General features: G+C 38.7%; 5 protein-coding genes across 9 annotated transcripts; 3 read left to right on the top strand and 2 right to left on the bottom strand.

The window, feature by feature from the left end:
- The first annotated feature begins 3,510 nt into the window (after window positions 1-3,510).
- Window positions 3,511-14,096, top strand: LOC113523693 (E3 SUMO-protein ligase CBX4). Its single transcript, XM_026909697.3, has 6 exons — window positions 3,511-3,790; window positions 3,949-3,992; window positions 4,740-4,805; window positions 9,749-9,815; window positions 10,946-12,009; window positions 12,282-14,096. The coding sequence occupies exons 1-6, from the start codon at window positions 3,722-3,724 to the stop codon at window positions 12,325-12,327; spliced, it is 1,356 nt and encodes a 451-aa protein (XP_026765498.2). The 5' UTR covers window positions 3,511-3,721; the 3' UTR covers window positions 12,328-14,096.
- Window positions 14,097-24,614: 10,518 nt separating this feature from the next.
- cbx8b (chromobox homolog 8b) lies at window positions 24,615-28,414 on the top strand. The gene is given in 6 exon segments (XM_026909699.3): window positions 24,615-24,774; window positions 24,966-25,009; window positions 25,228-25,293; window positions 25,409-25,475; window positions 26,682-26,948; window positions 26,950-28,414. Coding segments are annotated over 6 exon segments (1,107 nt in total). The 5' UTR covers window positions 24,615-24,705; the 3' UTR covers window positions 27,544-28,414.
- Window positions 28,415-30,188: 1,774 nt separating this feature from the next.
- On the bottom strand, window positions 30,189-36,569 carry c2h17orf67 (chromosome 2 C17orf67 homolog). Of its 2 annotated transcripts, none has more exons than XM_026909709.3 (4): window positions 36,432-36,569; window positions 33,553-33,641; window positions 33,166-33,299; window positions 30,189-30,456 (listed from the first exon to the last, which is right to left on the bottom strand). In XM_026909709.3, the coding sequence occupies exons 1-3, from the start codon at window positions 36,481-36,483 to the stop codon at window positions 33,183-33,185; spliced, it is 258 nt and encodes an 85-aa protein (XP_026765510.2). In that variant the 5' UTR covers window positions 36,484-36,569; the 3' UTR covers window positions 30,189-30,456; window positions 33,166-33,182. The 2 variants fall into 2 exon arrangements, with proteins under 2 accessions (XP_026765510.2, XP_026765511.2); XM_026909710.3 differs by having other exon boundaries at window positions 30,189-30,453.
- A 3,234-nt stretch (window positions 36,570-39,803) lies between these two features.
- On the top strand, window positions 39,804-50,851 carry dgke (diacylglycerol kinase, epsilon). The gene is made up of 11 exons (XM_034311105.2): window positions 39,804-40,684; window positions 41,695-41,854; window positions 42,719-42,838; window positions 43,067-43,210; window positions 44,055-44,212; window positions 45,181-45,229; window positions 45,331-45,444; window positions 45,545-45,616; window positions 46,220-46,347; window positions 46,937-47,048; window positions 48,160-50,851. Exons 1-11 carry the CDS (start codon window positions 40,245-40,247, stop codon window positions 48,379-48,381), a joined length of 1,719 nt encoding a protein of 572 aa, XP_034166996.2. The 5' UTR covers window positions 39,804-40,244; the 3' UTR covers window positions 48,382-50,851.
- Window positions 50,852-56,183: 5,332 nt separating this feature from the next.
- On the bottom strand, window positions 56,184-69,817 carry trim25 (tripartite motif containing 25). Of its 4 annotated transcripts, none has more exons than XM_034313629.2 (13): window positions 69,713-69,817; window positions 67,483-68,109; window positions 66,642-66,737; window positions 64,939-65,172; window positions 64,427-64,595; window positions 64,251-64,319; window positions 64,027-64,071; window positions 62,982-63,071; window positions 62,727-62,825; window positions 61,262-61,354; window positions 60,503-60,562; window positions 60,241-60,377; window positions 56,184-60,127 (listed from the first exon to the last, which is right to left on the bottom strand). In XM_034313629.2, the coding sequence occupies exons 2-13, from the start codon at window positions 68,080-68,082 to the stop codon at window positions 59,732-59,734; spliced, it is 2,088 nt and encodes a 695-aa protein (XP_034169520.2). In that variant the 5' UTR covers window positions 68,083-68,109; window positions 69,713-69,817; the 3' UTR covers window positions 56,184-59,731. The 4 variants fall into 4 exon arrangements, with proteins under 4 accessions (XP_034169520.2, XP_034169522.2, XP_034169530.2 ...); XM_034313631.2 differs by having other exon boundaries at window positions 64,293-64,319; XM_034313639.2 differs by lacking the exon at window positions 62,727-62,825.
- Between the last annotated feature and the right edge of the window lie 2,051 nt (window positions 69,818-71,868).

Raw genomic sequence — 71,868 nt, 5'->3', positions numbered from 1 at the left:
TACGATGATAATATCGTGATAAAAGGTGAAAATAAAATATCCGAGGTAACCGAAGTGATCTTATCAAATGACGTTAATAAATCATTGAGTTAAATCTATTTGGAAAATGTTCTGCTCTACATTTTGCTGTGTATTATTTCTAATGGTGAAGCTGTTGTTAATGTATGATACTGAAGCACGTTTTTCCTTCCTGGTGCGGAGAATACGAGCCGATCGGTTGCATGCTCGCTCCACCACAGGCAAATCACCCAAGGGTGGGTTTTTGTTACTCATAAACAAGATGGTTGTTTATATTAAAACAACAAAACTGAGCTGGAGGAAAGCTAATAGTTGTCTTTGTTAGGTTAGATGAAGAGAAAATGGATAAGGAAGGACAATTTGTTTCACTGAGAACCTTTTTTCCCTAACAAATTATTTACCAAGAACCAATTTGCACGAATAAATAGTAGCTGTCTGACATGTTTTTGTCTTCTCTTAGTCACTGTTAAACACACAGCAGTCACCGATTACACCCGCATGATGAAGTTACATCATTTAATTTTATTTTATTTTATTATGACAAAAAAATGACATCATCAAAAATGACAAAAGTGCTGGCTTGAAACTCCAGGTGTTGACAGACCAGGTAGAAACGTAGCTATAGAGTGTTCATTATAGAAGATATAAAAATGATCCTGTTTGTGTTGATTGTCAGATTGTGCACAGGACAGTCGCTGCATTTGTTGGAACGTTTGGCTTTTTTTGTTTGTCGTGTAAACAAGCAGGATAAATGTTGCAATCTGCAGAAAATTGTAATTTTGGATCAAGTGTGTTGATATTTTATGTTTAAGTGAAAAAGGAATGATCAGGTTCTGATAACTGCATGGCAAACATTTTTAAAAAGTTGTTTTATATATATATATATATATGCAAAATTAAAAGCATTCACAAGCAGCCAGTGGTGAAACACTGGCAGGTTCTTACTGCAGGTTGTGATAACATACAGAAAAAACCCACCTACGAAAGCAGGAGAGATATGTGAGAACTATGAACCTGGGTAAACAAGCAGTGAAGGAGGAAAGTGCTGCCAAAACCTGTAGATTAGAGGATCAGTTAAGAGAGCAGGTCTTAATGAAACTCACACAGAAGTGTGTGTTTTATCATCATCATTCCAGTCCAACTCGTTTGCTGATGTTATTGCATTTATGTATTTTATCCTACAGGAGAATCAGCAGCTCGGCCACACAGCAGCACTGCGCATATTTACACATCAACAACATACATCACATCCGTCACCACACACGCGACCATGAATCAGCCGGATTTACCTGGAGATAATAAGTCACACCACTTACATGTAGAGACAGAGTAAAGAAAAATAATCTGACTCAACAACCTGATAAACATGTTATCTTTAAAGAAACCCTTAAAGAACCCAGTTTTCTATGAGTGAACCAAGTACCACGAATCGAAATGACAGGTTCTAGTCGTTAAAACATAATAAACATCGATAATATAGAGTTTGTACCGCACACTTTCCCAGTTCTTAGCTTCTACTTTTTCTTTTTCTAGCATGTAAACACTTTCTTTAGGGTTCTACATAGACCCCTGAAAGACTCCCCAAGAAAGACAACTAAAAATGAGTTTCTCACTAAACTTGACACGTTCTACACTTAGTGTAATTTAATTTGCTTATCTGTTATATTGTAGGTTCTTTAAGAGTTTTAATTTTTTTTAAAAAACTCCATGGAATGTGAACTTCTAATGAGATTAAGGATGTTATCACCATTCTGCAGTACAAAACCCAAATAAGCGATAACTTTCCAACGTCTATGTAATCCTCCAGGGTTAGATAAATTAGATAAACTTTGCGTAAGCTCCACTCTCACTAATCTGAGCAAACTAGCGAGTGAAATTAAACTAGCGAGTTCTGAGTGTGTCCAGGATTTTTAGTTTATTCATTTATTTTAGTTTGGTGCCTGCACTGTTCTGGTGGAACGTCAGATTTTCTGATTCTCAAAATATTGTAAACACGGACGTTTGAACGATTCTCATTCTTAAACACGTGATCTTATTAAAAACGTGGATGAATTTTAAAGAGCAAGGTTGACGCACACACACTATTCCCTTTTCTTCCCTTTTCTGGTGGTTATGTAACAGACGCTTTTCGCTTTAATGTCGCTTCTCTGGACGGAGTGAGAATGCGATTGTGTCTTTGTACGCTGTCATGATTTCTCCTTCGATAAGAGTCAGTAAACGGCTGTTCTCCGTGTTTAGCTAGCTCTCTAAGCTACTATCGGGTTTGTTTAGAATGGGCGTGGCGTGGCGTGGCGTAACTCCAGCGCTATTATCTGTTACAGAAATCACTCCAGCTCTTCACACTCACACTCATGTTTACTATGATACAGAAATCTGAATTCTGACCCAACAGGACACGAGCTGAGTTTATCTCCTCGTCAGAATCTTATCTGTTTCAAATCATATCTGTTCATAGCACAGAAACCTGCTGAGCACCTTTCAAGGTTAAAAAAAACCCAAACCTACGAAACACACTAAAGGTATAAAAGAGCGACAGACAAACAACTGTTTAGTAGCTGTTTTTTCTAAGCGTGTACACGTTTTACCCAGAAGGTTCAAGGTTCAAGGTTCTTTATTTGTCACATATATTACATACATGTGATGTATTAATGTAGTGAAATGTTTTTCCTTAGTGCCACGTCCCACAGTGCAACACTGATACATAATCCAACAGAAAATAATAAAAGCTTAATAAAGTAAAGCAGAATATAATAAAAGCTTAATAAAGTAAAGCAGAATATAATAAAAGCCGAATATAATAAAGCAGAATATAGTGAATAAAATAGAAAAATAGAATATAATCTAGTAGACAAAATATAGGTACATATGTAAAAATGTTTAGCAGCTTTTAGAGGAATGTAGTGTGTAAAAAATTGTCTCATAGCACAACTGTGTGTGTGTGTGTGTGTGTGCGTGTAGAGTAATATGCAGACTTCTCAAGTGTCCTCATTCAGAAAGTTTCCGAGATGTGACACTTTGCTCTTTATGGTTGTGTAGTATTATGTATGTGTAATCATTTGAAAAGCTCATCGTAGCCACATTTCCAGGTGAAAGATGCGTGTTACAGGTACGAAAGGTAAGCGACAAGGAAAGGTTCAGGTTAGTACCCTTGTTTATTTAGGCTAATATACAGAAATATGCATAAGAGTACATAAAAAATGCTTAATGAATACATAATTTACTCTGTATTCACTGCTGTGTGTGTGTGTGTGTGTAGGAGTGTGTGTGTGTATGTGTGTTTGCTGGTTCTTTATGGAAATGTGTGACGCAGTAAGATTTAGCACTTAGAATATGCGTCAGGCTGCACGCGAGCCTCAAAACCCGGAAGTGCCGCGTGTTTTCGCGGTACCGCGCATGCGCATAAGGGGAGGCACGAGGGTGGGGGTGGTGGTGGTGGTGGAGGAGCTGGTGATGGGGATGGGGATGGTGGGGTGGCGTCTCGTGACGTCACGGCCATGGCTTATTTTGCGCCGTGTGTTTTTCTGCGTTTCATTTCCAGAGGCTTCGCAGCGCGTCCTGGTGCGGTGGATTACAGACTTCCTCATATTTGCGCGTGTATGGATCAGAAAAACACGCCTGTCTGCTGACACACCGCGTCCCTGCTCTCAGGACAGATATCTACATTCTTAATTTGTATTTTTTATTTTTTTTTTTTGCAGTAGAAATGGAGCTCCCTGCGGCGGGAGAGCAAGTGTTCGCCGTGGAGAGCATCGAGAAGAGACGCGTCCGAAAGGTCTGCCTCTGCTTTCTTTTTCATGCAAATGTGCTCTTTCATCCTCCAGACTTTTATTGCTGTTTTCTGCTCAGATTTAAAAAAAAATAATAAAAAAGAAAAAAAGAACCAACTTTGCATTTATGTTTGTTGTTTTGTCCTCATGCCCTCATCCACAGGGAAGGTTTGAGTACCTGGTGAAGTGGAGAGGCTGGTCTCCAAAGTAAGACTTTAATCCCTTTATCTGTTACGCGTTTCTGGCACGTGTGTGTACGCGTGTGTTAGTGTTAGTGTGTGTGTGCGCGGGTGTTAGTGTTAGTGTGTGTGTGTGTGTGTGTGTGTGTGCGTGTGTGTGTGCATGTGCAAGTGCATGTGCCAGAAAGTGAAAGAGTGAGAGGAAGGAAATAAAAGATGAAGAATGAATTTAATCCCGCGCGCAATGCTGACGTGCCCGTGTGCCATCTTCGCGTTTCCTTCCTTTTTTAAGATAAAAAAAAAACATTTTTAATGAATAAACGAATGCATTTCAAAGATTTATTTCTAAAGTCATTGCACAACGTGTGCATATGCAAATAAGATGCAAGTTCACCTGCACTGCATATGTTTGATTCCCGTTAAAGCAGGTCGCATTTGCAGCTGCAGAGTCTCTCCTGAAACGCCAGGCTTCACACTTACTGTTTCCATCCTCACACTGATCAGAGTTTCAAAACTCTGCAGTAATGAGAGAGGATTTTTATGCATGCGTGAAATGTGGAGCTGTGTTATTTATTTATTTATTTATTTATTTATTTATTTATTTATTTATTTATTTTTGGTGTAAGTTTATATGCTGAGATTTCCTGCCATGTCGCTGCAGAGCTGCGGAGTTTCCTGTGATTAACAGCTTGGTGTTTATAGATGTGCACTGATCTCGCCTTCATTCCCTCTCTCTCTCTCTCTCTCTCTCTCTCTCTCTCCACCTCTGGGACAGGTACAACACGTGGGAACCGGAGGAAAACATCCTCGACCCGCGCCTGCTCGTCGCGTTCCAGCACAGGTGAGCGGCGCGTGACAGGTGTGCACCACTTCCGGGTTGCCAGATAGGTGCGGACAGGTGCGGATAGGTGCGGTGTCTCTCTGTGTAAAGAGACCCAGGATTTATTCCTTTACAGTGGTGAACTCCTATCTTTATGAATTCATGATTAAATATAAGTGATGAGGAGTTGAGCACAAAAGTTTGCACACCCTTGAGAGTGCCACAATGATGATAATAAATATAAATAAAAGTAATAAACTGTATTATATAGCAGCATTCAGAGATAAAGCAAGATAAAGAAACAAAAGGTAGTCAGAAGTAAAGAGTAGAGACACAGTTAGAATAAAATAAAATGATGATAGAAATAATAATAACAGTGACAGAAGGAAGAAAATAACAATATAAAATATTTAAAACTATATAATAAAGGTGTGTGAAGAATAAAAGTATAATAATGTAATGGAGATTAAAGACCAGATATTTATCTATCTATCTATCTATCTATCTATTTATTTATGAAATTTCTTTTAAAACTCTTACAGGTTGTTGATTTGTTCCATTATATCTTATTGTTAATTCAGCAGTAAATTGAAAACTGTAGCTTAAATCAAACATTAATTAAAAAAAAAAAAAAAAGGCACCCTCTCAGGTACCAAAGTACCAAAGATGGTCCCTTTAGGTTTGGGTGTCTTTATTTCTGATACTGCAGCTTATTGTCACTTAATAGACTGTTATTATACGTATGAGAAAATGACATTTTAATTTAAAATTAACAATCTGTACTTTTCCTTGTTGCTGCAGAAGTACAGAGGATCTCTAGGGTTCATATTTTGTACCTTTAGTATGTCCTGCGTACCCGGTGTACCTGGTGTACCTGGTGTACCTGTTGTATCTGGTGTACCTGCTGTACCCGGCGTACCTGGTGTACCTGCTGTATCTGGTGTACCTGCTGTACCCGGCGTACCTGGCGTATCTGGTGTACCTGATGTACCTGGCGTATCTGGTGTACCCGGCGTATCCGGTGTACCTGGCGTATCTGGCGTACCTGGCGTACCTGCTGTACCCGGCGTACCTGGTGTACCTGCTGTATCTGGTGTACCTGGTGTACCTGCTGTACCCGGCATACCTGCTGTACCCGGCGTACCTGGTGTACCTGCTGTATCTGGTGTACCTGCTGTACCCGGCGTACCTGGCGTATCTGGTGTACCTGGTGTACCTGTCGTATCTGGTGTACCCGGCGTATCCGGTGTACCTGGCGTATCTGGCGTACCTGGCGTACCTGCTGTACCCGGCGTACCTGGTGTATCTGGCGTATCTGGCGTACCTGGCGTATCTGGCGTACCTGGCGTACCTGGTGTATCTGGCGTACCTGGCGTACCTGGTCTCAGGATCAAATATTTATCTTTACTTACATCAGAAGGTACATCAGTGTTTCGTAAGGTCCAGTTACGTATCTTAAATTATTTTTAACAGTACACTCTATGCACATTTCCATGTAAACGATACAAACTGAAGGTACAAACGATGGCCCCTTGATGGTACCACGTCAGCAACAAGGAAGAATAAAAAAAATAAACAACACAAGCACAAAATTGCATTCCAGTGTGAGTAAAAACAATCAATCTGGCAACCAAGGAATGCTTGTACTCCCATGCAGCCCACAGCTTTCCTCCTCTCTCTCTCTCTCTTTCTTTCTCTCTGTTTCTCTCTCACCCCCCATCTGTCTCTCTCTCTCTCTTTTTCTCTTTTTCTCTCTTTCTCCCCCTCTCTATCTGTCTGTCTGTCTTGCCCTTTGCTCTCTCTCTCTCTCTCTCTCTCTCTCTCTCTCTCTCTCTCTCTCTCTCTTCTCCCCCTCTCTCTCTATCTGGCTCTCTCTCTCTCTCTCTCGCTCTCTCTCCCTCCCTCTCTCCCTCTCTCTCTCGCTTTCGGGGGGCGGGTGGTGAAAGAGAAACGAGTGTGAGAAGAGAGCAGATGTGTGTCTGACACTCCTAACACCAGTCAGAGAGACATGTTTACCTGCACAAGAAATAAAACTGTAATCATATCTCACATCATATCATGCTGAGTAACTGTTATTACATCATAAATACACCAATCTGATATTATTTCTCTTATCTTCCAGTTGCTGATAATCAGATCTGTGATATATTTTAAGTGACAAGTTGCTCGTGTTGCTTGGAGTTTGTTGCTTGGGGGCGTGGCCTGTCCAGCATTGTTTTCTTTTAGTTCCAGTGAGGAACAGTAATAGCTATAAATATCTTCTAAAGCTAATTAATTAAACGCACATTAAAGAACGCACTAATGAGTGTGAAAACCGGTTTGTTGATTTATTTATGTGCTCGGCTTTGTACTAGCTTTGTGCTAAGGTTAGATTAACAAAGTGAGCTAACTGTACTAGCTACGTACGCTCACCACACGCACTAACGATCTCCGCTACTTTCCTCTGAACGTAAGTTTCTTCGTAATGTCTATTGAGGTCGTATATGACAGGATACGACTGAATGGTTGTAAATGGAAACTAATTGCAGGTAGGAAATAAAGTTGCTTGTTGCTTGCGAGTGATGAAATGAAATGAAATGCAGCATGTTGGATTATTGTTTTTTTTGTTTAGATTTAAGAAGCGCTGTTCACTTGGAGCAGTGATTAATCAGATCACGTGACCAGGATGCTCCTTCACATCTACACGTGGATGTTTCACCGCCAGACCTCCTCTGATTGGCTGAATACATGATTACACCAGAAGAGATTTAATTAAACTTAAACTCTGGTGAAATTTTTAAAGGAAGAAAGAAAGAAAGGATGATGGAGTGTAGTTTTTGCACATTGCAACGTTTTATCTGTCAGCCAGCAGAGGGACGATGTTTACTGTAATATTTTCTTGGGTTCAATAAGAGGATAATACTGTAGTGTAGCTAATTATAGTCATATGAGCATGTAATGGTTTATAATGGTCTCTGGGACGGTGGAAGGGAGCGCTGACCCGTAACGCTTCACCTCCCTTTTCCTTAACGCTTACCTTTAGCAAGTGAAGGTGTAATGATTTCTGCAGTGATGTATATCATTAGAACTAAAGCACGCACACAGAGTGTTTTCCACAAGCACTTTACACACTTTAGCCCACACCGTTTAACCTCCACGGCTCAGAAATAAAGAGATTTTCCGTGTCGCCACATACATTACTGTCTCTCCACTTCCCACCCCCACCTGAGCGCTTGCAGAGGAGCATTCTGGGCCGGCGTGTGTTTGAACAGTTAGTCGCTGGGGGAATTTTCTGCTGTGAATAAATTGCTGCCTCCATCGAGTTTATGCTTATAGGGTTAGGGTTTTTTTTTTCTTTTTTCAGCTGTGGACAGAAACAAAAGAAGAGTGGATGATGATGATGATTCTGATGATGATGATGAAGATAACGTGTTTTGGTCAAATTCACATTTTTTTATTGTCTGTTGTTGTAAGCTTATCACTCTCTGTTTGAACTCTGGTTCACTTTATAAACATGACCAAGACATTGGCTTAAACAAAGAAGGATTTTAGCCTAAAAAAATTGTTTTCTGTAAAGTTAAGTAGTATTATTCGACGTAAATTCTCCAGTCTGGTCACACACGTGCTGCGTTCATTATTTATGTATATTCAGGTTAAATTATATTACTGAGACAGTTTGACAAACTGTGGAGACATTTCAGCCAGTCAGATTTATCTCCATAAATCACAGTCAGGAATTAAATCAGGAGATTTATGGAAGGTGATGGATGTTTTATAGATTGTTGTAAGAGAAATGACTTTATTGCAGATCATGCGGTGGTTCATACAGCAAGTGTGAGTGCTAAATAAAATATAAAGAGCATAATAGTAATGAGCATCTACTGTTAATTAGCCACAAAATCATGATTTACAGGCTAGAGCACATAGGAATACACAGTAATAATAATCAAATAAATTAAATTCAACAGTAAAATCATCAAAAACAGGGCAGGACCGGAGCAAGGCTGCATGCTTTAGACTTTATCCACACAAAAATTCCTGGAAAATTGACTTCCTGAGCCGTCAACAAGAGAGACTCGGTTTCCTTGAGACTTCATCAGAAATCATGCAAAGACCGGAAAGAGCTGATGTTATGGTTCTATATCCTTTAAAAATCTAACCGCTAGAACCCTCTAAAAGTGTGTGTACTTACAGCCTAGTGTGTGGAGGTGGAATGAGGATATGGCACGTTGGAGATTTAGTTTGGGTCTTTATCACGTAGAACTTTAAAACAAATGAAATTTCTAATACACTCTTAGAGCATTTAGAACCTTTAACGGTTCTTTGGTTTGTTGCTCTGGGGAAACCCGTGACGGTTCTGTGTAGAACCCTAGAACAGAGGCTTTGCCTTTTAGCAAGGGTTCAAAATAGAAGCTGTTTAGGAAGTTAGGAACTCTATCCCAAGACGTTTCAATGGTTCCATACAGAACCCTATAAAAGGGTTATGCAGAAGCTCTTCATTGAATTCATGAACCTGTGAATCCTGATCTAACCAAAGAACCCTCGTAGATGTTCTTCAGATGGAATGGGCATATTAAAGGTTTAAAAAAAAATCTTCCATGTCCATGAACGCAAAGATTTAGAACCCTTAATGGTTGTTTGGTTTATCCTTCTGAGGAAACCCTTGTAGAACTTTCAAAAATGATTCAAAGTAGAACTGATTTAGGAAACTAGAAACTCTTAGCTTTTCAAAGAACCCTTGAAGAACTTTTTTTTTTTCTAAGAGAAAAGGTGAGGTGGAATGGGGACACAGAGGACAGGTACTGCGGGGAAAAAGAAGGATTCGAAGTAGAACAGTACTTCACTAAGAACTTTTTATCCACTGAAGCTGTGAAGAACTCTCAGGAGCATAGCGGTTCCTCACTACACTGTGGTCGAACCGTCACGTTGCTGAATGCGGCGTCCATGATGAATCTCATTTTTAAAAAGAATCCGTGTTTTCACAGGGAGCGCGAGGAGCAGCTGATGGGATACCGCAAGAGAGGCCCGAAACCGAAAAACTTTCTCAACCAGGTGCGATTCGACTCCGTCACCTGCAGAGCGCACACACACACACACACACACACACACACACACACACAATTTCTCATTGCCAAGTTTCTTGGTATCTGGTGTCTATGGCTTTGCAATGCAAATGTTTGGGGGAAATTTCTTAGATAAATGAAGCATAACGGCCGGCTTTCCCTCTTCTCCATTCCAGACATTGCAGTACCAAAGAAATTCTTGATATGCGTATTATATGACGCATCACGTTATCTAGACCACAGCAGTGTTGAGTTCTGGATTCTGATTGGTTGTCAGGTGTTGAATAATTTTCTATAACTGCAGCTGTGACAGTAGTGCAGGTTTTTATTAATATTAATGCTCTTGTTCTAATACGTTATCGTTTCTATAGTAACAGCTCATTCACAGGGACCCTGTTCAGCAGACGCTCCATGTCAACATCGTTATGGTGAAGTTTTCTTAAAATAAGGAGAGGTTTATTTAACATTTATGGAAGGAGTCTCCAGTGTCAGCGCTTTGTAACAGTCAGAGGTGAAGCTGTAACTGTAAGTTTTCTGACATCTTCAGGACAGAGGAGTTCACGCTTGGTGATTTCTCTGTAACATGACAAGCTGCATTTTATTTATTCCAAGAGAGAGAATAAAGAGAGGCTGGTGAGGGAACGACAGTTTATAGCTGCTATAACGTAAGTGAGAACAGGAACTAACTTGTTTAATAGACACGCAACAACATTAAGTGTAACCATAAATGGATAAAAAGCATGATGTGTCAGTCTTTTGTATATAGAAAATTGTAATGTGTGAATTGCTGTGGTGTAAGAGGAATAAAACGTTTGGAGATGTGCTGTTATAGGAAAATAATCCACTTTGGGGTGGTAACAGTAGCTCTGCTGCATCGCACCACCCCTTCTTCTTCTAAAGGTTCTCCTACTCTCATGAGTATTTTTCCATATTAAAAAATGCGTATGATATATTGTGATGATGTGTTAAAAATCAGAAGCAGTCGAGTCTAGTTTACGAGTTGAGTTAGAGAGAGAGAGAGAGAGAGAGAGAGCTCATTGTGATGCTCTCTTGACCATTTAATGATGATCTTTGTCCTGCAACATTTTTAGAAAACTTTGTTACTTTATTTCATGTCAGGTCCCGTCATTCGCCTGGAGATCCAGTGTTCTTTCTGACCTCCACGATGCATCGCAGGACAACAGGATCTGCGTCAAAACGTCTGCTGATCCGATGCAGATGCAGCAGTACCATCTGGAGAGCAGGAGGAAGCACCCGTACCAGAGCCTGGATGATGTCCTGATCAACGGGAAGCATGAGAAGAAGCAGTACTACCAGCTCAACGGCAAAAAGCACCACCAGTACCAACCCAACCCCAAACTGTACCAGCAGGAGCAGGCACAGGAACCGGGTTCGGGACATCACAGCGACGTGAAGGCCGTCAGCATGGAGCTCGAGAAGGTTCTGGATGGTGGAAAGGGAGAATCGGAGCTCAGTATGGAGAGCACGAGACCTGTGAACGGAATAAGCAGCAAACTGAAAATTGTGAAGAACAAGAATAAAAATGGACGAATCGTCATTGTGATGAGTGGGGTGAAGCAGAACGAGCCGTCGGAGAGGGGAACCAATTACGCAAACGGCGCTGTGGAGAAAACCAAACACTCTGAGACAAACGGGTTTGAAAATGGCTACCACAAGGATGACAGAAATGGACAAGTCCACCGTGCAGGATTTGAAGAATTCCAGAATGTGGAAACATCATCACAGCTGATGAAAAAATCCCGTCCAAATTCCTCTGAAAATGTCGTCCTTAAGCGGTGTCACTCGGAACCTTCCGGCGACCGGCAGAACGCTAAAAGCTTCCTGAGCTGTCGGAGCATTAGTGCACCAAACGCGAGCTCGAGTCAGGGTCAGAGCAACGTCACCAGCCTTAACGGACACCACAGCTTAACTTCTGAACTCTCAGACTCGTTTCAGGACGAGCCGATGGATCTGAGCTTCACGGGTTCCCGAGGAGCGAGGAACACCATCACGGACTGTCGGACAAACGGACGCTCAAACTCGGCTGAGAAAGAGACGACGCCTTCTACACAGGAACCTGAACGTGCTCCGAGTTTCGCGCCTTTTCTCGGGAATATAATCATCACGGATGTGACGGCGAACTGCCTCACGGTGACTTTCAAGGAATACGTACCTGTCGAGAAGTAACAGACTTTAAAAAAATTCCAAACTACTGATTTATCACTTTGTAAATTGGTGTGCGTGTAAATAAGCTTTTTTTTCAGGATGATGTAATATGAAAGAGCAAGTAATGACTCGACGTTTTCTCGATACCAATATTGTTGTATAAGTAGGCGTTATTTTTACAAAAAAAAAAAAAAATGTCATTTTGTCAAAGCTGCTTTGCTAATGTTTAGCGCCGATACACTCTCTCACTCTCTCTCTCTCTCTCTCTCTCTCTCTCTCTGTGTTTCAGCCAATCACAGGACGTTATAATCGCATCAGCCACTGAAGATGGATAGGAGGCAGGGCCTAACGCACTTTCCGTTCAATAAGTCGCAAGAACCTCCTCCAGCGTTAACAAATGAATTTAATTTATTGCAGACTATTAGATTCACCTGCTGCTATTAATATTTAATCTTTTTAATGTAATGTGTAATTAATAGGGGTGTAACAATATGGCGTGTCATATCGTTTTGTTCGGTACGATGCTCACGATTCGATTTGTCTGTGTATCGAACAATACATTCAACACTGTGTGTGATGATAAACGTAGGCTACTCGACATAAAGTACTTTTAAATAAAGTACTTTTAAAAATAACATTTAAACTTAATCAAGCCCAAGTAGTAACTTCCTCTTAATCTCGAACCAGGGGAGGCTACGGGGTGAAAATAAACACACTTTCCCTAATCACGCTGCTTTTCACGAGCTAATATGCTAGCAAACTACCATACTAACATACTAGCATACTAGCCAGCACTAATATTAGTGCATCTACACCAACGTTATGCAAACGAAACACACACACACACACACACACACACACTGCTGATTCAGTCCGAGTTTAGGCAGCGATTGGGAAGTTCATAGCTGCAGATACGAGACTGTACTCGGTATAGCATTCAAAAACACATTTGTCCTACAGAGAGCTGCGTAAATTCAGACACGCCCCCTTGAGGGTCACACCAGCAGGATTGCCAAGTCTGAGGTTTTTACACCCGAGGTGGAAAAGGAAGTCGGTTAAGGCACATTGACTCAGAAAATGAAATAAAATGCGACTCCTCCTCCCACTTCCTGAACTTTTTTCTCCCACTTCCTGAATTTTTTGGGTTCGTTTCAGGTGTTTGAGATGTACTTTGGGTGAAAACCTGGCAGAGAACTGGCAACCCTGCACATCAGTGAATTGTTTAGCCATGTTTGTTCCATTTTAATGCACGCTGCTAAGAGCTGCTAAGAGCACACTGAACAGATCGCACAAACACTGTCATTATTTTCAGTTATTATACTTTTATAATCAATTGAAAATGGAAACCTAAGGCATATTTTCTGGCAATTTTTATTTTTGCTGTTTCGAAAATGAAAAACTATCGAGCTGCCACTGAATCGTGGTATCGTATTTGTAATTTGTGTATTGTTACACCCTTCATAATTCATGTGGAAATGAACCTGGATAAAACTAAGCGACTCTAAAACACACCATCACAAATTTGTTTGTGAAACAAACAATTAAAATATTTATCACAAATTTTTATTTTGACGTTGCCTAGAACCTAATCTGTGCTGTTTTTCAGTCTGCATTATTTATGTGCGTAGATTAAATCTTTCTACTTTTTTTTTTTTTGTAATTCGTTATGGTATTTTCTGATATGAGGATAACGTACTAAAAACGTTCAACATATTTAAAGATAAGCAAATTATTCTAAATTGCATTTTTACATAATAACACAAGATAAAATTTTTAAAAATGAATGAATTAAATATAGCAGCGTCCATGACGTGTCTTCCATGACGTCTTCAGAAGGTACTAAATTTTAACAAAAAGTACAAAAACATGTGAGATGCTAAGAATATTACAGAATTTTTGCTTGTGCCTAATTTGCAAAAACGGGTTGATTTTTGAGTCTGCTTGTTTCTGTTGCATTTTCATTTGTCTAATGTATAATTTTTTTAAGCACTTATGTATGTAAATCTAACCATTTTAAATGTTCTGTAAAGTTGCTTTTACACACCAGGTGTGTTCTAGACTACTATCTCAGCACAATAAAAGCTTATTTTTGTGTGATAATAGATTCTCAGATGGTGTGTGGGTTTGTTTGTTTGTTGATCAGGGTGTATGTGTGTGTGTGTGTGTGTGTGTGTGTTGAGAGAGATAATGGCACATTTTTCCCTCGTCATTGTGCAGATATCCTTGTGCACTTTGTCCTGTCTCTCTAGTGCGCTCTGATAAAGTGAACACAGCTTTGAGAGTCTTATCAGCGCTGCAGCTCTGCGAACCAGGAATAAACACAACACAACACAGCACAACGCTGCAATGCATTCTGGGTGTGGAGTGGTAAAATAAAGCTCTTCCTATACGGAGTCTTGTGATGGTGCACTATTCACTATACTATTAGTGCAGAAGTACACTAGCACGTTTAATACATCTGTTAAACAGCCAGTAATTTAATAATGCTAGCAAGAAAGCATTTATTAGCGTCTTTGTTTTGTTTGTGTATTCAACAAGCATTAAAAACTTGCTGTCATGAATTATTTTGTATTCTCTATATTTACAATTCTCTATATTTAACAGAGTTCAAAATCCTCTGAAGAGAAGGCATCAATCAACCAATCAATCAATTAACTAATTAATGATGTGGTAATTGAGCAATTATTTAATTAATCATTTTTTGCGAGCGTTTGAGTGTTTTATGTGTCAAGCTCCTGCCCCTTGTCTCACCACATAACTTTCCTCTTTACACATTTTTATTCTGTAGGTTATAAGACTCAAACAAGCCACTTAACTATTGAAGATATAATCAGAAACAAGGCACAGGGACAGTTCTGTTCCTTCTGCCTTCAAGTTGTGTCAGAAATATTCTAATTACGAGGTGAGCTCACTTAAACACCATTGCAATGTCATAATTACACCTAAACACTGCATTTAAGCAGAAACGTGTATTTCTTTAAATACATTTTCGGATCATTCTTCTTCTTTGCAGTGTAATTTGTTGCTTGTAGAATGGAAGGAAAGATATTTTCTACCTGGCTGTAACAGCAGAGCTTTCTGCAGCAACCGTGTGTTTCTACTAACACACTCCATTTCTGCTCTGTGACAATGTCCGTTGTTAAAAACTCTATAAAAATAAAACTGAATTAAATTCACACTCTAGTGTGTGTGGCAGTGCAGTGGATATTGTTTACAGAAAGTTTACAGAAAAAACTAACAATTACCTGGTTGAAAAGTACACACACCCTTTTATAATGGGTCATGTGACTGTGCTGAGAATGAACCAATCACATTCAAATTCATGTTCAAAAGTAATTATCATCCAGCTGTCATCAAAAAAGTGATTCTGATGAACCCCAAATAAAGATCAGCTGAAGAGAATCTGTACGATTTTCTTCACATCTTCTTGGTTTCATCTGACTGCTGAAGCCAAAGAGCTCACTGTGGAAAGATATCGATCAGGAGAGGGGCACAAAAGAATTTCCAAAGAATTAGATGTACCATGGAACACCGTGAAGGCCATCATCAACATGTGGAGAAAATGGAGCACCACAGTGACATCACCAAGAACACGACGTCCCTCCAAAACTGACAAAAGAACAAGACGAAAGCTTATCAGGGAGGTTGCTGAGGGACCTACAGCAGCATGAAAGGAGCTGCAGGAATATCTGGCAAGTACTGATTACTCTGTGCATGAGATACAATCTCTCCTGCTCTTCACACATCTGGACTACACGAAAGAAAAAAAAAAACACCTCAATCCATGTGGCAAAATGTGTTCTGGTCTGATGAGTCCAAGGTAGAACTTTTTGGGCATAATTCTAAAAGATGTATTTAGTGCAAAAACAAGACAGCTTATCACCCAAAGAACAGCATTACCCACGCTGAAGCATGGTGGTGGCAGCATCATGCTATGGGGCTGCTTCTCTACAGCTGGGACTGGAGTTCGAGTCAAGATAGAGAGAATCATGGACAGATCCAAATACCACTCTATTGTGGCACAAACCTTCTGGACAGGAAGTCAATTTTCCAAACTGGTTTTCTCAGTGAATTCATTAACTTTTGCTAAGGCCAGGGTTTAACCCACGCTTGTTTTTTGTTTTATCATGTTCTACACGTCTTCCAGCTTATTTGTACAAGTCAGAATAATAATAAAAAAAGACTATTGCACATTTTAAAGCCTAAAGCTTAAAGTTTAGTGCACTTAACGACTGTATAGACATAATAAATGTTTGAGCTGTATAATAAAGCTTTAACTTTTTGTATATATAAAATCAAAATCATAATCAAAATATAAAATCAACACGATTATCAAATGAGTGTGTCATTCTATAAATTTCCATTCTGTAAATGTCTATAAAAGCCAAAACAAGCCACATGAACATACAGTATATTGAATATATTGTCCTGGGCTTTGTCCCTTTCAGAGAAAAAAGGTTACTACAAACTAGACTCATGAACAATGTAGTAATAAATGTACGAAAAAACAAAACAAAACAAAAAAACCTTGGTGCTGTGATGTGAAATTATGTTCCTGTAAACACCCCAGGGACACGTTTACACCCCAAAATACCTCAGTGTAGTTCTGTGTGAAATGATTTGCATGATTACAGATGATTCATTTAGTCATCTGGTGGTTTGTTTTTTGTATTTTGAGCAAATTGAGTTCATTTTTGAGCAGTTTTATAGATTATAGACACATTTAGTGGCAAATTTATTCCCTAAAATGCAGAACATTCCCCAGACAAATTTCTATACACTCTATCAGTTTTGATTATTCAGTATGTGTGCTGTTTTATTTATACATTAACATCCTAATTATATTATAATCATCATTACAGCATGTCTGTAATATTCTGTAATCAGTGACTGAAAAGCACAAGCAGGTGGAATGATCTGATATTTCACTCAAACACGCCCAGCTCATGATCAGTGAATTCAAAGAGCTGAAATGAAAATTATAAAGAATAATGAGGTGTCAGTATTTTTATTTATTTATAATAGTCGTGTAAAAAACCTCCTGAATGCTTCAACGTCCAGGACTGAAGCCCAATTAACACACTTTTACAGATTTTACAGAGAAGATGAACATTTAGGGAGTTTATGAAAGAGTGAACTCCTACAGCAGTGCATTAATCAGATGCTTTACAAGTTAGATTGAGAAATTAGAGCCATTAACACCTCCATCTTCTTCATCATAATCCCGTTAATGTAATAGAATTAAACCTCAACCCAGACACCAGGCAGAGCTCTTCACACTCGCAGCTCATGCAGGCACAGGTTTCATTTCTGAAGCAACTCTTAAGGAAGTTCAGAGCATGTAAGTGCTGAAGGAAACTGAAGTCAGTCATTCATTCTGCTGTAGAGGTTACAGATCTGATTTTAATTCGCGCAGTAACAATTAAAGGCTTCACTAGGAACCTTCGATTTTTAATAGTTTTGTTGGTGAAAGACATAAAAAAAAGATTTTTAAAAAACGCGCATGCAAGCAATAAATAAATAAATAAATAAATAAATAAATAAAGTCTTTTTATTCCTCTGTAATATGCGACATAGATGACACTTGGGCTCTCTCATTTGATTTCCATGGGAAAAAAAAAACCTGAACCACAAACGCTTCGACTAGGGTTAAATAAAAACTCTTCCTCTTGCATGTTGGTTGCTGACATTAAAAACAAGAAGCCATTTTATATCGCACCCGAAACCGCAGCGCTCTCGCTATGAGTATGTGTGTGTGTGTGTGTGTGTGTGTGTGTATGTGTGAGAGAGAGAAAGAGAGAGAGAGAGAGAAAGAGAGAAAAGGAAATGGGTGATGAGCACGAGCTTCAGTCACCCCTTTTTCTCACACTTCGTCAGTGTCGGGTTTTGAGGTTTGAATAAACACATCCTCCATTTCATATCATAAGAGAATAAAAGAATAAAAAGCACTTCACACTTTATTTTTTTTTTTACTTTATTATGGTGTTTTCATTGGCGTAACTCGACACAGATCATCACTTCATTACACACCGGGGCAGGTGCTCATTTAATCCACATAATGAGACTAATTAGTTTACCTGTCAGTCAATTAGTCAAGGTGACATGGGCTTTACACCAGGGGGTTTGTTTAATTGCTCATTATTATGCCTTAAAATAGTATTTAATGCATTTAATACGTTTATATCAGATAAGTCTAGTTACGTCTGTATTTATATTTATTTTTATTTTTATTTTTTTATTTAGGAAATCCATAATGAGCCGTTTTTAAACCCTTCACTCTGAGAGCAAGGGAACTAAACTGCACCTTCACCTGTCACTTGTGGTTCCATCAAGGGAACCTTTACTGAGTATCTTTTACGTGGAAATGTGCAAAAAATAAACAAATAAACAAATAAATAATAAAAAATCGACCTGTAAAGTATGAAGCTAATTGTAGGTAAACAGTTACACACCTTAGAAATCATATTTAAAGCTACACTACATTCACTTCACCATATAAAAGCTGCACACTGAGGAAAGGAGAGTGTATTATTATTATTATTATTATTATTATTATTATTATTATTATGCGGAGTGTGAAATATTTGTCTGCATTTTGTTCACATGCATCATTTCCTCTTTAAAGCACTTTAACTCACTTTTGTTCCAGATCAAAAAAATCCCCTAAAAATAAGATGCATTACGAGTTTGATTCACTCCAGAAAAAAGACACTGCGCTAAATAACTTTTCAGACCTGAATTTACACTTACAATCCTTTCTTTCTTTCTTTTTTTTTCTTTTTCTTTTTTTTTTTGAGTTCATCTATAAACATCACGAGTGTTAATCCAGAGCTGGAGAACAAACCAGAACCGAAAATTCCTTCACCCCAAAATAAAACTATAGCATCATAATAATAATAATTTATTATTATTATGATTATATTTACATTATTATGGATGTAATTTTCCCCCCCAAATAATGACGTCATCCTCGTCATCACCCCTCTGACCCGGATATTTAGCTTTAAACTCGATTTATTCTCGATATCTGGCATTAAAGTCAGCCCAGAAACTCGACAGAAGCTCACATCTACCCATGAGAAGCCTAATTATAGCGCTCGCTCTGCTCTTCTGCTCGTTTCCGGTGTTTGCAGTTGCTACGCGCGCGCCTCTTCTCCCGGAAACACGCCATCCAATCAGCGTCTTCCAGCTCGGAGCGCGCGCTGGACCGAGGAAGCCAATCACGGCTTTGCTTTAATCACACGTCACTTTTTTTTTTTTTTTTTTTAAATAAACCACACATGACCGTGTATTTCATAACAAGCCTAATTCATCTGAGTATTTAATAATAATAATAATAATAATAATAATAATAATAATAATAATAATAATAATAATTAACAGACTATTTCTATTTAATTCATGCCTCAGTGTTTGCAAATGGTGCACAAAAGCTGAATTTATACTTATAATTTTATTACATTTTAAATACTTTCATATTATTAATGATTAATAAACGGTCATTGTGAGGTTAAACACCGTTTGTTTGTTTTTTTATAATTAATTAACATATTATTTAACATTTTATTGCTTCATTTAATATTCTTGCGCTGCATTTACTCTGTTATTATTCATTAAATATGTTTATAAAAATTTATACTACTACTACGAATAATAATAATAATAATAATAATAATAATAAGTGGTGTAGATGATTTATTATTATTATTATTATTATTATTATTATTATTATTATTATTATTATTAGAATGATATTATTTAGACTAAACAATAATTAAGTGAACATTACTGAGTTTTTTTAACACTGGAGTAAAACGAGCCTCAGTAAAGTTAAAGCTGTTGTATATTAAATAATTAGCGTTTTATTTTAAATAGATTGAGAGGCTTTATTTACTGAACTGGCTGAGACACAGCAGAGTATCGATGTGTCTCTGTATCGATCTGAACACAGTCCATTTATTATCATTATTTATTATTAACAAACCAGTTAAACGATCTGTTTAAAGCAGGTTAAAGAGGTAAATGTTGTGTTGCTGCAGTCAGTCTGCTGTTACTGTGTGCAGAAGAGGAAAAGTGAATCTCTTCCAATAAAACAAATCATAAACCATGTCACAGTTTCAGGCCCCCAAAACATAAACCCTTTATCAGTTCAGGGAACACATCACTGATCTAAAAAAAAAAAAAAAAAAGCTGTAATTATATTAGGAGAAAATAACTTTAAAAAAACAGCATAAAGAAAAGTTTAATTAATTTTTAAACAATTACTTACAGGCCACTATTTACATTCATTTCTACAGTTGCTCAAATATCACATATCAACACTTTACTGGATTATTAACACCAATATTAACATTTTTTTTTAAATAAATGTACATTTTAATATTATTATTTACATATGATTTACTACTTATAACATTCTATAGATTTAAATATTGTAGAAGGTAATCTATTAGCAGGCCTAGTTATTATTAGCCTAGTCTAATCTATTAATGCCAATAATAATAATAATAATAATAATAATAATAATAATAATAATAATAATAATAATTTGGATATATTACAGTGTGTGATATTTAACATTAGACACTCTAGGTCAAATCTAAAAGCCGCTATTGGAATTATTATTGCTTTTATTTATTTATTTTTCGCTTTAATGATGTAATTCTAGTCTTTATTGTCTTGTGGTTTCATTGTAATTTGCAAACACCTGACTTTAGTGACTTTAGTGACTTTATGTGACTTGTTGGACTTGTTGAGTTTTTTTTTTTTTATTATTATTATTATAAATATTAGTATTTTGGCGACTTGTAGTCATTAGTTGCGTAAAATCAAAGTCGGAGCTGCGTCACAGGAAATTCATCCTTAAAACTATTTTTTAAAAAATCTTTGTGACTAAATAGAGTGCTAGCTGAAATAAAATAGAATAAAATCACATTTTAAAACTTTTGATTAATCCACGGGTTTTGCTTTTTGAGCTCATGAAGCACGCGGAGTCACACAAACACAAGCTGAACATCTCACATGAACACACATTAACACACATTAACACACATGAACACACATTAATACACATGAACACACATGAACACACATTAATACACATGAACACACATTAACACACATGAACACACATGAACACACATTAATACACATGAACACACTTCTCACACTACAAGCATCACATGCTCTCTTCGTTTTATTCACAGCTTTAGGCCTAAAGTTTGATTTAATACCACGTCACTAAATTGATCTGAAAAGATCCGAGTTCAGTTGGAATAAGATGCTGATTAAATAATTAACAGCACAGACTACATGCATTTCAGTGGCTTCCAGTGGATCAGTAAAAAGATCTCACTCATGCATTTTGTTTTCTCATCCAGGAAGGTAAAACATCTCATCTATCTCAACTAAAGCAACCTGAGTTACTCCAATTCTCATGATCTGTTTATCTAATCTACTGGAATCAAATAAAAAATATATATATAGAGAGAGAGAGAAGAGGACAGTGATGATGGAAAAGCACTGCAGCCTATATAGCTTCCATATGAAATAAAAAATATACTTTTATATATATATGTATATGCTAATGAAGGTTCTCTGCATCCCTAAACCAGATAAAGCATCTCTGGCTTCCTGGAGTATCTTCTGATGGAAGGTTCTCCAACCATGTCGTGGTTTCTTTGTGCGTTTTGAATATTAAACATCACGTGCAGAATTATTTATGATGGGAAATGATTCTTTCACTGAGACCCCATGAAGGGAATGACTACAGGATCATGTCGTGGCAGGTCTTTCATGGAACCAGATATGGTTCTTGTATATCATTGTTCTAGAATAACTAATCTAGCACCTATATTTTTAATTCTAGCCCTTTATTTTTAGGTGTGTGTGCAAAACTAGGCTGTACAGTAGCCTTCAGGTAAGATTACTGTAATCAGGAGCAGAAATCTTCAGCTTAATTAATTAATCCTGATCATTTAAGCTGTATTTATTATTAATGTCACTGTCCTCGTGCACTGGGAATAAATATAAAGCTCAAATCTGCATTTTTTCCCTCTTCTTCTTCTGCTTCTTCTTCTTCTTCTTCACTGAGTAACCTCTGGGCGCGTAGCAACAGCAGAACCAATGAATCGCCTTGAAAATGGTTCCGCCTGAACGTGATGACGTCTCTCTCTCTCTCTCTCTCTCTCTCTCTCTCTCTCTCTCTCTGTGTGTGTGTGTGTGTGTGTGTGTGCGTGCACTGGCCGACTATTATGGGCTGCCTGGAATTCTGAAAGCGTCTCGACTAGAGCTGTTCGACTCCAGAGTCGACTCCGATTCTGATTCAGTGTTTCCAAGAACCGATTCCCAATTCGACACAGTCGTTTTTTTTCCCCTCGATTCCAGAGAATGAAATAAAAGCAACGTTTTTGAATATTTAAGGGTTGTTACTTTCCAGACAGCCTCTAATTCCACATAAAGTCTTTACACATTCCTCTAGAAATAACCTTTTTTTTCCCATTACAGACTTTTAGGGCACTTACTTTATATCCACTAGCTGAAAATTCATGATGTGCAACTGAATTTTGGTTAGTAATGTAATTTGTAAATATTAAAATCTCAAAAAAAAAGTCATGGGAGCAGGTACACTGGATTTCTGACTCGGGATTTGACATTTGATTGTTGACCAGCTGATGTTTTCAAGGCTCACAGATTGACAGGTCAAAGTTCACCCACATGAGCTCTGTATTAAATAAGCAAATTCCTTTTCGCATGTTCCCATGTCCTTTTTTGTTCAAGTGAATTGGTTTATTTGCGAAACAAATTTTAGGCTTGTGCTGCGCGGCGGTGCACCTCATAGCTCGATGCTTACTCGATGCTGAGCTCGGGGTTCTGTCTGTGCGGAGTTTCTCATGTTCTCCCTGTGTCTGTGTGGGTTTCCTCTGGGTTCTCTGGTTTCCTCTCACTTCCCACAAACATGCCAGTAGGTGGACTGGCTGAAATTAACTGCCTCTAGGTGTGAGTCAGTGTGTGAACTTATCCAGGGTCCACTGCAGCCCTGACCAGGACAACGCTGAAGAAAATTTTGAGGCGAAATCGATTAAGTATCCAGCAGTTCCTCTATTTTATTTATTTATTTATTTATTTACCAAGGTGAACATGGCATTAAATAAGCAAACTCCTTTCTCTTGGCATGTAAGTGCTTTAGACAGATTTTCTGTTTGCATTCATTCTGGCCACTTTTTTATGATGCTTTAACATTTACAGCATTGTTTTATTGCAGTTCATCCGTTCAGCTTCAGTAAGCGCTTCATCCTGCTCAGAATTTTGCGTATCCTGGGAACGCTGTGCGTGCGGCTGGAATACACTCTGGATGAGTTCACACACATATTCACACCTGGGGCCAGTTTAGCATCGCCAGTTCACCTGCTGGGAGGTAGGAGGAAACTGGAGAACCTTAAGGAAAGCACACCAAGGCAGTGGCAGGAGCAAGCACCAAAACTGCACACAGACAATCACCTGAGCTCAGGATGGAACCGAGGATCCTGGAGTTCAAGATGGAACCGAGGATCCTGGAGTTCAAGATGGAACCGAGGATCCTGGAGCTCAGGATGGAACCGAGGATCCTGGAGCTCAGGATGGAACCGAGGATCCTGGAGCTCAGGATGGAACCGAGGATCCTGGAGTTCAGGATGGAACCGAGGATCCTGGAGTTCAGGATGGAACTGAGGATCCTGGAGTTCAGGATGGAACCGATGATCCTGGAGCTCAGGATAGGACTTTTGAACCTTTGTAAGCGTAAATGAAAGCATATTTAATATTAATAATATTTATACATCTTCATGTTTTAAAGTGTCTGTCCTGTTTGTAAATATATAATGAGTAGTTGTCTTCCTGTAGGCTCAGGCCAAAGCTAAAGCGAGGTCCTATGAGTTCCGCGGTGAATCTTCACGCAGCATCCGCATTAACTACCCGAACCCTGAGCCTCTGGTGACGCCGAGGGCCAGAGAGGGGCTCCGCAGCGTCGTCCCAACCATCTTCCCTCCCAGCACGGTGAACCGGGGCGAAAGCGTCCGACCCGCCCACCAGGAACCAACCTGAGATCATCGTCCTCTTCTGGAGCTCAGGATGGAACCGAGGATCCTGGAGCTGTTAAATGTATTAATCTCCTACATTCTCCTCCTGGTTCTCCGGCTTCCTCACACTGCCAGGATTGGTGACACTAAGTTGGCCCTAGGTCTGAATGAGTGTGTAAATGAGTGTGTGTGTGTGTGTGTGTGTGTGTGTGTGTGTGGTGCACTGTGATGTTCTGGTGATGTCCCATCCTGGGTGTATCGATGTTTCACACCCAGTGTTCCCAGGATCCCAGGATAAAGAGGTTAATGAAGATGAATGAATGAATAAATAAATATATGTTAGTATTGACAGCATTGTTTATTGTGTGTGTGTATGTGTGCGTGTGTGTGTGTGTGTTGTGAACTTTATATTTAATAATCTATCAGCATAATTTCCAGCGTTCTCGTTCTCGTGTTACACCGTGTGCGCAAACACGCGCCGTCTGGAACCGATTCCAAAGCTTTGGAGTCGACTCTCGGTTCCCAATGCCTAGGCTCGGAGAATCGACTCTTTTGGGCATCGAGTCGCCAGAGGGAGAGAGAGAGAGAGTGAGAGAGAGAGAGAGAGAGAGAGCAGGCGGACTCGCCTGGCGCGGCTAAAGCTAACGGGGGAAAAACATGGAGCTGTCTGCTGTCGGAGAGAGAGTCTTCGCCGCCGAATCCATCATCAAACGGCGGATCAGAAGAGTGCGTGCTGCATTTTCCATTAAAATGTGCCATTGTTTAAAAACGATTTCCTGAATGCATGCGTGTGTGAACGTGTTATTGACATTACAGCCTCCACCAACACCACCACCACCACCACTGCTGCTGCTGCTGCAGGCTCGGAGCTAACCAAAAATAAATGTTTCTCTTTTCTTGCATGTGTGATGGCGCAGGGTCGGATGGAGTATCTGGTGAAATGGAAAGGTTGGTCACAGAAGTGAGTATTTAACCCCAGACATGGCGATCTCGGTGGCTTTTCTTTCAGATGATGTGTTAAAAGATGCCGACGATGGCTGGCTGTCAAACCAGAACCAGCTCGAGCGGCGCACATGCATGCAAACACACACACACACACACACACACACACACACACACACACACACACACATGCTGCAGCAGGCGAATTAAAACAACACATCCCCATGTTCCTCACAGGTACAGCACCTGGGAACCGGAAGAAAACATTCTGGACTCTCGGCTTTTTGCTGCTTTTGAGGAAAGGTAAACTGAGCCACAAGTAATGCAATGCTGTGGATTAAAATGCACAGTGTGTTTGGTCATGTGGTTCCACTTCATTGGTTCTCAAGTGGGCATGGTTGCTTTTTTTTTTGTCCAGGGAGCGTGAAAGAGAACTGTTCGGGCCCAAGAAGAGAGGACCGAAACTCAAGACCTTCCTGATGAAGGTACAGGAACCGAGCATGAAGCCAGAGTGTCTGCACATGAGCAGTACTTATCTTTATTACTGTAGATTATTATTGTAAAGAAATCACGAAGGTGTGAAGGCAGAAAAATAAAGGTGCAAGGAAAGGTTGCTGTAGAAGAACCATTAAAAAGCTCTTGATGTTATAATGAATTCATCATAAATATTTACATCTCATGGAAGGTTCTTCATGGCGCAGTCTCAGAAATATCTACTCTTCCTTCTTACAAGGGTCACATTTTGCACCTTTAGTGTGTAGATTTTACCTGAAACCCTTTACTTACACACTAAAGGAACAAAAGTACTGTTTGGTACCTTTATTTCTGAGAGCGTGAGAAATGCTTCTTCACTCCAGCATCGAGATGAACATCAACGCATATGTACACTCACATCTCAAAGCTCAAAGCTTCTGTGTGTGACTTTGGTTCAAGATTTCTACAGAGGTTCTGCTTGGAACCTTTTCTGAAATCAAGGCCCACACTTTCAGAAATAAAGGTACTTTTCCTTATCGTATTATGAAATCAGGTACCTTAAAATATTTTTAACTGTTTTTAATATTTTTGCAGTTAAAATACAGGTATAAAACATGTCTCTGTCATGGTACCGTCCCAGACGATAAGGAAAAGTACAGTTTGGTACCTTTATTTCTGAGAATGATGCGATAGAAGAACTGTTTCCTTAAAAAGATTTTTGATCTTTGATTCTTTAACCATTTTCTTTATGAAAATTATGTATTATTTCCCATCATAAGTGTTTAATTGATGGTTCTCTGTGATGAAAAATGATTCTCATTATGCACGCTCAGAAAAAAAGGGTACTAAACTGTACTTTCCCTTGTTACTGGAGTGGTACCATCAACTAGTACCTTTAGTGTGTATCTTTTACCTAGAAAGCTGCATGTAGTGTATCGTTAAAGCTTTTCTCTAAGGGACTTAAATCATTTTTAAAAGTGACTATAGCTACATTTCCAGGTGAAAGATATTAAAGGTACAAATGATAAAGGTACCACCACAGAGACAAGGAGAGGAACAGTTTAGTACCCTTTTTTTCTGAGATTGTGGTATCACCTTAGAGAACCTTTGTAAGCGTAAATGAAAGCATATTTAATATTAATAATATTTATACATCTTCATGTTTTAAAATGTCTGTCCTGTTTGTAAATATATAACGAGTAGTTGTCTTCCTGTAGGCTCAGGCCAAAGCTAAAGCGAGGTCCTATGAGTTCCGCGGTGAATCTTCACGCAGCATCCGCATTAACTACCCGAACCCTGAGCCTCTGGTGACGCCGAGGGCCAGAGAGGGGCTCCGCAGCGTCGTCCCAACCATCTTCCCTCCCAGCACGGTGAACCGGGGCGAAAGCGTCCGACCCGCCCACCAGGAACCGACCCGAGATCATCGTCCCCTTCTGTCACCGAGAGCCGAGTCAGACAGGATGGGCCACATCCCCAAAAAACGGGGGTCGCAAGCCCAAACTGTTCAGAGAGGGCTACTCAAGTGTCCTACACTCAGAAAAGAGCAAGATGGACGAGTCCATGTCGGGCATCCCGTCAAAAATGGCGCGTCTCGAACTGGGCGAGGACGACGAGGACGGTCTGAGTGAGAGGCCTCAAAAGCGACAGAACCCTCTCCTCTTTCCTCGTCGGACGATGGAATGGACCAAAACAAGTGACGACAGCAGGACTCGAGAGCACGCCACCAGTCATTTCCACCGCAAGTACCTTAAACACCTCAGACATCACGGAGCATTCAAACACGGAGACACGTCGGCCATTAAACATCATCCTCATCATCCTCATCATCATCATCCTCATCATCAGCATCATCATCACCATCATCATCATCACCAGCCTTCACTCATCGCCAAGATCCCCATGGCACGGATCCTCGGAGAACCAGAGGAGGAAGCGGAACAGGAGGAGGACGAGGACATGTGGAGACCCTGCTTCAGCAACGTGGAGAAGGTCACGATCACGGACGTGACGACAAACTTTTTAACTGTCACCATCAAAGAGAGCAACACAGACGAAGGTTTCTTTAAAGACAAGAGATGATTCGGTTCCTGTTACACACGGACCGATTATCAGATACACACTTCTCTGATTGTTTCGCAATATTCCACATGAGCAGTATTGTTATCATGGACACGTCAAAATATCGTCCCTTTGGAGAGCAGGATAAGGAGCGGAGAATAAATAAATCAATCAATTCTTTGTCCCAGACCATGAACTTCTGAAGACCAAGCTTGCTCCGACTGAGGAATATTCTCCTAGTAATGTAGTATCATTTGAAAATACTAATAATAATAATAATAATTGTAATAATGTTGTGAACAGTGATAATGTTATTGCAATGAACATTTAAAATAAAGATGTCAGATTTCTTTTAGGGTGAAGTGATAGAAGAACCATTTTTGATTCCCTGAAAACCTGCCTGATGGTTCTGGAGGCATCTCATTGGTTCCTCGATGAACTGAAGAATTCCCACCACACTGTACATTCTTATGGTAGGAAATGATTCATTAGTTCTTTCTGACGACAGCACAAAAGAATTTTTTTTAGGAAACCAAAAATGGTTCTTTTTGACTCTAAAAATGTCGGCCATCTTTGTTTTTAAAGCCTGTAGTCACAAGCGCTTAGTATTTGTTTCTGCTCCTTTCTCATCACCATACTGTATATGCTGTATATGAAGATATCAAGATATGAACATTTTATTCCATTTTCTGTGTTAAACACTGAACCGTGATGATGGACGTGATCGAGGAGAAGTTTGCATGCACTAGAAAAAGTTTCGGCTGTCAGCTGAATCCGTGTCCAGGATTATAGATGTGTGTATGTTTGGCTCCTGGAGCCCTTTTCTTGTAAAAAAAGACTAAATTTTTTAAAAATCACAAATCATATACTAAACTAAATATATATAACACTATTAATGTGTGTGTTTGGTGTCTTGGAAATTTATGAACACTGAGTTTTTTTTGTTTGTTTGTTTGTTTTTACTTTTCAGATTTGATCTTGATTTACTGACGTCTGATTGAATGTAACATTAATATCTTATTTATAGCTTAATGCTCAGTACATCCGGGTATTTACCTGCTAGACTCTTCTAATTCACTACTTCAGATTTAAAACAAAACTTCAGACTCTTTGAAATGGAACCAAGAGCTTTGAACCTGGTCGACTCGGGCTCTGTGACGTCACCGCGCCGCTCCTTTCTTCTTCTTCTTCTTCTTCTTCTTCTTCATTTATTTATTGATTGATTTATTTTTCTTTCTGCATGTGTTCAGGTTATCTAGCGCCTTTGTAACCTCCAGGATCGTTTGACAAAGTGTGTATCACTCAGTAACATCCATAAAAACCCTTTAAGAAGCAGGAAAAGAAGAAGATTAGTTTGTGAAGAGAAAAGTTCAGTAATTTTTTTTTGCGCAAATTAGAAGTGTATCAGTGTCCTCAAGCTGTAGAATGATGTTTAAATGATGTTTAAAATGATCTGTTTGCACATGTGTGTATCAGAGAGAGAGAGAGAGAGAGAAAGAGAGAGAGAGAGAGAGAGAGAAAGAGAGAGAGAATAAGAACCGATGCGCATTTTGCATTAGTGCGTAAAACAGCAGCTTATTTTACATCTGCGCAAATCTGGTCTAGTGTATAAAGTGTACAAGATGAACACTTAGTCGAAATGACGAAGGAGGATTTACTGCACTGTTTTTTGTTTTGTTTGTTTTGTTTTGTTTTGTTTTGTTTTGTTTGTTTGCTGTAAGCAGGCCTGTTAAATGCGCATTTTTCTGGAGAACTTGGATCATTTCTTTTTTAAAACCCACATAAGTTTGTGTGCACAACATGCAGATGAAAAACCCTGTGGCATTATTATAAACTCCTAATCCTTTTATTTTAAGGAAAAAAAAGAACACGTATATTAATATATTCCTATTTTTCTTAATATTCTGAGCCACTTTATTATTTTTTTATTTTTAATAAGCAGCCTGGAAATGATTGTGGAGTTTTTCCTCGCGTTATTTGTTTGAGTAACTTATTACCTGATCTCCCAGCAACTTGTATTTTTCTTCTTATCCTTCATATCATTGAATTTTAAATATCTCAGTCACAGGAGTAAAATTGCTGTAAAAGCAAATAAAGCAGCTGAAAAGCCAAAGTGCCACCATGAGATATAGAAGTGGTGATAAAAACCAGGCAGAACGCGGATGAAACTGTAGAGAAAAGTCCTGAAAAGACACTCAGCATTTCATTATTAAAGGAGAATAAAGAGAAATTTAAGATTTTTTAAAAAAGATTTTCAGTCGTCACGCGCATATCATCCATTTCCGGTAATTAAGCGCGTGATATTACATGGATTTCATATTAAAGACGAACTCATTAAATCTTTAAAGTGGATTATTAGACATTATTCGGGCTTGTAAGTATTTTGTGAAGAAGCCAGTGAGAACAGTGATGTTTAAAACACAGGTAAGTGTGAGTGAAGTGAAATAAGGAATAATAATAATAATAATAATAATAATAATAATAATAATAATAATAATAATATAGTTTTGTGTTTAGAGGTCTAGTGAACATCTTATCCTGAGGTTCATATATATATACTACTAACCCAAAATGGTCACACAGTGACGTCACTTTCTGGAGCTAAAGGAAAGCAGTTATTAGTCGAATGATGGCTTTATTCTGAGCAGAAAGAAAAAGACCCGAACAAAACTGCAAAGCTGATGTTTATTACAGGATAAGCCGAAAAAACGTTTTATTTTTGCATTAATCTCTAAATACATGCATCTACACAGGAATAAAAAACAAAAAAGCCTGGTGTTGAGATCATGTGCTGCTGGAGTGAATACTGCATCAGATGAGAGAGGAGATTTAAGCTAAACATCTGCACTTATTTCCTGTTTACTGCCTTCACTGTCAAAGCTCGGCGTCATCATCTTCATCATCATCTTCATCATCATCTTCATCTTCATCCTGCTGAGAGAAATGGAGATTCATCAGCCTAAAGAGTCTAACAGGAATATTTCCGAACAGAAAAACATCACTTCGGCATGAAGACTGAAGGATCAAGACTAAAGAAATGTCTGATAAGAAGCTCTGAAAGTTGCCATACAGCGCGATTCCCTTTACTGCTGTACAGGAATCTTCTTATGAGGAACCTGTGACCTGTGGAGAAAAAAAAAAAACTTCTCCGGAGTAAAGAAAAAGGAAAAGGTGTGTGCTGATCTGGAATCAGAGTTTAATTCTCATCTTAACTGTCCAAACAAATCCTTAGAATAAAACGGATCAAGACTTCTAACCTTAAAAAGCTAAGAATAAAGGAGGTGTGTGAAAGCATTCAGCTCTGAAACCACTTTTAAATGGTTCCTGAGGGTTCAGAAAGATTAAATGGTTCCTGAGGGTTCAGGGTTCAGAAAGATTAAATGGTTCCTGAGGGTTCAGAAAGATTAAATGGTTCCTGAGGGTTCAGGGTTCAGAAAGATTAAATGGTTCCTGAGAGTTCAGGGTTCAAGATTAAATGGTTCCTGAGAGTTCAGGGTTCAGAAAGATTAAATGGTTCCTGAGAGTTCAGGGTTCAGAAAGATTAAATGGTTCCTGAGGGTTCAGGGTTCAGAAAGATTAAATGGTTCCTGAGGGTTCAGAAAGATTAAATGGTTCCTGAGAGTTCAGGGTTCAGAAAGATTAAATGGTTCCTGAGGGTTCAGAAAGATTAAATGGTTCCTGAGGGTTCAGAAAGATTAAATGGTTCCTGAGAGTTCAGGGTTCAGAAAGATTAAATGGTTCCTGAGAGTTCAGGGTTCAGAAAGATTAAATGGTTCCTGAGGGTTCAGGGTTCAGAAAGATTAAATGGTTCCTGAGGGTTCAGGGTTCAGAAAGATTAAATGGTTCCTGAGAGTTCAGGGTTCAGAAAGATTAAATGGTTCCTGAGGGTTCAGGGTTCAGAATGATTAAATGGTTCCTGAGGGTTCAGAAAGATTAAATGGTTCCTGAGGGTTCAGAAAGATTAAATGGTTCCTGAGAGTTCAGGGTTCAGAAAGATTAAATGGTTCCTGAGAGTTCAGGGTTCAGAAAGATTAAATGGTTCCTGAGGGTTCAGGGTTCAGAAAGATTAAATGGTTCCTGAGGGTTCAGGGTTCAGAAAGATTAAATGGTTCCTGAGAGTTCAGGGTTCAGAAAGATTAAATGGTTCCTGAGGGTTCAGGGTTCAGAATGATTAAATGGTTCCTGAGGGTTAAGAGCAGCGATAGGGGGCAGCAGTGAGACGCGCACGCGCTCAGCTCAATTAACACAATTAACTCTGAAGCTGCATTTAATACAGAGATGGTATCCTTTTATTTTAATTTAATTTAAATCATAGAATTAATCAGTGTACAGAGTATAGAACTATATATCTCCAGAAATAATGACGCATCTGATTGTTCTGTTTGTTTGGATTCTGTAGATTAATATGTAGATTAGAATTTAATATGAAATATGAAAACTTTATAAAGTGCTTCTTTATTTATTTGAAAGTATTAAGGAAATAATAGATTTCTTTAGACGATGTGTGAATTCTTGGATATTTTAGTTTAACTTCTATGATCAGTGTATTATTTTTCTCACACACACTAAACCCTTTTTCTGTCCCTGATTAACTCAAACCCAGATCTGCTCTTTATGCTCTTCTTTCTTTTCCTTTTGGAAACTTCTTGTGCACTTGGCTTTTACGACTATTGGCTTATACTACAAAAATGGGGCGTGGCTAACTTAATTTGCGGCAATAAAACTGTCGTACTTCACGCTTAAGATTTATTTCAAGAATTAACTCCTATTTCCTGTTAAGAATTTCCTCGGAAAATTGTTATAGCTCTTGTTCCAGGCTCAGAAACAGCACCGCTTAATTTCCACATTTCTACGTTGAACCTGAATTCCAGAACTCTGGGTGAAACTTCTAGAACTCTAGAGCAACTCGGAATCATTCAAGTTTTAATTCTAGAATTCGCAGCTAAGCCAAAAATCTAGAATTCCCGTTTGAAGCTGAGTTCCAGAACTCTCACCTGAACCTGAATCGGGTCCGTGTCATGTGATGGGATGCCAGAAATCTGAAATTCTCCAATAATCTCAAATCTCATGGGAACCTGAATTATAGAACTGTGTGTTAAAATGTTAGACGCCTCAGGACAATCTGAATTCAGGTGATGGTGACCCACTGATTTCTACAAATTTATACGAATTAAGTCATGAAATGTTACGAGCGTTCAGCTACCTCTCAGTCTAACATGGACGCTTGTGGGCGTGGCCTTTGTAACGTCTTTAAGCGTATACACATTTAATGGCAGGACGTATATATCAGGAAAAGATAAAACCACGGTTATAAGTTTTTTTTCTCATTTTTGCAGGAACTCATTGCATTTAGAAAATAAAGTTGTGAGCGGGGAACTGAAGAAACGTCGGACCGCACGTGCCACAGGATTGATCCGAGGAATCATTCCAGATGTTCGTTTGGATTTGTCGCTTCTTTACAGCGTCATACCTAAACTGTGAGAAAATCTCAAGTGAAATGTCGAGCGCGTACGTAGAACACGAACGATCGCTTTGTTGCTTTGTTGTGCGTTGGTGTGAATGTTGCAGTCCTGAGATCATGTTAATGTTAGACATTGTTGTTGTTGTTGTTGTTATTGTTGTCGTTGTTGTTGTTATACCTACATGGAGATGTCGGACGGTTAGATGGGGTAACCATAGTTACGGTTACAGCGAGGAGCGCAATGAGGATTCATCCAGTTTTCAAGATTTGTCTCACGAGCTCTCAGCTCCAACTGCTGCAAATACAACATGTGTTCCTACAGAGAGAGAGAGAGAGAGAGAGAGAGAGAGAGAGAGAGAGAGAGAGAGAGAAAGAAAAATAATAAAAAAAATAATATGGATTTTAACTTATTTATATACAAACTACCACATTTGGTTATGTTTTTTTACAGCATTGCTTTGTTATTATGGAATAAATGAATATGGGATCTAAAGTAGTTATGTGAAATAAAGTGTCTCACAGTGCTCGTGTGTGTGTGTGTGTGTGTGTGTGTAGCTTGGCTCTCGTACCCTCATCGGCTCGTCAGGATAACCCGGCTTCTGTCTCTTACTGCGGAGAAGTTGCTTTGCGAAGCTTTCCTTCACCACAGGATTCGCTTCTGTGGGAAGTGAGACGTTTTACACGTCACTGATTTAAACTGAGTTAAATGTGATTATTGTTAACTGTGGAATGTTGTGTAGAGAATAATAACACATTCTGAATGATTATCACTAACTAACTCCACGTTGTGGTATTCATTCCGTCCACTAGGTGGCAGTGTAAAGCTAAACCAAACCAGTAACAATTCATTAAATAACTCAGAGATTTATTTATATAGCACAGATATAGCAACATGTCCGTGTCTAGCTACAGTCCTGTGCAGAAGTCTTGGTACCCTATTTGTTTTTTTAGCACAAACTTTGTTATAGATGTTTATTTTCTGACTTCTACATTATTGATTCAGTACAAAAACATTTAGATTCCAAACATTAGTTTTCCAGAAACAAAATGAAATGTTACAGAAAAATGTTTGTATGTCAGTAAAGAAAGCAGCAGATTCCATAAGAGACACTTTTCAGATAAAAACATAATGAAGGCTGCTGGGTTTCGCTGCAGAAATAAGAAGCGAGTCGACAGTCAAAGTCTCCAGAAGAACTGTGGCTGCTTCTGCAAGATGCTCAGTAACACTTCCAGCTCATTTCCTTATAAAACTGCACACACTGCACCTCAGATACTGCTTTATTTATTTAAAGTGAAGGATCGTCACATTAAATATCGACTTTGTTTCATTTATTACTGTTTACTGCTCTTTATAGGATTTTTTTAATGTAGAAACATTTAATTTCATTATTTCTGAAGGCATCTTTACTCTACAGCATTTCTTTGCACATGCCTAAGACTTTTGCACAGAGCTGTATAAGCAGTTGCTTATGGCCTCCAGCCACCAGGGGGCTCTGTAAGAATGCATGATTTTTACGTCTCAGCTAGGATGTCGCTTAGGGTCTGCAAATTTTCAGAAACTGCCCTGATGAGCTGATTGGCTGATTGGAAATTTTGAAAAATATAACAAGCTGAATATTGTGCATCAGAGATCAAAATGTCAAAACAAGTGTGGAGAAAACTTAACACGTTGCATTAGATGTTAACTCTGGAGCTTTTTCTTTGTGTTTTGCGAAGATCAGATGAATATTCATGTTAAAATGAATGAATATTTAATGCGTGTGAGTGACTTCATCCCATCACAGAGCAGGTTAACAGTGCTGGTGAATGTCTACATTGATTAAGTCCATTAAAAAATGTTAGTCAGTTAGTTAGTTAGTTAGTTAGTCAGTTAGTTAGTTAGTTATCAAAGTTGTAAAATGAGGGGAAATTGATTTGTTATTAACAAGAAGTGATTTTTCAATTTGGTTAATTAAGGTAAGATGATGTTAGCTGGCATTAAGAAATCTAGCTATTTACCTCCCTTCATAAACTCAGCTACCTTTGTGAGTGTGTGTGTGTGTGTGTGTGTGTGTGTGAGAGAGAGAGAGAGAGAGAGAGAGAGCTTGTATTGGACTAGCATACCTAGCTAGTACATCACTTAACATATTTAACTAATACTAGTGGAAATGATTGATTATCGTGCTGATCTTTCAAAACTGTACCGTCTACAGATTTAATTATTTGCTAAATATGAATTATTTTCTGGGTTTATCTTAAGAAAAAAAAAGATCTACAGGGATGTGAAAGGAATTCTCAAATGTCTTCAACATCATTTTGTTTAGATCAACTACACTTGTTTATTTTGATTTTTTTGTTCATTTTTTTTAACAGATTACTTTCTTATTACATGTTTTACACGTTTCATCAGTTCAGTGTGTAAAACATGATGCATTTAGTCAGGTATGGCTAAAATAAACTAAACCTAGTCTATTCATATTTATTTCTAACTGAATATAAATGAATGTAAATTTATTTCGGACTCTCCCCCCATCTCTGTTTCTCTCTCTCTCTCTCTCTCTCTCTCTCTCTCTCTGAACACAAAGTGCTCATTCATCCCGTCTCGTCCCCTGGGAGCCCCTCGTGACCCGCCGCTCGAACCTGGAGGCTCTGTACAGGCAAAACAGCCACGTAGCAAACACTTCACACCTTCACATGACCTGCACACACACCATTTTCTGTGTCGTATTCACAGATTTAAAAATATATATATATTTAATTAATAAACTAGAAACAATATTTCCACTATCGTAATCCTCTCTGTGAGCTTCGAAACAAATTCAGAACATCCAGTTTGTCAGTATATTATATTCATTCTGATATTAGGAATAAACATTGAAATGGATTTTTTTATTTTGATATTATTTTTCAGATTAGATTAGCATTAAAATGCATAGAAATCCAATCTGAAAAATATCCAGATTAGAAACGAAACGAGAGCATGCATGCTAGGTTAATGAAGCGTCTTTACTTTATCTGAGAACTTATACACAGGAAAGGAACTTATTGATAATGTTATTAAATAAAAATAAATTAATAAACTGATTTTCAGAAACAAATGCATGCCATTTAAATGATTTGTAAAAATACTTCATACTTATTTAAACACAGATTAGAAAGTTTATGTTAAAAATTGTATTGAGAGAATTTGTTTTTATAAAAGATCATTTGCATCCTCATTATTGACAGTTCTGAGTTCATTTGATTTTTATTAAATATTTTATTCATATACAGTAAAAAAAAAATCCCAAAGCTTTCAGGCAGTCATCTTTCAGTGATCTTGAAAAATCCATACAACACAAAACCTTGAACGTTTGCTGCTTGTTCTTAAGAGTTATTGCTCCTGACTTTTACAGCTACAACATTTATGAAATTAAAACACATTACAGTGTATTTAACATAAATATAAGAGTTGAATAAATCCACAAACCTGTGCAGAAGGTCAGTAAGACCAGGCAGAGGAGAAAAGCGAGCGTCTTCATGGTCAGCTCCTGTTTCAGCTCTGCTCACAAACTGATGGATTTCTTTCTTTCTTTCCTTCTTTCTTTTTTTTAGGGGAGGAAACCAGATGTGCAGCTAAGTCACATGTCCAAATATTATAATATTTACACCACAGAGCTGTTGAATTCTGGATTCTGATTGGTCAGAAGGTGTTGATTAATTCTCTAAAACAGCAGCTCAGACAGTAGCGCAGGTTTATATTAATGCAAATCTAATACGTTATCGTTTCTATAGCAACAGCTCATTCACACGGACTTGTACAGCGGACGCTCCATTGATAATGAACAGATTTTTAAAAAATGTGTGTATGGTGAAGTTTTCTGTATAAGGATATTTATTTATTTAACATTTATGGAAGGAGTCTCCAGTGTCAGTGCTTTGTCAGAGGTAAAGCTGTGACTTTACATTTTCTGACGACTTTGACGTTGTTCTTTGTCTTATTAACTTCAAGAGAGAGAGAGAGAGAGAGAGAGAGAGAAGAGAGGCTGGTGAGGGAACGACTGTTTATAGCTGCTATAACATAAGTGATAGCAGGAACTAACCTGCTTCTGGGATGTTCACAACATTAATGTAACTATAAATGGTTAAAAATTACAATGTGTTGTTCTTTAACAAATAACAGTTTGTAAGTGTTGATAAATTTCTGTGGTATAAAAGGAATAAAATACTTGGCTACAACTCCAGGATGGGAGAAGTGACTCCGCTACACAATCCTGTCGTTGATTATTTTCCTGTAACAAAATGAAAAATAACGTTGAACGTTCAATCATAAAATATCTAAAAACAAATAGCTAATACTTGGCTAATGAGGCTTATTCCAATAAGCATACGCTTAGGTTTTAATCATAAGAACTAAATTTTATGTTTGGTTTATTGAGTCTGAAAATAAATCAAATGCTAACATTTAATTGTTCGATCTCCAAGCACATGAGTAGCTATGCTAATGAAGTAAAAATGCTACTGCTAGCTGTGTTCCCATTTAGCTAACATTAGAAAGTAGCATAACATAGTCATCATCTCCTAATGTTAGTAATACCAGCTAGATTTATGAGTTTATTCATAAATACTACATTTAAAAAAGAGGCTAAAAGCAAGAAGGACGTTTTTTCCCCTCGAATATATTAGCAGCTATGAATGATTAGCAGCCTAGTTTACAAGCTAGCTAGATGATAGCTAATAGGCAGATTTAAAGTCTTAGTCTTAGTCTTAGTCTTAGTCTTATGTCTTAGAATTAGAAAGATACAAAAGTCAGTTTTTTTTCCCAAACTGATTAAATTAAGCTGATCAGGTAACAGAATAAAAATAAAAATAAAAATGGTAATGCTAGCACAAGATTCCAGATAACGTTTGCTAACTAGCAGCTAGATTTAATATAGCAATATAGCATCTGTACTTTTGGTGGTTAATTAATAAGAGTAATAATAAAACAATATAATTACAGATGATTTATATTTATATGAATATTTATAATTATATTAAATCAAGCTTGCGTTTGTAATAGTGGCGTGTCTTATTTAAATGTGTCCACTAGATGGCAGACGTGAGACACACTTACTTTCCATACACACACACACACACACACACAGCACATGCATACAATATATAGTATATATATATATATATATATATATATATATATATATATATATATATATATATATATATATACACACACACACACACACACATAAATGTTTAAGCCTTGTGGCTCTTGATGAGCTGCATCAGGTGCAGCAGAAAACCAAATAATCAGTAATCTTTTAAGAAAATAATCCCAGAAGATATTTTTGGAACATTTTGTACACCCAGACATTTTGAATTTTATATCAAACATCTGAATCATTATCATGATTTTATCTTTGCACACAAGAAGACTATAGAAGTGAATTTCCCTGTTTCTAGCTTTTCCCCCCAAACAGTAAACCAGCGAATGGAGGCACAGGAGCTCTCAGGAGAGCATCTGTTTCATTCTCGCTCATTTTCTCACCAATCGTTTGTTCTTAAGACCATGAAAAGCTTCATATTTTGTCATTATGCATTTTTATACATTTAAATTTATAAATGCTGTAAGTGTAATGTAATGGGTATCTGTGATTGAGTGAATGAGGTGTGTGTGTGTGTGTGTGTGTGTGTGTGTGTGTGAGATACAGTCTTTCTCACACACCGCAGTGACCACTACTGATCATTTCTCTATGCAAATCCTGTTGGTCGGATGAGGGTTAGACCTCCACCGCTGGCCTTCACACCTTCACACCTCTGTGACCTCAAACTTATTATTATTATTATTATTATTATTATTATTATTATTATTAGCAGTAGTAGTAGTAGTAACTTCAAACATATTATTATTATTATTATTATTATTATTGTTATTATTATTATTAGCAGTAGTAGTAGCAGTAACTTCAAACATATATTATTATTATTATTATTATTATTGTTATTATTATTATTATTATTAACAGTAGTAGTAACTTCAAACATATATTATTATTATTATTATTATTATTATTATTATTATTAGCAGTAGTAGTAGTAGTAGTAACTTCAAAAATATTATATTATTATTATTATTATTATTATTATTATTATGTTGGCAGTCATTTTAAAATCCAGGCCAGTTCCTTAACTCTTAAAAAGGTCACTATAATTAATTTCAGTGTCAGTTTTCTTTTTATTATCTATTTCATATTGCATTTTTTTCTTTTAATTATATAATACAAAACTGAAACGTGAAATCTGGATAATAATAATAATAATAATAATAATAATAATAATAAATTATGAATATGTTGCAATTAAGAGATATTGGAATAAACCTGTGCATCCATGATGTGCAGTTTAACAGCATGTTTGTTTGTTTGTTTGTTTGTTTGTTGTCTCTGTGATGCAGAATTGACCAACACACCCGCAGTAGCTGCTCTCCCGGATCATATTTAAACACTGTGCTTTGTTAAAGTGTTTATTTGCTATAAAGGCCAGTATAACAGTCGTCACGATATATCGATTTAACTGATACAGATTGATGAACACGATATAATCGTTATTCCTGTCTTTAACTGGGTTCGTTTATACTCTGGCATGCAAAACAACAACAACAACAACAACAACAACAACAACAAAATCCTATATAATTCATTTTCTTTTTCACCTGTACGTGTACTGACGCGTTTGTTGTTGTTGTTGTTGTTGTGTTATTTATTATTTATTTAATGTCTACATTTTGTTTAAGTCTGCTTGAAAATGAACCCTTTGCTCGTGCACTACTTAGGGAACTCAGGCTCGATTTGGGACACACTCACAAAGTGCGTCATTACTTCCGGTTCCGTGAATTGATGAGGAGGAAGCGAGCCGCGGCTCTGGCGGATGCTACACCGTTATTAGTGATCATTACAGCTTTGTTTTCCTCCGTAAGATACTGAAAAAGAGAGGAGCGGTGCTGACCGGATGGCGCTTGCGTTTCTCCGTTTCTGAGCAGTGTGTGATGTTCGCGCTCGCGCTCGCGCTAATCCCTGAGGTCGGCTCTCGGTGCGCGAGACGGAGACAGCTAACTGCGCGTTAAACGGCTCGCGCTGCTTTGCAGGCTCGGCGGAGAGATGCCTGGAGGTGAACAGATGTTTTGTGCACGTGCACACGACGGTATAAACGGTGTGACGTCAGTTTCCTTTGAAGCGCGCTTGTTGATCTGATCTGATCTGATCTGATTGCGGGTTTGTTTGTTTGTTTGTTTGTTTGACCAAAAATGGATGTGAATGAGACCGAGGCGCGTGAGGGCGCGTGGACCCCGCTGCTGCTGTGGACCGGTTTGGCCGTGCTGCTCCCGGTGCTGATCACGCTGTGGTGCAGTGCGCGGCGCTCGGAGCGCGCGGTGCGGCTCAAGGACCTGTCGCGCGCGAGCCGGCACAGCTGGCGCTACACCGACCTGTTCGGCAAGCCCACGTACTGCTGCGCGTGCGAGCTGCCCGTGCTGCACGGCGCCTTCTGCGACTGCTGCGGCGTGTGCGCGCACGAGGCGTGCGCGCGGGCCGCCGAGCGCGCGCTGGCCTGCAAGGAGATCGCCGCGCCGGCGCACGCGGACGGAGGCTTCCGCCACCACTGGACGCGCGGGAACGTGCCGCTCGCGAGCTACTGCGCCGTGTGCAAGCAGCAGTGCGGCACGCAGCCCAAACTCTGCGACTACAGGTGAGTCAGCGCGCAGGTGCATCAACATCAACATCAACATCATCAACATCATCAACATCAACGCATGACGTGGAAACGTGGGGACGCGCAGAGCTTGCAAATAACACTGCACGTTCACTACGCGTACCTGTGCGCGCGCACACACGCAAACATCCGCGTACCTTGTGTTGTACCTAAAAGATAAAAAGCTGCATCCACTAGGGGGCGGTGCAGCGCCGAAACAGCCCTGATTAGCCCTGAACAGTTACTCCTAACTATTTTAACTACAGATGTGTGTAACCATGGTAACGCTCTGCTAGCTACTTTCCACCACATCATACTACAGCGCCTCCAACGTTTACATTTACGCAGGTATTTCGTGTTAAATACTTTGTAAGGCGCTTGACATCTATCGTACATAGCGAGCAAATAAATAAATAAATATAAATAAAAACACAAAAAGTCCAACATCATAAAATTAACGCAAATTCCAAATGTTCACTACATACGCTCCCTACATAGTGTATAATCTAGTGGTTTAGTGCCACAGCGAATTACGTCTCGTTGTAGTTTTTTGTCGTATGTTCACATTGTATGATGTTTTTTAAATTAAGGCGAAAGTATTGGCACCTTTGAGTCTTTCATAGAGATGTATTGATATTAGTATCAGGTGTCAGTTATTTAATTATTCATTTCCTCCTATGCATAAATAAACAAGTACAGATAGTTCTGGATTCAAATGCGTAACGGTACCATGCAGTGCCGTACCGCACTGTCGAGAAAAGCGCTACAGAACGTACACTATATGCTGCTATAGGAAGAGGATTGCGTGACGTTTGTGTAATGTCTTACAATAAACCACATTGTTCAACTCATGCTAATGTAGGTAACATGAAAATTATGTTTGTAGCCTCAAGCTCAGCATCATGTCTTAGCCCATGTCGGATGAAGAGAATATAGAATATTGTGGTAACTTAACTGATAGCCAAACTGTATACTTTTGTGTGTGTTTGTGTGTGTGTGTGTGTCAGGTGTGTGTGGTGTCAGACGACGGTTCACGACGACTGCAAACCGGCTCTCGGCGATGACGAGCGCTGCGATTTGGGCGAGTTCCACTCCATCATCATTCCTCCCTCGTACCTGTTCCAGCTGAACAAACTGCAGCGCAGACACCCAGAGGAGTACTGCAAGGTAAAGCCCCGCCCCCTGTGTGTGTGTGTGTGTAATAATATATATTATATATGTATTAAAAATAATGTAAAATCAAAATACATCCATTTGCTGGAACTGTAAAGATGGCAGAATGAGAGAAAATCTTTACAAAGCTTTTTGTCGTATCCATGCACCATCAGAGATAAACACTTCCCTCTATAAAGTAGTTCCATCTCAGAAAGGTCCAGATTTCTTAAAATGTAAACGTACACACCTGTGTATGTATATACAGATATATACCTAAGAGAAGTCTTAGGTATTGTATCTTTTTTTTTAGTACAAACTTTGTTATAGATGTTTATTTTCTGACTTCTACATTATTGATTCAGTACAAAACCATTTTAGATTCCAAACATTAGTTTTCCAGCACAAAGTGAAACGTTACAGAAAAATGTTTGTATGTCAGTAAAGAAAGCAGCAGATTCCATAAGAGACACTTTTCAGATAAAAACATAATGAAGGCTGCTGGGTTTCGCTGCAGAAATAAGAAGCGAGTCGACAGTCAAAGTCTCCAGAAGAACTGTGGCTGCTTCTGCAAGATGCTCAGTAACACTTCCAGCTCATTTCCTTATAAAACTGCACACACTGCACCTCAGATACTGCTTTATTTATTTAAAGTGAAGGATCGTCACATTAAATATCGACTTTGTTTCATTTATTACTGTTTACTGCTCTTTATAGGATTTTTTTAATGTAGAAACATTTAATTTCATTATTTCTGAAGGCATCTTTACTCTACAGCATTTCTTTGCATGTGAATAAGACTTTTACACAGTACTGTATGAGTGTATATAAATATATATACATATATATATGTGTGTGTGTGTGTGTGTGTGTGATTAGCTTGCAGCAGAGTGTGGAAGTGGGTGGAGCCCCCTGCTGGTACTCGCTAACACACGCAGTGGAAACAACATGGGCGAAGAGCTGCTTGGAGATTTTCGATCCCTACTCAACCCAGTGCAGGTATCTCAGTCTTGACGCTGTGACACAAACAGTGCTGTTGAATTCCGTATTCTGATTGGTCAGAAGGTGTTGATTAATTTTCTATAACAGCAGCCCTGATAGTAGTGAAGCTGCAAATCACAGGTGCTCATTCTAATAAGTAAATCTTTCAGCTTGTTCACAGGGACGTCTCATTCACTGTGTGTGTGTGTGTGTGTGTGTGTGTGTGTGTGTGTGTGTGTGTTGTAGGTGTTTGATCTGTCCGAGATCGCTCCTGCTAAAGCCCTACAGCTGTGCACTCTGCTGCCCCCTGGCTGTGTGCGTGTGCTGGTGTGTGGAGGAGACGGTACAGTGGGTTGGGTGCTGGATGCTATCGATGCCATGAAACAGAAGGTATACAAACACACACACACACACACACACACTCTGCTTCATGACATCATCACAAGTCTGATGTTAGAACATCTCAGGTTCCTCAAAACAATACGAAATCTACATGCGTCAGAATCGTATCACAGCCCAGTGTTTAAATTTTGATGCAGAGCTTTTCTTCCAGCGTGGACTCTACGTGCTGAGGCAGAAATAAAAAGCTCACAGCTGCACTTTTACAGAACAACTCTATGCATTTTTTATGTTTGGTGCACAGGTCATAGTGCTAATATAGTACTATAGTAGTCATTGATTAAATAATTGAAGAACTGTTTTGTTTGGAATATCAACTAATTATTCATTTATTTTTCCATCCCAAGCTGTGTATAGTTGTGTGAAATGAGAGGAAAGCTAAGATAGAAATTGCTGAATCGAAACTAAGCTAAACCTCGAGAGACAAGAGACAAGAACATGAGGTCTAGAGGCTCATAAGATCCTGACAAGTTAATACTAGCATTCACATTAACACCCAAGTGTAAGAATTATAATCCCTGACTGAAACTGAAAGTGATAAATTATCCACAAAAAAATCATATATCTGTGGAGTTTACAAAATTAACACTAAAAATGTAAATAGTTTACATTCTATCTCATTGAGTTTTTCCCTCCACAGTTAATTGTTATGAATAATTGTGCCACTTTTTAGAAGTATTACTATGGAAATTTTCTAGCGCCGGTTCTACCTGCTCAGAAGGTTAACACCCGAGAAGATGTGATAAAGACGGTAGAAAGAGTGTTTTAATGATCATCTTGTTCTTCTTCTTCTCTCTCTCTGTCTCTCTGTCTCTCTCTCTCTGTCTGCGGTCAGGGTCAGGATCAGTTCATCCCCCGTGTGACCATCCTCCCTCTCGGGACCGGGAACGACCTGTCGAACTCTCTGGGCTGGGGTTCGGGTTACGCCGGTGAGATTCCTATCGAGCAGGTGATCAGGAACGTGCTGGAGGCTGAAGTGGTCAAGATGGACAGGTCAGTCTGCACACTCGCTGAGACACAGTCTATACACATGTCTAGAGTTTATATACATGACCAAGGAAGAACAATACTGAATATAATGTATATGATCAGTGCTAGGATCACACTGACATCTCGCTTAATTGATAAATCGGCCTAAATCAAAGGTTCACATGTTTATCCATAACAATCATGCTTAAAAAACACAGTTAATAAATGTGCCACTTGTTTTAACGTCAGGCAAACACACTGTAGAACACTAGAGGGTATGAATTCATACCTGCGTCCTCTTCTTTAACAGCCAGGTATCGTTACCATGGAAATAAAAATAAAAATTTAACATATTAAATCTCTGTATAGTAGCATACGCAATATAAACATCAACAGTCCTGAAACAGAGCCCTGTGGGACGCCATGGTTAAAGCGGCGTTCACATAAAACTCATAACTTCCGACCTCTGTTTAGAAAGAAAAACAAAGAAAACTCTACCTGGAATTCCTACTCAGAAATTCCTAATGGTGTCCTGAGTGTGTGACATCATGACAACATGGCCGCTCACGCCGTCAACAGTAACGACTATAAACGAGTTTATAGTAGTATTTACTTTAGAGCAGTCACTAGAGACATACAGTATTATTTGGTTAAATTTATAACACTCACTGTACAGTTTGCTGTTTTGAGAAAGTAATTACATCATAAACTTATGATCAGATGGCTAGCTAACAACACACGCTTTCATAGAGGCGTCCATGTTTTTCCCGCTCTATGTAGCCTGAATGCATCGAGCTTAAATATTACAGAAGTTGAATGCAGCATGCAATCTGTTTTAGGACCGGGTCTATTCAGGAAATTGTCAATTTATCGAACTGCTAGCTGCTGTTTTGAAAGCTGCTCGGATATCCAGCAGGACGAGAAGAAGACTTCTTTCTCATCCTCGATGTTGCTATTTAACTGCTTTGTATTTAACTGCATTCACACTTCAGGTGGAAAGTTCAAGTCGTCTCCAGAGGAAACTACTTCCGCAAGTCAAAGGTCAGAGCACCTTAACTTAACATTACACGTGTTCTCTCCATTAGTGAGTAGAATAACGTGACCGTGGCTCATGTGGCTCATGTGGCTCGATGTCTCGACAGGTTTTGTCCATGAATAATTATTTCTCTGTGGGTCCAGACGCTCTGATGGCCCTGAACTTCCACGCACACCGCGAAAAGACGCCGTCCTTCTTCTCCAGCCGCATCATCAACAAGGTCTGAGCTACTGAACACAGAACATAATATTACTCATTATAATTACACGTTAAAATATTGTTTATACACGTGTGTGACGTCTCGTCTCCTCATCTCACAGGCGGTGTATTTTCTCTACGGAACCAAAGACTGTCTGGTGCAGGAATGTAAAGACTTGGACAAAAGGATTGAGGTGAAGATTTCAAAGTTCTCAATCACACAAAGCACACTTCAGGCACAAATATACTTCACTTTCACCACACGTACATGCGCCATGTGCAGCTGCTACGCAGGAGTCAGTGTTCATATACTCGCTTCTATATCTTACGTACATCCGGAGGATTAAATATTAAATACGATGTCCACTAGATGGCACATCAGAGCTAAATCATTCAATTCAATTCAATTTTATCTGAAGTGCTCTTAATAATAGACATTCTCACAAAGCAGCTTTACAGAAATGTATAAATTCAGGATATAAATTTTAAATTTAAAAGTTTATCCCTAATGAGCGAGGCAGAGGTCATGCTGGTGAGAAAAAACTCTCTGAGATGATATGAGGAAGAAACCTTGAGAGGAACCAGACTCAGAAGGAAACCCATGCTCATCTGGGTGCAGCGGATAGTGCGATTATAAATCATTCCCTTCTATAACCGTGTGATATTATGATAATCGATGACAGAAGCCAGAAGACGTGTGTTTGTGAGGTCACGTGGGCTTGATGGAAGCTGGAATTAACACACAACCCTCTCTTTCTCTCTCTCTCTGTGTGTGTGTGTGTGTGTGTGTGTCACAGTTGGAGCTGGATGGAGAGCGGGTGCCGTTGCCCAGTCTGGAGGGCATCATCGTGTGCAACATCGGGTACTGGGGTGGAGGCTGCCGGCTGTGGGAGGGGATGGGAGACGAGCCGTGTCCTCCAACACGGTCAGTCCTAAACGAACCTTAAAGAGCCTTAACGAGACACACCCTAACGAACATTTCACTTTCCTGGGGATCATTTAGAAATGTCACATTCTGTCCATTCTAGCATCCGGGGCATTTCCTAAAATCACTAATGCTTTAGTCAGTACAATAACTAGAGACATGAGTTCTGGCGTTTGGGACGCAGGATAATTTCAGATGAGTGAATCTGATGGGGTGATAATTGTTCAGTGATCATTTATTTGTAATTAGTTAAATAATGACATGCATACAGGGACAAGACGTTCATTCTTCTTCAATTTCACATTTCTTCAATTTTATATTTCATGAGCTACTAAACTGTTTAACCCATGAAGTAGAATCACAGTAAACATGTTAACCCACTAACTAGCATGTTAGCGTACATTCTTTCACTATCTATTGTGATCGATCAATTAATCAATTATAAGTAAAAGGTCAATTAATCGATTAACTCCAGATTTAAGCTAAATTATTTGTACTATAGATCCTAGTAATGTGTTGCATGTGCCATGTGTACTGATTTAGTCCTGTGTGTGTGTGTGTGTGTGTGTGTGTGTGTGTGCGCGTCCAGGCTGGATGATGGACTGCTGGAGGTGGTCGGGGTATTTGGATCGTTCCATTGCGCTCAGATCCAGGTCAAACTCGCCAACCCTGTACGACTGGGCCAGGGACACACCGTGAGGGTGAGGAGTGTGTGTGTGTGTGTGTGTGTGTGAGCAGAACAGCTTAAAAAAACAACATATTAGCAGATTTGATAAACAATTATCGACACATTCATGCTGTGACTAAATCCACTTTATCCACTTGATGTGTAACTGAAATTAATCAGCTCTTTAGTGCTTATTGATCTTTGGTTTATTTTGTAACATTAGTGGAAATCATGAACTATTATATTTTCTATTATATTATTATGTTGTTTACTGAGTTCTTCTCGTTATTAGCTTATTGGACTGTTCATTTGATTTACACGGGTTCTAAATAATATAAATAATGGCAGTAAATAATCTCAGATTGAATATAATGTGCTCTGTGGGGGGAATAAAAACTCTATGGCTGCAATAAATAACCAAAATATTATTGTACAGATGTAAATAATTCACTAATTATGCTCATGAATTTATCTGGAATTTATTTTTTAGTACAAAAAGTTTGAAAACCTCATCTCTTGAGTAATAGTAGCGAACCATAGCCAGAACTATAGCCAGCTATATTTAAAGAAGCGGTTTGTAATGTTTTTAAAAAGAATTATAAGCCAAAATGAATCATTTAATAAATTATTTTAAAAGATAAGTTAGAAAGTCGGTGACTGACAATACTGTTTTGCAGTAGATCTGGATATTTTTTTAGTTTCATTTGATTAAACATTTTTCTGGCTCCTCCCTCCTCCGCCAGAACAGAAGAGCTCAGCCTTAATCCTTTTCTTTTTTTCCTTAAAAAGTCAACGCTAAATATCACACACTGCCCCTTCAATCACTCACATCACGGAGATGTTAGCTGGCTACTGTATTGTGCAGGTAAAACAGGTGTTTAATGCTAAGTATTAGCTCCGTTGAGCTCAGTGATGATGTCATACGATGACGTGTGTGATTGGATGATCTAATTTAACGTAAAATAAATAACTTTTTCACTCTGTGTGCACATTTTGGTGCATCATGTGATTGTGTTGCTCAGGTGATTCCAGTGTGGTGACCGTAGTGTCACGTGATCATGCTTTATGGCTTGTTAAGATGTTTGTTATGTGTGTGTGTGTGTGTGTGTGTGTGTGTGTTTACGATGTGTGTGTTGATCCCGCAGCTGGTCCTGAAGAGCTCGCGCATGCCGATGCAGGTGGACGGAGAGCCGTGGGCTCAGGGTCCGTGCACCATCACCATCACACATAAAACTCAGGCGCTCATGCTGTACCACAGCGCCGAGCAGACCGACGATGACGACGATGAAGAGTCCAGCGCCTCGGACGCTGAAGCGCCGTCAGTAAAGAGCGTTCACGCTCCCGAGAAGAGCTCGGAATCTCAGTGAGGCTTCGGCTGGCGGTCTGCTCCGGCTGCTTAATTCAAAGCTGTTCATTTTTTGCTGAATGACATTCACGAGGCTATTTACAAATTTACAGACCTGCCGACCTTCATGCATTTTGCGTAGCAGCTCCAGAGTTTTAACGTCAGACTACGCTAGTACGAGTATTATCACTTAAAAACGGCAGATGAGCCAATCGACATATGAATCCGGAATGATTGACAGTTGCCTAGGCGTAGATTTTGAACTCCCCGACATTCACTGACCTTCTTAAAGCCCCGCCCCCTTTATTAGTAATTAGTGATCTCTCGTACTGATTGAAAGATGACCGAATCGTGTTTTGTGTTCATTAATGTGAAAGAATATCTATTAATGTATGTTTGCGTTGCCTAACAATAGATACCATCAAATATTTTCGGTCGAAAATGGTTTAAAAAAACCCAGAAGAACCATTTTGAGTGAAAAAATAAAAAAAAACAAGATTAAAATGACCTCCAATGAAGTGAAAAGCTAACAGTCTACTAATAATTTTAATGGTAATGATAATTAGAACGTGATTAAATCAGCGGAAACGTCAATATATTCAGGGTTTACGTGCACAATTTCTTATTAATTATTGTACGTAATATATTTTCTAGAATGAAAAGAAAGTGTGCATGTAAACATTTCTAGTGTCTACTATCGTAACTAAAACAGAAGAGCTGTACATACGCACACTGCATCTTCTACCTTACACAACTGATTTGTGATTCACTAACATGCTAGTTTTTTAGGTTAGCCTGTTTACTTACAAGCTAGTTTATTGGTTACATGATAATTTTTAGTTTAGCCTCTTTGCTAACATGCTAATTTGTTGCTTACATGCTAGTTTTTAGGTTGGTCTGTTTACTTAAATTCTACTTTTTTGGTTACATGCTAATTTTTAGGTTAACCTGTTCACTTACAAGCTAGTTTGTTGTTTACATGCTAGTTTTTAAGTTAGCTTGTTTACTTAAATGCTAGTTTGTTGGTTAAATGCTAATTTTTAGGTTAGCCTGTCTACTTAAATTCTAGTTTTTTGTTTACATGCTAATTTTTAGATTAGCCTGTTTACTTACCAGCTAGTTTGTTGTTTACATGCTAATTTTTAGGCTAGCCTGTTTACTTACAAGCTAGTTTATTGGTTACATGATAATTTTTAGTTTAGCCTCTTTGCTAACATGCTAATTTGTTGCTTACACGCTAGTTTTTAGGTTGGTCTGTTTACTTAAATTCTACTTTTTTGGTTACATGCTAATTTTTAGGTTAACCTGTTCACTTACAAGCTAGTTTGTTGTTTACATGCTAGTTTTTAAGTTAGCCTGTTTACTTAAATTCTAGTTTTTTTGGTTACATGCTAATTTTTAGGTTAACCTGTTTACTTACAAGCTAGTTTGTTGTTTACATGCTAGTTTTTAAGTTAGCCTGTTTACTTAAATGCTAGTTTGTTGGTTAAATGCTAATTTTTAGGTTAGCCTGTCTACTTAAATTCTAGTTTTTTGGTTACATGCTAATTTTTAGGTTAGCCTGTTTACTTACAAGCTAGTTTGTTGTTTACATGCTAGTTTTTAAGTTAGCCTGTTTACTTAAATGCTAGTTTTTTGGTTACATGCTAATTTTTAGGTTAGCCTGTTCACTTACAAGCTAGTTTGTTTTTTACATGCTAGTTTTTAGGTTAGCCTGTTTACTAACATGCTAGTGCTCTAATTAAAGTATAAAGTATAAAATGGACTGCTCATATATACATGGTTTTATGGTACCCAACAAATGCCAAATGTCTGTTTACATGCACACTTTTAGGGAAAAATAAACTTACATAGAGTAATTAATCAGAAATAAGAAAGTGTGTATGTAAACATTTGGTGGTTACCGTCTTACCCTGTGTATATGCACCTGCTTTTTTTTTTTTTCTTTTAAAGTGTGCATTATTTCCTCTTCGGGGTCGGCAGGTCTGCATTATCAGCACTGTTTCTGAAACACTGAACATCGTTATGATGTCACGCCGTATAAGCGATGATCACATGCACTGATATTTGTCTCGTAAAAACTTGCTGCAGGAGTTTTTTTTTAAGCTTTGCAAGCGGTTTTGTGCAATAATAGCTTTACGCTTAGGGCCACAGGGCAGTCAGTTATTATATATTTATTATATATTTTATATACGTAGTCCTGTTTGTGTCACATGACCTTCGTTCTGCGTTGTCATCTACCTTTCTTCATTTTTTTTTTTTTTTGGTCCTGAGATTTTTTTTTTTCGTTTACAATCTAATGAGTTTATGTGAATTTTTATACCACAAGAAATACTTAATATTTTAGGACCATTTACTCTATTGTCCAAATAACTGTATTTAAAAGAAATGACTAATATATTAATAATTAATCATGTCTGCCATGTTTCTGAGAAAAAAAAAAAAAATCATGACATTTCTGATATACTGATACTATTTGACATTAATTATAGTTTGCGGTTGCCATGGTAACAATAGTCTTACCTGATTATCGGCACATGTTTACTGTAAAGCTGTGAAGTCACAGGACCAAAAAACCCTCACCTATATTGTGTTGTTTTTTTATTTTAATTGTTTTTGCATTTTATTTTATTTTATTTTATTTTATTTTATACACTGTCCTGATGCACTGTCTGTACACGACTGTGTTTTCGTTGCATTTTCCATTTAAACTGTAATTTACACTGTACTAGAGGTGTGTGTGCGTGAAAGTTTTTTATTTTTAGTTGTTTGTAAAAACTTGCAATATTTTCTAAGAACTTGCTTGGTTTTATTTACCCAAAATACAAACCTATTAGTAATTTAAACCAAATTTTCATTTACTGAAGATGAATGAACATGGTAGATGTACAACACACCTTTTACCGTACACGTTTATCACTTGTGGGCGTGGCCTGTTCAGCTTTTTTTTTTTTTTTTTTTTTAAGTTCCTACTGAAACAGTAATAGCTACTGTATACTGTATATACCTTCTAAAGCTAATTAGCTAAACACAAATTAAGTATCGCGCTAATTAGTTTGAAAATTTGTTTGATTCACGTGTTACGCTCTCGGCTTTGCACTAGCTTCGTTTTCAGATTAGATTCGCAAAGTAAGCGAAGTTTACTAGCTACGTAAACTCACCAGAGACACCAACGATCTCTGAAGAAACGCTGGACCTCACGCACACGCATAGGATTGGGCCGAGGAATCTTTCATGGATTATTGGATTTTTCCGCTTTACAGAATCCTAACTAATTTAAATTGTACTGAGAAAATCTCAGTTTAAATGTCACTTGTAGCTGTGATTGTGTGTGTGTGTTTTTTTTTTTTTTTTGATGGCGTGCACACCTCTACTTTACATTTATATTTCATTTATCTGTCTGTGTTTAGTGTGTGTGTGAGGTTGTAGTGCTACTCTTCTGGATTTTAGACCAAAAAGTTTTTATCCTGAATTTTAGGTTTAACAGAGATGTTATCAAAGTCTGATTAGTTTATTCTAATAACATATATTTTTTCTAGTATTATCACTAAACCAATTAGCCCTATGTGAGATTTTGTCATTGATTACGATGTCGTATTATTGGATGTGCTGAGATTTTGGAGTTTAGGTTTGATTCCATTTGAAAAAGTCATTATTTATTACACATTTTTATCAGTAGTACCTGATCAACCCAAGACTTCGCTGTTCACCAGTTATATTTCTTCTAAATATGGTCATACAGAATTCGTTCTGAATTTATATCTAGTCATTATCTTGCCAATATTTTATATTGCAGTTCTTGTTGCATTACAAAGCTACATGACATGAAGCCACTGATGCTTTGAGAGATTTCATAACAAAAGAGAAATGAAAGTTTGCACAAATGTTAATTTCTCTTTCAAATGCTGAGAAGTTCTGAATGTGATTGATGAATTAAAGAATGATTGTCTAAGCAAACTGGATTGCCATCATTTCATCATTTGTTAAGTATTATGAGTAGTCAGGAGGTGTTGATTCATTTTCTATAACGGCAGCTCTAACAGTTGCAGCTGGAAATCAAAAGTTATTATTAATAGGCTTGTTCTAATACTCTGTTGTTTCTGTAGTTAAAAAATGTGTCTAATCAGTTATATTTGGAAGTTTACTGTGTTTCTGTGTCATTCCTATGTCTTGATCGTCCTAACGCACAGTGTGAATTTGGTGAAAATCTGAAAACGTTAAATTTTTTGCCCAAAAAACACAAAGGCTAACCCCTTACCTTTTTTTTGGTGAAAAATGTGACGTTCTCAGATCTTCACCAAATTCGAACTGTGCGTTACGGAGGTCAAGACTTACACAGGAGTGCACTTAGTTTCATCCTATCACTCTTCAAAGCTGAGATATAACTTCGTACAGTATAGTATAGTAAAGTACAATGTAATGTAGTATAGTATGGAATGGTAAATAAAACATCTATAGTTACTTAGTAAAGTAAAGTACAGTGCAGTACAGTAGATTAAATAGGCACATTTCCATCCAAACTCATACACTGCATGTGTACTTTATTTAATAATTCGTGAGTTCAATAAGTGTATTTACTGAGTGTAATATAGTGGAAATGAGGGGCTCAGATCTCAGTTCTGGAGAGTGATAGGATGAAACTAAATGCACTCCTGTGTTAGTCTTGATCGTCCTAACGCACAGTGTGAATTTGGTAAATATCTGAAAACGTTCCAATTTTTGACCAAAAAACACAAAGGCTAACCCCTTACCTTTTTTGGGGTGAAAAATTTGACGTTCTCAGATCTTCACCAAATTCTAACTGTACGTTAAGGAGGTCAAGACTAAAACCAAAGTGCACTTAGTTTCATCCTATCACTCTTCAAAGCTGAGATATAATTCAATTCAGTTTTATTTGTATAGCTCTTTTAACAATGGACATTATTACAATGCAGCTTTACAGAAATATATAAACTCGGTATATACATTTTAAATGTATAAATTTATCCCTAATGAGGAAGCCAGAGGTGACGGTGGTGAGGAAAATCTCCCTGAGACGATATGAGGAAGAAACCTTGAGAGGAACCAGACTAAAGTTACATGAGATTACTGAGGATGGTACAATTTAGAAACCATGAAGATGGCTTAGAACTACAATTCCCACAAACAGTTTTGCATTCAAGTCTCCAGCAGTGAACAGTTGATAACTTCAACAAAATAGACAGTATGGTAGATAAAATAGCTATAGTTACATACTAAAGTATAGTACAATAGGCACATTTCCATCTCACTCACGATTGTAAACATTTACTGGTAGATATTAAATGTTTACAATCGTGAGTTCAATAAGTGTATTTACTGAGTGTAATATAGTGGAAATGAGGGGCTCAGATCTCAGTTCTGGAGAGTGATAGGATGAAACTAAATGCACTCCTGTGTTAGTCTTGATCGTCCTAACGCACAGTGTGAATTTGGTAAATATCTGAAAACGTTCCAATTTTTGACCAAAAAAACACAAAGGCTAACCCCTTACCTTTTTTTGGGGTGAAAAATTTGACGTTCTCAGATCTTCACCAAATTCACACTGTGCGTTACGGAGGTCAAGACTTACACACGAGTGCACTTAGTTTCATCCTATCACTCTTCAAAGCTGAGATATAACATAGTATAGTACAGTATAGTATACTGCAGTATAGCATCTCATAGCACAGTATAACACCACATAGGATCGCTCAGTACAGCAGATAAAATAGGTATAGTGTAGTGAAATACAATGTAGTATGGTATGGTACAGTAGACAAAATATGTATAGTATAGTAAAGTACAATATAGAGTAGTATAGTATGGAATGGTAAATAAAAAAAACTATAGTTACTTAGTAAAGTACAGTGCAGTGCAGTAGATTAAATAGGCACATTTCCACCCAAACTCATACACTGCATGTGTACTTTATTTAATATCCACCAGTAAATGTTTACATTTGTGAATTCAAAATGGGTTTTTACTGTACATAATGTAATATAGTGGAAATGAGGGGCTCAGATCTCAGTTCTGGAGAGTGATAGGATGAAACTAAGTGCTCTCCTGTGTTAGTCTTGATTGTCCTAACGCACAGTTCGAATTTGGTAAATATCTGAAAACATTCCAATTTTTGACCAAAAAAACACTAAGGCTAACCCCTTACCTTTTTTGGGGTGAAAAATTTGACGTTCTCAGATCTTCACCAAATTCTAACTGTACGTTAAGGAGGTCAAGACTTACACAGGAGTGCACTTAGTTTCATCCTATCACTCTTCAAAGCTGAGATATAATTCAATTCAATTTTATTTATATAGCGCTTTTAACAACGGACATTGTCATAAAGCAGCTTTACAGAAATATATAAACTGGGGATATAAATTTTAAATGTATGAATTTATCCCTAATGAGCGAGCCAGAGGTGACGGTGGTGAGGAAAATCTCCCTGAGGCGATACGAGGAAGAAACCTTGAGAGGAACCAGACTAAAGTTACATGAGATTACTGAGGATGGTACAATTTAGAAACCATGAAGATGGCTTTGGACTTCAATTGATACAAACAGTTTTGCTACGATGGCTTAGAACTACAATTCCCACAAACAGTTTTGCACTCAAGTCTCCAGCAGTGAACAGTTGATAACTTCAACAAAATAGACAGTATGGTAGATAAAATAGCTATAGTTACATACTAAAGTATAGTACAATAGGCACATTTCCATCTCACTCACGATTGTAAACATTTACTGGTAGATATTAAATGTTTACAATCGTGAGTTCAATAAGTGTATTTACTGAGTGTAATATAGTGGAAATGAGGGGCTCAGATCTCAGTTCTGGAGAGTGATAGGATAAAACTAAGTGCTCTCCTGTGTTAGTCGTGATCGTCCTAACGCACGGTGTGAATTTGGTAAATATCTGAAAACATTAAATTTTTTGACCAAAAAAACACAAAGGCTAACCCCTTACCTTTTTTGGGGTGAAAAATTTGACACTCTCAGATCTTCACCAAATTCTAACTCTACGTTAAGGAGGTCAAGACTAAAACCAAAATGCACTTAGTTTCATCCTATCACTCTTCAAAGCTGATATATAACATAGTATAGTACAGTATAGTATACTGCAGTATAGCATCTCATAGTGTAGAATAACATAGCTCCACACAATAGACAACATTATAGTATATACAGTATATATAGCATATTATAGTACTGTACAACACAGCTTAGTATAGTATTGTACAGTATAGATTAGGATTGGGGATAAAATTGTATAGTATAGTAAAGTAGTAAATGGATTATAGAGTAGTATAGTATGGTAGATAAAATAGGTGTAATGTAGTACACTAGAGTACATTAGCTTACAAATGGCTGGGGTTCTATAGTATAGTTTGTTGGTATCAAGCTCCAGCGCTGAGATCTGAGTGCTTTAGTATGTTGGAACTGTTCATGTATAGAGTGGGAGCTAACTTATGTAATAGTTATCATCATTACAGAGAAACCACAAAGCATAAACTCCTCTGTCCTGAAGGTGTCTGATAGCTTCAAGTTACACACATACCTCTGATTTTTATAAAGTACTGACACTGAAGACTCCAACAATTACTCATTTTTACTACAGAAACGATTAAAACGAGGGCATTAATATAAACCTGGGATTTATAGCTGCACCGTCAACATCAGAGCTGCTGTTATGGGAAATTAATCAACACCTCCTGACCAATCAGAAGCCTTAACAAAATGAATCAACATTTCGATTGTGCATGTGGATATGTCACACCATCACACACCCCTCTGATGGTGTATTACAAACAGAACCTCTACCACAAATCCGACAAAAGAACGTAAATGTTTTATTATTTATAATGTTCACACAGTAGACAAAGTGGATGCTGTTGTGTTTAATAAAGTTATTACAGAACCATAAAGTAATGATTTTCCACACTTACATAATGAATTATTACATATTTCAGATTTAACAAAGCACTGTGTGCTGGTTAACTGGATAACTTAATAGTAATGATAATTTTGCATTAATTCTTCTGGCTAACAGAAATATTACTTCATGAAAAAAAATTCCAAACATGAACCGGAACATTATTTCGTCATTAAATCATTGTTTAAATGTGAATGAGGAGAATTTCAGAAGTGAAGGTGGAACCGAGATTGGAAGATTTCAGCAGAATAAATATCTTTTTCATACCCACGTGTTATGTAGAACTGTAATATTAACACACTGCACGTTTTAATCACAATACAGACACAAAATCTAGTAATTATATAAGGTTAAAATCAGACCAAATACAGCAAATGAAACAATCAAGGATGCAGTAAAGGACAAACTATGAAACTTGGAAACTCAATTCACCCTATAAAATATTAACAAGCACAAAACAGGAACCAACAAACCCATGTTCATTAACCTGGTCTGCCTAAGTTCTAGCTTCTGATCAGCATCAGCAGACAAGATGCTTTTCCGCTGATCTGAGATCAGTACTCCAGTTTCTCTTATCAGAGGTTATGTTTGGAGCTGATCCTGGATCAGTAATAAAAGGCTCACTCGTACTCACAGTTTGCACATCAGTGGCTGTCCTAAACGGAACTATCAGCTGTGTCTGATGGGAGCTCTGGGTGAAATCTGGGCTTGTATGAATGCGAAATTCATAGAGTCATCGCCCAGGAAGCAGCACCGCCTGGTCCACACTCTCCTCAGCAGATACCTGGGTGTTTTCTAAAGCTGTACCTGACATTTCTTAACATCTCACAATCACAAGCTAGTCAGGTAGAACTTTAAAATTTAAACGCCTCAACATGACGAAACACCCTTAAAAGATCTGTCTGTCCAGAACGGATCGTTTATAATCAGGCATGTGCTGATAATCAGTTATATGATATATCACAATATCTTGGTTTCTACTCCTGCTAGGAGAAGATGATACGACAAAAATATTGTATCACGATACTTGAAGACATGTCTACAATACATGGTATCAATACAAAAACAGTCATATTACATTAAAAAAATGAAAAAACAAATTGTTTATATCTGCTATAAAGTGAATTACCTTCTACTCCATACATGGACACTTCCAGCATACTAAAGCACTCAGATCTCAGCTCTCGAGTGTGATACGACAAAACTAAGCGCACTCCTGCGTTACTCTTGACCTCTCTAATGCACAGCACGATTTTGCTGAATACCTGAGAACGGCCTTAACCTTTTTTTTTGGGCAAAAAAATTGGACACTCTCAGATCTTCACCATAGGGAGGCCAAAACTAACGCAAGAGCGCAGCTAGTTTCGTCCTATCTCACTCCAAAGCTGAGATCTGAGCGTTTTAGCATGCTGGAACAGTCCACGTATAGAGGATGCAGCTATAAACAGCTGTTTCCTCACCTGTCTGAACAGTTCTAACTGTCCAACTGGGATCTACATACTTAGAAATAAAGGTTCCTTGGATAGTTAGGGGTTCTTATCTTCCTAAAAAGGTTGAACTTCCTAATAAATTTTGTAGTAGGGTTCTCCATAGCACACAAAGCCCATAAAGGTTCTAAGATTACCTATTTTAAAGTTTTACACTATACAGAACCGAGCTAAATCTGCTCTACCTTCTTTACCCCATTCCACTTCTACACTTTAAGGGTCACTGGATAATGAAGGGTCCTTAGCTTCCTAAAAAGGTTGCATTTCAGGATGAAGAACAAATTCTTGGAGAACCCAATCCCATAATTGAGTTTACCAGATGATATTCGGGAAATCTAATGACACTGACATTGACAACATTCTAATCTATGATAGCTCTTCTTCTTATTATTATTATTATTGTTGTGATACAAAAATTGAACATCAGCACATGCCTGTTTGTGCTCCCTTTTAAAATGTGACATCACTCTTGATTTAAGGGATGCAAATTCTCTCCTGGGGGGTGGGAGGGTGTGTGTGAAATAATGGCACCCCTACGTTCAAGGCAATAAAATGCCAGTAAGGTGCCAACTTCCCCCTCAACTTTCACACCGGAGATGGAAAACTGTGAAATATGGACATGTAAAGTAAGATATCTCATATTCCACAGTTCCAGAGATGTTTCACGATCACTGTCACCAAGCTGGTTATTGATTTTTCTGCTCTCAAGCACGCAAGCACTGTGGACTTCGCCCTGGTTTGTCTACTGGCAATAAAACCTGTTTGTGAAGTGGAGGGTGAAGCTTATAAGTCAACCCTCAATGAACAAACAAGAGCTGATCATCAGCAAGGAACTGCAGGCAAGCAACTGATTAAAAAAAACAATATATATGAATTCATATTCACTTAAACCAGTAGCACTATATCTTATCTGCAGAAGAGCAGTGAGCATCCAAACTTCTAGCATTCTAAAAGCTTTGGATTACTGATTTCCCTGACTTCCTCGGTATTAATTTGGCTTTTCTGTGGAAACGAAATTCCAAATCCAAGCCGATTTCACACTAGACCATGACAAGTCACTCATATCCCTTATAGTTTCTCTCTTGTGGGCGTGGCCTTTCAACATTTTTGTTATCTATACAGCTTAAATAACACTAATCAGTGTGAAAATCCAAATTGGTGGCGGTACCTTACATGATCTGCTGTTGATCTAACTTTTTTTCTCAGATTAGATTAGCAAAGTATGCTAACAGTACCAGCCAAGTACACTCACCAGAGGCAACAACGATCTCTGCTACTTCCTTCCTCGCTGTATTTTTCTTCTTAACAACTCTAAACACATTTAATGAGAGGTCGGATATAACAGGATCAAATGAAACCACAGATATAAATTTTTCTTCCAATTTTGCAGTTCGAACAGTAAATAAGAACTGCAGGTAGGAGCTAAAGTTGTGAGTGCGGCACTGAAGAAACGTCGGAGCACACGCCCTGTACGATTGGACCGAGGAACCATTCGAGCTGATAGTTTGCATTTTTCGCTTCTTTTATATAAACGTTATACCTAATTTGTGTAGAATTGAGAAAATCTCGATTAAAATGTCGCTCGTCGGGGACGTACGTAGAAAATGAATGATCGCATGTGGCTTTATTTTTTGCTAGTGTGAACATCAGGTTAACTACGATCTTACTCTGCCACTGCATTTCTTTATAACGATATTAAATGATCAGAATCAACGAAACATCAATAACGTCCTACAATCACCACAACCATTCATTTCAAACAGTTAGTTTGTCGATTTGTTATCAGAAAAGCTTTTTAAACCTTTTTAATTTTTTCATATCTCAGGAATATATAGGGAGATATTTTAGAGCAAATGCACAAATTGCTGTTGTACTTTTGATTAACGCGAACTCTATTTTTAACGGTATTTACACCCGTACGCCGCCCACCACCACTACACGGTTATAAAGCGCCGTTAATGAGTCAGTTTGCAAAGTGTAACGGACGACCCGCTGGAGAAGATCCAGAATGCTGGATACAGGGCCTCAGAGAAAGGAAAGACGAAGGTGTGGAAGGGGTACGCGCGGTCCTGCACGTTGTAGAAGGTGGCGGTACCGTTATCGCAGTCGAGCAAGACGCCGACGCGGCTCGGGGACGGGTTGGCCAGCACCGTCTCGCTGCTGTTATGCCACGCCGAAAGCTTGACGTTAAACCACTCGATGCACCAGGACTGGGCGTTACGGCCCAGGCGGCTGGAAGGACCTTTACGATCGATGGAGGCGTACGACAGACCCAAGCCGCAGAAGTTATTGCTGCTCATTTTGACCTCCCAGTAATGGCGGCCCTGAGAAAAGCCCTGATTGCAGAGCACCTGTGAGAAAGAAACAGGAAGTGATGTATATAAACTGCGCATTATGGACATTTTGTCTAATAACTTGATCAGGGTCCGTTTTTAATCGTTATGATGATATTATTGTTTAATACCTGTGAGCACACGGTGAAACGAGGCGGGATGTCTGCGTACGGAGATGGCTCGTCCGATACGGACGCTTTGGTGTTGTTCTCAGAGAGCACCACTCGTTTATGCGCCGTCCTGATGTCGAAGGTGAGCACGGTGGCATCTGGATTAACACACACACACACACACACACACACACACACACACACACGGTTTAATTCATACACATCTGTATTTGATCAGAAAAAAGTAAACACAGGTGAGTTATTGTTGTTGGGAGTCACTCACACTTCAGCAGTTCACCTCTTGTAGCAGCGTTGATGGTTGGTGAACTCATATCGATTGGAACTGGAGAGATAGAGATTAAAAAACATCTTTATCAAAAAAATATACATCCAAATAAACAACTAAATGAAAGTGATCCAAATACGTTTTGACAAGAAATTTCTGACATGAACAAGCGGAATTTAATGATACAGTGCACTTTATTGCTTTGTACCAGGGCATCTCACAGAGTCACATGACTAATCACATGACTAAAGAATAGTGACCTTCAGTCTTTCCGATACAACTTTCCGAAAAGAAACTCGTATATACTCAAGACTAGGAGTGAACATAACAGAGCTTGCTTTTTTTTATGCATTTAACAATTAATTGTTAATTTTGTGCATCCTAATTTTACAAGTTTTTTCAACAAGTTTTTTCAATTTTACTAAGAAAATCATAGTGAAATTTAGTGAAACTTTAATGTAGATTCAGAATTGAAGCACTGGTTACGTCTCAAACCATGTAATCTTATTATACTACAGATGTAGTGCACTAGGATTTTCGCTCTTAGCAGTCACAGTCTGCGCTACGTAGCTGAAGGGGCGGAGTCACCTGAAGCTTATGCAGGTATTTGTTTGGGTTCATTGTATCTAGTTCATAATGCACAATTTGTGGTTTCAGGTTTTTTTCCCGTAATTGTAGTGTGTACTTTCCTCGGTACTCTGTTTGTCTGTGATCTGATCTGTGAAATGCATGTAACATGATAATTCTTGTTCCTACCTGAAACAAAAGGTCTTGTACCCAGATTATCCAGACGGTCCACGCTCCGGGACAACGCCGAATTCATTCCTTTGCTAGGACCTTTTTTACCTCCTGGACAGAAACAAAAACATGAGAGACAAAAACACAAACACGACACTTTCATGAGCTCATTACTCATCAACCACCCAACCAACCAACCAACCACCCAATCACCCAACCAACCAATCACCCAACCAACCAACCAATCACCCAACCAACCAATCACCCAATCACCCAACCAACCAATCACCCAACCAACCAACCAATCACCCAACCAGCCAACCAACCAACCAACCACCCAATCAACCAACCAACCAACCACCCAATCACCCAACCAACCAATTGCCCAACCAACCACCCAACCAATCACCCAACCAATCACCCAACCAACCAATCACCCAACCAGCCAACCAACCAACCAACCACCCAATCACCCAACCAACCAACCAACTGCCCAACCAACCAACCAACCAACCAACCAATCACCCAACCAACTAATCACCAAACCAATCACCCAACCAACCAAGGAATCACCCAATCAATAAAGCAATCAATCGATCAATCAATCAATCAATCAATCACTGCATTTCCTTCCTTCTGTCCCCCTTTTTACTTTGCTCCTTCTTTCATTCATTCTTTCTGTTCCTCTTTTAACTTTATTCTTTCTTCCCAATATTCTTTCTCACTCTTTTTATGTTGCTAAAACCTTCTTTTTCTTGGTACCTTTTTCTTTTTCCCTTCTTTCATTTCCTTCTTTCATTTTGTTCCTTCTTTAATTCCTTGGATATGAACTTCAAGTCATCAAGGGTCCAAATACTGTTACTGGAACCCTCATTCATTCATTCATTCATTCTTTCTTTTTCTTTCTTCCCTTTTCTTTCTTTCTTTCTTTCTATACTCTTTCTTTTTATGTTGCTATTTCTTTCTTCATTCTTCTTTTATTTATTTCTATTTCTTTTCTTGTTTTTAGTTTCTTCCCTTAATTCTTTCTGTTGCTCTCTCTCTCTCTCTCTCTAACTCTCTCTCTCTCTCTCTCTCTCTCTCTTCTCCTCTTCTTTCTTTCTGTTTTTGGATATGAAACTCAGTCCAAATAATTTATTATTTTTCTAAAATTTAAACATCTCCTGCTTATAATTAAAGAAACATTAATGGTGATTAAAAGCAAGAACTTTGATGATAGACCATTTTGCTGATAGATGTGTTTTTCTAATCGAGGATTCTGATTTACTGCTATTTTGGAATCATGCTGAAACTTTCTGCAGAGACAGGGGGATCAGCTGGGGGGCGCTATGACAAAGCACTGCAGCTTTGTATTTCAAAATACAAAGCCTCTGAATCACTAGAACAAACAAAGTTAAGTACTTTTACAATTCTGTGCTTTTTCAAACCATGAACTTTTTTCAATACAACTGCATTTGAGTTGGTTTCTCCTGCTTGGACTTACTTTCGGCTTTGTGATCTTTGTGATCTTTGTGATCTTTGTGTTCTTTGTGTTCTTTGTGCTCTTTGTGATCTTTGTGATCTCGGTTCTCCTTTTTGTCTCCTTTAAAACACAGATGTTAAAAGATCTAAACAACACACTGCAGAAAGTTTTGCTCTGTAGGATTATTGCATTTTTAAATTTTTCAAAAAAGCCTGATCAATGTAGGACGTTTAATGTCAGTAAGCGACAGTGTGTGAATTATCCTCCATGTCATACTCGTCTGTTGTTTCTTTCTCGCTCCTCCAGGGCCACCTCTGGGCTGTGATCCGGAGTTCTGGGTTCCTGAGACTTCACCTGGGGTAGAACCTTGAGTCCGGTGTGGATAAAAACAATAGATTTATCATAAATATGGTGTTAACAGCAGAGCAAGGTTCTCTAATCTGCATCAAAGTACTGGGGCAAACCATTTTATAGCAGGTGTAGGGGTGTTCGACCCACAGATGGAGTGCCCACCCCTCACATGTTGGCCACACTGAGTTCGGTAAACGTTAACAGAGAGTATTAAACAGCGGCTGGAAATTCTCATTGCTTTATGAATTAAAATAAACCTCTTCTTCCTCCTCATTTACCCTTTGGAGCATTTAGCCCCGCCCACTCACATTTTCAATCATTTGCATAATATGCTAAATCTAGTCCTAGGATATTTGTCCTATCTTTAAAAAATTGGTGTCAAACTACTCAGTCAAGTCTGAACCTTATTAGTGATCAAAAACATGTTGAGATGCGTAAACAATATGGCCGCCACATTCCAATCAATCCTTGAAGGGCGGAGCTTAATTTACTTAAACTTCTGTATCTCATGATGTAATAGATAGATTTGCATGAAATGTAAATGGATGGTTCAGGACAAGATTGGGATGACATCTGCGGACATTGGGGCGTGGTTATTGATAAGGGGCGGGGTTACTTTCAAACAGATGTTTTGTAGGAACCGTAAGTCTGAAAGCATTTCAGTATCAGCGCTCCATGCATGCACTTACACACAATTACAGAACAATTCTGAAATTTTGAGCTGAAATTTGGCGTAAGAAGATTTCTAGTGATAGCTAGTTTACTTAAAACATGGTCAGCCAATTAGCTTTCAGTATTAATCCACTGTTGCAAAACTTGAACAGTGTATTAACCTGTTATTTAATTTATTTTAGACAGAACTTGGCACTAGGGGCGCTATTTGCAACGAGTGCTTGGACCCCATGGATCGCTGTTTGCAGCTCTGTTTATAGTTGCTGTTACTGTGATTATTATTTACGGTAACACTCACCAGTTTCCCTCGGGTTTGGCAGATTAAACGAAGCTCCACCGACACCTAAAACACAAAAAACATATACGTCCTCCATCTTGAAATATTGAAGAAGTTTCAGAAGAAATACAGTTTGATTCCATCACCTCCGATTTTATCAGAATTCAACAATATCAGCCATGATTATGTAGGTTTTATCATTAGCCACCACCTTTAATGCAGATTTCACTAAATCCGATTTTTACCGATTTTGTCTTTCTGTTTGTCACTTTTGCAATTCGTCTCACCTTCGCCAGGAACTGGCTTTCCCAAATCTGTAAAGCATTTCAATATCAGAGCTCCACGCATGCACTTACAATTACAGAACAATACAAATACCAAACACACACACACACATCTTTTCTTAAACACACACACACACCTGGTTTGAGGAGGGATATCCTGTTCTCCACGGGCTGACACAAAATTTTATTAATCTGCTCCTTCAGACCAACGATGCTGGAGTGGTACGCGATGACGCGCTTGGAGTCCAGGTTGATTCGTGGGCAGTAAGGGTCAAAGTTCACCACAGATGGCATTTCCACAGACGCCTACCGCAAAGAGGAACAATGATATTTCCAAAACATTGCTTTTTTTTTTTTTATAATCCAGGTATTTCATATTGATGGCTCTACTTCTGCTTCGGACAGGAACGAGCCGCTTGCGTCTCTCTGACGTTTGCGTCTTTGATATCAGTCACATCAACAAAGAAAAAATAAAAATGCAAACGTAATGACATTGCAAGTGCAATTTAAAGTCATAACTGCCATAATTAATTGCTTAAAATGACCTGCTTAGCGCTCACCTGGTGATTCCTACCTGCTTATAGCCACCTGCTTTTGAGCCGGTCAGATTTTCCCAGAATTCCCCTGGTCAGTGTTCCCGGGTGCTCACCTGTAAGAAGTCCAGAGTGTGGGATTTGGCCAGCAGGTTGTTGATCTCAGCTCTGGTGGAGCTTATCTTCTCGATGTTCTGCGTGAATTTCTTCATCAGGGTGTTGAGCTTGGTGTTGCCGCTGTCCAGGTCTTTATCCAGAGCGTCCATGGCCTCTCGCTCGTCCCTCTGCAGCATCTCCCGGATCTGCTGATACTCCGCCTCCAGAGCGCGCTTACGCACCACCGCCATTTCCTGCGGGGGAACGCCAGCGTCGGTCAGCGATCGGAAAACACACACAACCAGCTGAACACACGTCTTACTCTGGATGCTCCTTAGGATGCTTTATAATCACAAACAATTTGTAGGAGTGTGAGCACCTTTATATAATCAACACTAAGCCCCGCCCCTCCTTGGTTACCCTCGCTACGTCAGACCTTTCGAGCCTAGCATATCAACGGTGAAGATTTTAATTACAAGTGTTGCAATTAGAATTTTTAATTATTGGATGTATCTTAAATATTAGTACTATGTTCATAACAGTACAATCTCCATGCAGTGTAACACTAAAATGATAAAAAATAAAAAATCATGTAGATGAAATGGATATAATCCGGCATGGCAGGGAGGGAAATGTGGAATTCTATACATTTTAATGTGAGACACTACAGGTGAATATAGGAATAAAACATTTAAAAATTAAAATAATAATAATAATAATACATTTATCACAATTAATCTTTACCCAGTAGCCTGCTGATATTCTTAAAAGTATTCTCTTGTATTGGAACTTTTTCATAAATTTACATGTGCTTATGCAAACGAGGTATAAATTTGCATACCTGATAAAACCGAAAATATTTTTTCTTGTGAGAATTAAAATATTTCTCACGTGAGAGAAAGACTTCGCAGACAGAACAGTTATTTTTGGGAAATCTTTCTGTAATATTCCATCTGGAATTAACTGGAAAGAAAACTGGAAATAAAATTCCACGAAAGCCAGTTACAAACTACATGATCTGAGATATAGATTATACAGGAAATCATTTCAGGGATAGACGTGAGGGTGGAGTGGGCGGAGCTTAAAGTCTTCTTCAAAGTTGCTAAGTTTCGGAAAATGCTGTGGATAAAAACAAAAACGGTGAAATAAACCTTTTTTTCTGTTGAGTTTTGATATTTTTAATTATTACAGTTTGAGAGAAGACGTTACAGACGTAATGTTTGGTTATTAAAAATATTATTAAAATGTTTTCCTGTGTTGCTTAGCGACTACAACAATAAAAAGGTATAAAGGAGCAAAGTGTCAAGAGTAAAGCCTGTCCTTAGTTACGGTTGCTAAGCTATGATTGGTTAATCACTGTTTAGAGGAAAGAATTAGCGACGGATCGAATTAGTCGTCCCGTCTCGTCTCGTTCCTCCTGTTTGTTGCGCGTGTTATTCTGCTGTGGTGCTTTAATCCTGGATTCCTCGACATTCCATCACACTGTATCAACAGCTGCTACAATTTTCTCTCTCTCTCACACACACAAACACACACACACACACACACACACACACACACACTAGGAGGATCAGTAATACATTAGCATTGCCTATCAAAAAGGGGAACACCCATTAATAACACCACTGACGTAAGCGTGAGTAAACATGAGCTGTACAAAAACATACAGAATGTTTGACTCACACACACACACACACACACACACACACACACACACACTAACCTTGAGCTTAGCTTGCTGCTCCCTCATCTGCGTTATAACCAGCTGGTTCTTTTCCATCTTCCCGTCCAGAATGTTCAGCTTGTCCCTCAGATCAGACTAATCACACCAACAGATAAACAAAACTCACACAATGAGACACGACAGATTCACATGGAGAGATCACATGCTGAAGTTAAACTCCACCCTGCAGCTCTGTTTACACCAAACTACTTGTGATTAGTGTGTTTACTGATTGTGGTGCTAATTTTTGGCTGGTGCTGTATTCTCGTTATTAGCGGTTGTGTGTTGCTCTGATGTCACAGGGGGACGTTGTGTTTGTTAGCGCAGTTGCAGTGGCGTTTACGAGAACATTTTCAACAAGTCGGGTTTCTAAAGCTCCTAAAACCTCCTTTTTTTTCTTTTCTCATGTTTCATTTTCCCGTGATGTCATACCCAGCGTAATATTAACGAGAAATCCTGTGTAGAAGTAGCGTGGATGTTTTACTCCCAGGATGCAACGCAGCTACATGACGGCAGAATCGGCTCAGCTCGGCTAGTTAGGCTAGAAATCTGTGAGATGACGAGTGCGATGGAGTTGAAGGTACAGACGAGGAGGTGAGAGAGCCGGACAGACTAAAGTACTAAAGTGCCGCTGCATCAGTCTCTGTAGATTGAGATGAAGCGAGGGCTTAATTTCACCACGACGCTATCGGCATTGTGGGTAATGTAGGAAATTTCATTATAAAAGAAATTTTGGATGTGTTTGAAGGTTGCATGATATTTAGAAGGGTTTATATACGAATCGATCAGGGTGGAGTTTTAAGACTTATTTATTCGTTATTTTGAGAAGGTGACACGGCACCTCTATCTTCATGCGCTGCTCGCTGGGGGTGGAGAATCCGCACTCCTTGTGACTCTGCTGCAAACAGCTGCTGCAGATGCTCCTCTCGTGGCGAGCGCAGTAGAACTCCATCAGCTTCCCGTGCTCGGGACACAGCCGTTCCACGAGGTCGGAAAGCGGCTCGCACAGCTCGTGCGCGCGGAACAGAGGGTTCTCCTGGTGAGGGCGCACGTGATCTGAGCAGAACGACGTGATGCAAGTCAGACACGTTTTCACCGCCTTGGCCTCGTTGCACATGTCGCACATGATGGGCTTGGGCTCGTGGCGCGGCGTCACACCCGCATCACCGTCGCCGGCGTCTGTCCCCGCTTTGGTCCTGAAGGTTTCGACCACCGCGCTCAGCACCGTGTTCTTCTTCAGCTCCGGCTTGATGAGGAAGTGTGCGCGGCAGTGAGGGCAGCAGTAGGAGCTCGCATTGCTCCACGTCTCCTCCAGACACCTGCGGCAGAAGCTGTGACCGCAGGTCAGACTCACCGGCTCGTCGAACGGACACAAGCAGATGCTGCAGGTCAGATCATCCTCCAGGCTCAGCAGAGCCATAGTGTCGGTCACTTCTGCCATGATGGAGAAGGTGAGAGATGCTCGAGCCTGCAGAAGCGCAGAAACGAAACTTCAGCTGAAACTTAAACAGCATGAGATGAGACTGATACCACACGACGCTCTGGAAACCTGCACTAGCTGCTTTTACGGGTGCTTACTGAAACAACAGGTTTCGTTAGGAGCCATTCATGTTGCAGGAATCTTCACACCCGCATTCCTTATCAAGTTCAAGTTCATTAGAAAATCAGCACTGCATGAATTCAGATGTTTTCTACATTCAGCTGAGATTCCTGGAGAAAACAGGCAAATCTAATAAATAGCACCTTAAATAAACAGACAGGGCAGTTCAAGTAAGTACAAATGGAAACAACTATAACACACAATAACACACTAACACACACACACACACACACACACACAGTAACACACACAGTAACACACAAACAATAACACAGAATAAGACAGACAAGAACACACACAATAACAACACACAGTAACACACAATCACACACACACAATGACATACAATAACACACTAACACACACAATAACCTACAGTAACACACACAAACACAAACAATAACACAACACACAAACAATAACACAGAATAAGACACACGAGAACACACACAATAACAACACACCTTAACACACAATCACACACACAAACAATAACACAACACACAAACAATAACACAGAATAAGACACACAAGAACACACAATATCACACACACTAACACACAATGACATACAATAACACATACAATAACACACTAACACACACAATAACCTACAGTAACACACACGAACACAAACAATAACAGAATAAGACACACAAGAACACACACAATAACAACACACAGTAACACACAATCACACACACACAATGACATACAATAACACACTAACACACACAATAACCTACAGTAACACACACAAACACAAACAATAACACAACACACAAACAATAACACAGAATAAGACACACAAGAACACACACAACAACAACACACACAATAACACACTAACACACACAATAAGCTACAGTAACACACACAATGACACACAATAACACACTAACACACAGTAACACACACACAATAACACAGAATAACACACACAAGAACACACACAATAACACAGAATAAGACACACAAGAACACACACAATAACAACACACACAATAACACACTAACACACACAATAAGCTACAGTAACACACACAATGACACACAATAACACACTAACACACAGTAACACACACACAATGACACACAATAACACAGTAACACACACAAACACAAACAATAACACACTAACACACACACAATAACACAGAATAACACACACAAGAACACACACAATCACACACAGTAACACACACAATGACACACACACACAATAACACACACACACACACACACACAGTGAACAGTGAGAGCAGGAGCAGGCGGTAAAGGCGGTGAAGGTGCGCAGGTGCAGCGGTCAGGAAATAAATGAAGCGTTTAAAATGCAAAACGAAAGCAGAATGACAGAAACTATTTCCAATCAAATTCACTTCTACATTCATTCATATAACATCCTTATCTTTATCCTTATCCTTAAATATTAGCTTTCAACGCTAAAATGTTAAAGTAAAATGTTACTCACAGAATTAGCAGGTTAATAAGGTCCTCAGCACACCGCAGTGAACTCGACACACTGACGCGCTTAACTTTCGTTTCCTCACTTTCCGGACTGCTCGTCTCAGAATTACCGTAAACACGAGCTATGAGCGCACACTGACTCTCCGCAGCCGCAAACAGTCTACTGACGGAGCAGGAAATAAAAATAACCTTCTTCTGCAATGCATAGCGCGTTAAATCAGTGCTGATGTGTGATGTGAGGACATCGAGGTCCAGATCTCAGCAGTGTCGGATGATTTGGGAGGATGTTGTATACATACGCGCGTATATACAGGGTTTTACGGTAAACACAGGGCGCAGACATCACATGTTACATGCACACTTTCTAATTAACATCTTCTTCCTAGACTGGAATGGACATTTTGCATAAGTTTCTCTAACCAATGGACTAAGCAGTCCATTTTTATGTAAATATGCTAGAATCTACAAAACAATGACAATCTCAGTTCTATAATTTACAATTAGATACAAGATGATTTGTTAATGTTAAGGTCTCTACTTTATTAGATAGACAGAGAGACAGATAGATAGATAGATAGATAGATAGATAGATGTACTTTATTGATCCCCAAGGGGAAATTTGGGTGCTACAGCAGCTAAGGACATTGAGGTTCTATTCAATTCAGTTCAATTTTATTTGTATAGCGCTTTTAACAATGGACATTGTCACAAAGCAGCTTTACAGAAATAAATGGATTCACAAAAAATATATTGTAAATATGTGAATTTATCCCTAATGAGCGAGCCAGAGGTGACGGTGGTGAGGATACACTCCCTGAGACAACATGAGGAAGAAACCTTGAGAGGAACCAGACTCAAAAGGGAACCATCCTCATCTGGGTGCAACGGATAGTGCGATTATAAATCATTCCCTTCTATTATTGTGTACTATATGGACAAATAGTGCAATTTTGCAACCAATAAATTCATCACAGTTTTTACAAGAAGTCCGGTTGGTTAAAATCTATCCACTGTCCACTGATGGAGTCCTGAGTATGAAGGTGTTCGTGGCCATCGCAGTCCCAAGCCATTACAGTACAGTACAGTACAGCTCCCCATATGAGATCCCCAAGCAGCACCATCTCCACAGCCCCGAGGTGGCACCATCCCCAGCACCACCAGACGGTGATCCAATCATGGTTGATAAATCTGGGAGATTACTGATAAAACTCTGTGCAGTTGTTGACGTGAAAATATCTGAGATAGCTTCAGACTGTAGACATGAGACTATATTTTCTATATTTAATCCGAATGTTAGTATTAAATCAAGAGTGTGACCACCACTATGGGTGGGTCCTATTACATTCTGATTGACCCCTACAGAATCAAGACACAACTGCTGTTCTCAGAGAGTCTTCTGGATTATCAAAATGAATATTAAAGTCTCCAACAATTAATGCTTTGTCTAAAGAAACAACCAGGTTAGAGACGAAATCCGCAAATTCACATAGGAATTCCGAATATGGCCCTGGGGGTCTGTAAATAATAATTACTGGAATCACCTGGGTAGACTTATTTTTAGTGGCTACGTATGTTATGTTAGAATAAAGAACTTCAAACGTGTTGAATTTATGACTAGGTTTTTGTGTGACGGCTAGATTATCATTATAAATGACTGCGATGCCTCCTCCTTTGCCCGTTAGACGGGGCTGATGTATGTAACTGTACCCAGGAGGACTAGCTTGATTTAATGCTACAAACTCATTTGGTTTAATCCACATTTCTGTTAAACACAGTACATCAAACTCCTGATCAGTAATGGTTTCATTAACAATAAGCGCTTTAGACGTAAGAGATCTAATATTCAACAGTCCTAGCTTCAGATCAAGGGTGCTGGCTATGCATTCGATTTGGTTTAATTTTATGTTAATTAGATTACTAAAACAAACTGTTTGAGTATGTCTATAATTTTGTTTAGCTCGGGGAACAGACACAGTCTCAATACGGTGGAACCTAAGTGACGACTGAGTGCAGCTAGCAGACGGTCGGTTTAGCCTGCTTGTCTGCTCCCTGGCCTTGGCTCTGGATTGTCACTGATTAACTAGGCCTGTTCTGAGACTATGTGCTATGCTGCAAGAAATGAGAGCAGCACCTTCCCGAGTGGGATGGACACCATCCCGC

Source organism: Pangasianodon hypophthalmus, chromosome 2 (assembly GCF_027358585.1).
Source record: "Pangasianodon hypophthalmus isolate fPanHyp1 chromosome 2, fPanHyp1.pri, whole genome shotgun sequence".
Lineage (NCBI taxonomy): Eukaryota > Metazoa > Chordata > Actinopteri > Siluriformes > Pangasiidae > Pangasianodon > Pangasianodon hypophthalmus.
Note: the sequence above shows the minus strand (reverse complement) of the source record. Positions and strands in the feature narration are given on the sequence as shown.

Coding starts and splice junctions, on each gene's coding strand:
- LOC113523693 (XM_026909697.3), top strand. CDS start 3,722: ATGGAGCTCCCTGCGGCGGGAGAGCAAGTGTTCGCCGTGGAGAGCATC. Junction 3,791..3,948: donor AGAAGAGACGCGTCCGAAAG/GTCTGCCTCTGC, acceptor CCTCATCCACAG/GGAAGGTTTGAGTACCTGGT. Junction 4,806..9,748: donor CTCGTCGCGTTCCAGCACAG/GTGAGCGGCGCG, acceptor GTGTTTTCACAG/GGAGCGCGAGGAGCAGCTGA.
- c2h17orf67 (XM_026909709.3), bottom strand. CDS start 36,483: ATGAAGACGCTCGCTTTTCTCCTCTGCCTGGTCTTACTGACCTTCTGC. Junction 33,642..36,431: donor CTTACTGACCTTCTGCACAG/GTTTGTGGATTT, acceptor CACTTCCCACAG/AAGCGAATCCTGTGGTGAAG. Junction 33,300..33,552: donor ATCCTGACGAGCCGATGAGG/GTACGAGAGCCA, acceptor CTCTCTCTGTAG/GAACACATGTTGTATTTGCA.
- dgke (XM_034311105.2), top strand. CDS start 40,245: ATGGATGTGAATGAGACCGAGGCGCGTGAGGGCGCGTGGACCCCGCTG. Junction 40,685..41,694: donor CCCAAACTCTGCGACTACAG/GTGAGTCAGCGC, acceptor TGTGTGTGTCAG/GTGTGTGTGGTGTCAGACGA. Junction 41,855..42,718: donor ACCCAGAGGAGTACTGCAAG/GTAAAGCCCCGC, acceptor GTGTGTGATTAG/CTTGCAGCAGAGTGTGGAAG.
- trim25 (XM_034313629.2), bottom strand. CDS start 68,082: ATGGCAGAAGTGACCGACACTATGGCTCTGCTGAGCCTGGAGGATGAT. Junction 64,320..64,426: donor GATATCCCTCCTCAAACCAG/GTGTGTGTGTGT, acceptor AATGCTTTACAG/ATTTGGGAAAGCCAGTTCCT. Junction 61,355..62,726: donor CAAAGATCACAAAGCCGAAA/GTAAGTCCAAGC, acceptor GTTTCTGTCCAG/GAGGTAAAAAAGGTCCTAGC.